The sequence below is a fragment of the Conger conger genome, chromosome 4, assembly GCF_963514075.1.
Source record: "Conger conger chromosome 4, fConCon1.1, whole genome shotgun sequence".
NCBI classification, from domain to species: Eukaryota; Metazoa; Chordata; class Actinopteri; order Anguilliformes; family Congridae; genus Conger; species Conger conger.
Window position 1 is genome coordinate 69,064,491 of NC_083763.1, and position 53,865 is coordinate 69,118,355.

The following is a 53,865-nucleotide window of genomic DNA, read 5'->3' on the forward strand; positions in this document are numbered from 1 at the left end:
GTCCATGTATAATTACAGGAAAATATTACAGCTGCCTTGTATTTTTCATATGTGCTTTATACTCATATGTCCAGGTTGCTACACCATATACAGCTTTATATACCTGCAGCTGCCAGCATTAAAATTGTAATTCGTAACTAATATTTGAATGCTGTGTATTTGCCAGCAACATTAATTAAAAACATTTCATTTTCAGCATGAGAACAAATTGCGAGTTTATCAAGCTATGAGCAGTCACAGCAAGCTCTCCTGTTTCCTGTTTAACCTCTATCAGGAGTTTAATAATCACTGTGAAAATGCTTGGAATGCTCCAAAGACTTTGAGCCAGTAAAAAGCAACAGTACCACAGGAATGCTAAGATACAGTGTATATATATAAGAGAATATAGCTTACAGACATCAGAGGTACTAGCCTAGGGCCTGTTCCACAAAGCAGGATTACTGAGTTAGCTAGATAACTAAACAAAGCAAAACCCCAAACGTTTCCATGTTTCTTATTTTGGCAGCGTCCTGGTTTCATTCAGTGCATCCAGCTAACTCAGTAATCCTGTTTTGTGGAACAGGCCCCCGGATTATGGTTACATTGTTATGGTTCATATCACCTATATCTTTAGCTGCTGAAGACTGGCCATCTGGGTGCGGAGTTCTAATTTCAGACAGACATTGGGAAGACACTGGCATTGCCTTTCTTTTTTGTTGAAAATAGATTTTGCGTGGAAGGTGGGGTTCAGTATGTCCGATTCATGCTGCAAACTGCACTGCCGATTTAGGAAGGTGTGCTGACATCCACATGAGCAATCTATGGGTGCCCAATTGACCAGCAGGGGTCACTAGATGTTGATGAAAGCAGAAGACTGAACCCCCCCATTCCCAGGGTGATGCAATCCCAGCTACATTTGGTTGAAAAGTGAAAGTTTGCTAGCCAACTAGGACATAGCCAGGCTATATCTGGGCGAAACCTGTGCTACATATATTGAGTTTAACCTAGTCTGTTTATGTAAAAATGTCTCTCAACCTAGATTTCTACCCCTCTAGACATAATCATGTGATTATCTGAAACACACCAATGTATGTTGCTTTTGGAAGCCCAGAAGATGGAAGTAATACCACTTTGTGGTGGCGTTGAATGTCAGTTTGAACCCTCTGAGATCATGGAAAGTGGCATAAAAAAACAACTAGTAACATTGCAATCACTCCTGTAAATGAGTCAAACTGGCTTAATTGACAATGTTACATGTAAGCCATTAGCATGAAGGCTCAAGTCTTTATGCTTTTAAATACATTCCCTTATACCTCTCTCTTCCCAGTCCCTCTCCACAATGTTACAGAATGCTACAATAGGTATCTCATAATTTATTAAAGAAATACAACACAATCTGCAATAGCATACTTGTCCAGGGGCAGTCTATCCTCTTCCCTTGTCTTCAGGGTGTCTGAATGGATGAAAAAGTTTTAACTCATACAAAATTACTTTGAGAGAAATTAAAATTAACAATTGGCAAACCTAAAAAAACTAAACCTGCTGTTCTGTGTCTGGTGTTCCTGAGAATTTCAGAATGAAGTTTAATTTTCTATTAAATTCTGAAATCCCTCTTTCCATTTAAGTTGCAAATGACAGCTTCTCAGAACTTCAATACTGAAGGGATTTTATTCTGTACATTGCACTAACTTTCAATGAATGAATAAATGAAACCGCAAATTCTTACGGTGGCTCCCATCTATAATCCAATCCATTTCATTTTTAGGTGTCATTGCACTTTTGATAGTGGATTCTAAATAATTATAAGGACAGAGCACTGAATCACAGTATACTTGTAAGATTCAAAGTTGATTCAAGTCTCCAACATTGGCAAATCAGCTACCTGTATGGTTTCAGCCAACTTACACAAGGTTGGCGGTTTTAAGTACAAGCAATGACTCACTACCACTGACAGGTATAGTACTCAATTATAGAACAGCAACTGGAGAAAAAGAAGACTTGATTAACACTACAATAGACCATTTCTTGGCTAGGTCTCTGGAAACCGGACCATCAGACCCCCTACTGATTAGCAGACTGATTGAAAACAAAGCCTGAAACTGCTTTATTTAAAAGTCATTCAGTTCTAAGAATGGGGTTCAGATCAGATCAGGTCTGCTGAATCCAGAGTGCATTTCCTGGATCTCTGCAGACTGCCATTCATGTAAATAAACATAATTTTCTGTCAGTTTGACAGTCTCCTCTACATACTGTATGCACAGAAGGAATCGGTTTCTCAAATCCCCCCACCCATTTCTTGAGTCCTAAATCACCAACTGTACCAATGTATCATGTGTTACAGTATACCAGCCCCACTCACCAGTGGAGAGGGGCACACCCACCCCTGCCTCCACCGAGGCCCAGTAGTGATGTCTAGGCCAGTGGAGGGCTGTTCCGTTCCAGGAAGGCAAGTGTGTATGCATGGCTGTTTCCACACATTACCCACTGGTTCATTCATCAGATCAGTGATACCTCTGTGATTCTTAGATTAGAGCATATCACACAATGTTCATAGCAGAGACTGATTGAGGACCTGCTTAATATCTGGTGTGCAGACTAATCTTTTTGCACCTGGGTTTGGGTAATAGGTTGACAAAGCTTGTGTCTAAATTACCTAAACGAGTTTGCCTTTAAAAATTAAATGGACATGTGCATCAATCTTAAGGTCTAAGATTGCTTCCAACTCTGGCAAATAAGCTAAAGTTAGAAGCAAATATATTTTACTTCATAGTTTGAATATTACTCATTTTTTTATACAATTCATGCACGATATTTAAGCTTGTGTTTTTTAAACAATTTGTTGTCCGAAGTGTCGGTTGGTCCACGCAGGGCTGCAGTGCAGTTGCAAAATCAACTCACCATGAAGAGGTGGCTCAAGCCAGTTCCCCACAAACAGTCCACGAGAACGACCTTTTACATACTATAGAGCCAAAATGGAGTGCAGAACTGTGTGGGGTTTGCCCTTGTGTGCATCCAGCATAAAAAAACACTTCCCAGCAATGTAAATATGCAAAAAACTCCCGTTTAAGATTACTTCCACTTTTGTTAAACATTTATTAACATACTTTATTACATTCCTTGTGACTTTATTTTAAGTAAGCTTGTTCTTCAGGAAGTGAAGTCCAATGACAACGCAGGATATCTTCCCAATTGGTTCATATGTACCGTCACAAATATCAATGAAAATGACGGAAGTACAGTCAGCTGTCCCATTCATATTTATTTAATCCCTTTGCTTAATGCTTCGATGGAAAGTCCTGCTAACAGTCAGACAAGCTTCTTAACTAAAGATATTTTTGTCCAAAATGGCATGTTTTAAAAAAAATGATACATATTACATAAATACACATTGTTTTTTGTGGACTGTCAGTCAAGGGCAAATAAATTGATTGCTATTCCCAGTCATTTCAGTCTATTTAGTTTAGGCTGGGTTAGAGTTCCCAGGCAAAGAGGGTCTTGGTGCTCTTTGTAAAAGTCATTTTAGAAGAGCACAACACGCTCTTACATACAGAAGAAAATCTACTTGCAGCTATATGGACATGGACCTTCATAGCACAGATCTACGCATGGTAGATTTCCATTACAAAAAAAATGCATTCTATTTTTTACTTTTTTTACATCGTTTTTTTTTGCTGCGAGATAAAATGGTTTGTCTTAAACCAGTCATGATATCAACTGTGTACATTTATTAAATGGAAACATTGTCAGACATTGTACCTTAGAAAAAGGATTTTACGGAAATGACACGTTCTCAGTTTTCCAGAGTGTCTTCCCCCACGGTTAGCTTATTCTCTTATTGATATAACGCAGTCAGAAACAGGGGAGGCATGGGGTCAAACTGTTCTCATATGGGCTGGTTAAGAAGGTGAAGCTCATCCTCTAACACACCTGGGTAAATGTGGCACGGACATTTCATCAAATGCAGTCTCAAAGTTTTAAAACAAACTTCATCCCAGGTGGACGGGCGGGACTTCCGAAGGGGCAGAATTTCATGAGATATTCTACGTAGTCTTTCAGACAGAAGTTTTTTTTTTTGTTTATTGGTTTCTTCTTCCTCTTCCCCTCAGTGGTTCTCTAGATTGAAAGTCAATGAAATCTTTAAAAAATGAAAAGAAAGCATAGGAGTCCACAGGTGTTGATTACTGGCTGCCTTTTCAAAATGTCCGCCGTTCATACGGGCCGAGACCGGACGGAGACCGCCACCTTAATCCAGCGGCTCCTGTTTTATCCGGATGACGGAGGGCCCGCGCTGGCCCCTCCGGACCTCCCTCCTCAGGACGTACTCGCTGAACTGAGAGGAGTCAACGCCTCCTCCACAGGAGCCCACGATCTCGAACCCGCGCTGCTGCAGCCTCTCCAGCACCTGCCACACACACACACACACACACACGCAAGGCAATACACACACGCACACACACACACGAGAGAAGAACGCTGTAAAACCCTGCCCTTCCCCGTGACCATAGCCCAACAGAAACACATAAAGCAGTCTACCGCTGGGAGTGAATGATACACACACACAACCAGATGAATCAGTCTGTCGCTTCGCTACCCCCCCCCCCCACCCCCCCCCCCCCCAAGGAAAATGATGCATTTATTTTCTCTTCAGGCAGCAGGCCTTGTAACTTAAGAATCACCAGCACACTGCTGTCTGACCATTCATTTCAAAGACAGAAGCCATAAAACTACTTCAGATTAGTGATGGGGGAGGGAGAGAGAGAGAGAGAGAGAGAGAGAGAGAGAGAGAGAGAGAGAGAGAGAGAGAGAGAGAGAGAGAGAGAGAGAGAGAGAGAGAGAGAGAGAGAGAGAGAGAGAGAAAAAGAGCGCAACACAGAGTGAGCAACTGTGAGAGACGGAGAGCATGAAAGAGAGAAAGAATGAGAGAGAGAAAGAAAGAGTGAGCAACAGTGAGAGAGGGGAGTGAGCGAGAAAGAAGAAAGCGAGCAAACATTTAATTTACAATTCAGCAGCTCTCCATTTCCGCAGCGCCCAATAAAAGCGGAGAGCGGTATATCCTCGGCGCGGTCACGTGACCCGCCCTAATTCCGCGGCGGCGTCGCCCCGCTCTCCCCTCCAGAAGGCTGCGCGATCGCATTCCGCCGGAGCGCCCTCAGGGGGGCGCTGGGATTGTGTTTATTTATTTATTTATTTATTAGTTTAGCCGCTCGCCAGCTCCCCTGCTCGGGGCTGGACCGCATGCCAAACTACAAAGGTCTCGCACTGCCGGCAATTTCCGTCTCCCCTCCATTAGTGCGGCTGCAGGAGCGGGAGCCAGTGGCGATGTGTTTTAATAACCAAACAGGATTATACCCTGCCTACGGACAGCCTGTCCTAGTGTGCTCTTTCAGGGCCGACCGCGGCCGGGGCGGGGGGGGGGGGTGGGGGCTCACAGGCGCGAGAATCAGCCCCGCGGCGACCAGCGGGAGCAGATGGGTCAGAGTGCAGGAGGGGAGCAGAGACTCCCAAAACCGCGTAACCGTGACGACACAATGTGCGTACATGCTCACGTCACATTTGAGACGGGGTCTAGGCAGAACCCGGGCTGCACAACCAGACCTGCGCTTTGGATTCAAATACTTTTCTGTGCCCTATTGATCTTGCCTGGTGCATATGAACCTGCAAGGAGGAGCAGATGTTCCAGTACACCAGGCAAGCGTAGTCAAATGCAGAAAAGTATTTGAATCACCAAAATAAATACCTGGGTCTTCAAAAAAACAACAAAAAAAACGCATACAGACAAGAGAAAGAAAAGCCAGGCTGGGTTGTCTCGGGGTGGGTAGGTGAGGGGGTTGTGGGATTCTGGGGGCTCACCTGGACAGAGTTGAGGTGGCAGTACCCGTTGAGGGGGAAGCGGATGACGTGTGTGGAGTCGTGGTTCCAGCCGGCGTTGACCGAGTTGCACATGACGTCTCCGATCTCGGGGAACACCTCCTCGATGAGGGCCTTGTCCCCGCTCAGCGTGATCCTCTCCCCCAGGTCAGGGGCCACGCGCACCACCAGGCACTCACAGGGCCGCGAGGTGCGGCCCAGCTCCCGCTCCTGCCTCCAGCGCTCCAGCTCCGACAGCAGGGGCTGCAGCTGGAAGTACCGCGCCTCCTCGTACAGCAGGCTGTAGTCCTGTACCCCAAAACACCCGTTACCCTCAACATTCACACCTACTGTACAGCAGGCTATAGTCCTGTACCCCAAAACACCCGTTACCCTCAATATCCACACCTCCTGTACCCCAAAACACCCGTTACCCTCAACATTCACACCTACTGTACAGCAGGCTATAGTCCTGTACCCCAAAACACCCGTTACCCTCAATATTCACACCTCCTGTACCCCAAAACACCTGTTACCCTCAACATTCACACCTCCTGTACAGCAGGCTGTAGTCCTGTACCCCAAAACACCCGTTACCCTCAACATTCACACCTCCTGTACCCCAAAACACCCGTTACCCTCAATATTCACACCTCCTGTACCCCAAAACACCCGTTACCCTCAACATTCACACCTCCTGTACCCCAAAACACCCGTTACCCTCAATATTCACACCTCCTGTACCCCAAAACACCCGTTACCCTCAATATTCACACCTCCTGTACCCCAAAACACCCGTTACCCTCAACATTCACACCTCCTGTACAGCAGGCTGTAGTCCTGTACCCCAAAACACCCGTTACCCTCAACATTCACACCTCCTCTGTACCGCAAAACACCTTGTTACAGTCAACATCCACACTCCTCTGTACCGCAAAACACCCTGTTACAATCAACATCCACACTCCTCTGTAGTCCTGTACCCCAAAACACCCGTTACCCTCAACATTCACACTCCTCTGTACCCCAAAACACCCTGTTACCCTCAACATTCACACTCCTCTGTAGTCCTGTACCCCAAAACCACCCGTTACCCTGAACAGCCACATTACATTGACTTAAGTGTGGTCTTAATGAATTTGGCTTGTAACCAGAGAGGCTAATACACAGTCAGCAGAGTTAAGTTGCTTGGGATACAGGCCGCTTCAAACAGAGTGTCATTTAATTCAGGTTGTGTGCTATTTTTGGGAAAAAAAGACTGTTTGAACATTCAAACACAATCGTTAAAGTCTGAACTGGCTATTGGTATCATAGGAGGGCCATGGAAGATGAATTGGGTTTAAAATCAGCATCATCTTTTGAAGAGTTTTGTACGAACAGTACTTTCAAACTTATTTTTATATGATTCGGATTTCTTCTCCAAAAGCTGAAAAGATGAAGAGCTAAAAAAAAAACCCAAAGCAGCTCTGCCACAACACCACTGCAGAGCCTCTCTCAGAAGGGATATTTTAAGAGGCCAATTAGCAGGAACGTGGTGGACTCGAACAGGCCTGCGAGTACAGAGGAAAGACGCCCTTGAAGGGACGCTCACCTTGAAGTCGTCGGGAACGAGGAGTTTGGAGGTCCTGAGGAAGTTGAGAATGTACCGGAACATGTGGCCGTCTCTGTCGATGAAGTAGTGCTGTTTGAGGCTGTCCAGTACGATGGGCTCTGTGCCATCAAAGAGCCGACCGATTCTGCAGACAGTGGGTGGGAGGGGAGAGGGAGAGAGAGAGAGACAGAGAGAGAGAGAGAGAGATACAGAGAGAGGGAAACACAGGGAGAAATGGTATGAAAGAGAAGGCAAGAGAGAGAGATAGAAAACAAGGCTGTTTTAATGCTGGTTCTGCATATTGTATTTCAAGTTGAGGACAGTGGTTCATACATCTTATTTATTCACTCACTTTAAAAAAAAAAAAGAAAGAAAAAGAAAAAGAAATCAGACCCATAACACCTTTCTCCTCAGGGATTATGAATCTTTACTCAAAGCACACGCAGACATAATGAATTACTTAAAACAAAACTTTTGTGATATAGTGTTCATACCTTTAAAACTTTATGGTGGGAAAACGCATTTGTAAGGAATTTTGCGAGTATCATAACCATTTTGTTGATTTAATAAGCCTCAGTGTGGCAGGAGGTTGATTTGAACTAGAATAGACCTGCTGTAGATGTGAATTTATAAAGCACCAAGGGGGGCCTACCAGAACCAAAACGCAGACTGAACCGCATGCAAACACACAGACAGAGGTAACAATGACACACACACCACACAATGACCATTTGGTTAATCTAATCTGCCTCAGGGATGGGACAGACCCCCTGGAGATGTGGACACACAAAGGGGGGCGTTTCGATAGCCTATCCGCAGGGAGCATCCAGGGATTCACAGATAACAATGACCACTTACTTACCTGCCACCTGATTGGTGAATTTTGTTTTTTGGTACCAGGTATAAAGCTGTGCTTGAACAACGCTGCATTGTAATTCACGTACCTTGTCACCCATTTCATAGGATAAAGGAGACCGTTATTTTTAGTTGACACATCTTTGGAAATAGAAATTTTACAAAAGGACCAAATTCCTGCATGTTAAGACCACAACATTTATCGCTTAAAATCTACTGCAATGTGCATGAGCCCTCTGTTGTTACCTGATCAGATCATGCATGTAGTGGCACTATCTAATATAGGCATTCAGAGTACCTGAGTGCAGTCACAACTGCAGTAGAGGACCTGCAGTGCACTCTGGGAAACTGCCTTTGTGGGTTAAAGTGCTCTTGAAGGACTCGCAGGGTATACTGATTAAGTACTCGTGTTGAGGGGGATGTGATTTTTCCCATTTATGTCAACCTTATTTGGTTAAATCAGGCTAATTGCACTGCAGTGTGATGCTGGTGGTGTCTCAGTCACTCAAATGAAGTTCACCACAGGGAAAGAGACCCATCCCACACACGCATACGTACACAGGTGTATGGTGTAAAGATAACGGATGCGATTGGGAAGAATAAATGTGCTTTCTTTCACCAATGAACCAGAGCATTACTACTGCAGAGTATCCAGAACACAGTGCCGACATTTTTTTCCTTGATTTGTTATGCTGGTACTTTGTTTGATTCAACGTTTGCACACAGTAATAAGCTGTGATATGGGGCACCAATGTAATATAATGGTTATGGAACTGGGCTTGTAACCCTAAAGATTACCGTTTGTTTCCCAAGTAATACCATTCTGTGTAATGGTATGTTTCAGCATGGGGCTGTGGCACAATGTAAGCACAACACTGCTTACAGATCATGGGGCGACATGGCTCAGGCAGTAAGAGCAGTCGTCTGGCAGTCGGAGGGTTACCGGTTCCATCCCCCGCCCGGGCTGTGTCGAAGTGTCCCTGAGGAAGACCCCTAACCCCCAAATGCTCCTGACGAGCTGGTCGGCGCCTTGCATGGCAGCCAATCGCCGTTGGTGTGTGAGTGTGTGTATGAATGGGTGAAGGAGAAGCATCAATTGTACAGCGCTTTGGATAAAGGTGCCATATAAATGCCAACCATTTACAATTTACAGGAAGGGGCTAGAATCATCCTTCCCTCAGCCTAGCCTGTCCTGTCCTGTCCCAACAGAGGACTGTGTGCCTGGGCTGCATGGGTCAGTATCTGTGCCTAATCACCCATCAGGGCACGGCCAGAAATTCAAAATGGCTGAGGTTATAGAGGGGGCTGGGAAGAATCAGAAAATGTAATGACGTGTGTGTTTTCTGGAGTCAAAGGCAGAATGGTTTGAGAAATTTTAAAAATTTTAAATCACAAGACATAAGGGAAAGATAAATAAAACTATGAATGAAAAAAGAGTTATAGGGTCTAGGCATGTTAGAGTCATTGAGGAAAGTTGTCTGCCATACTCAACTGACATGTCCTGAAAATACTAATCTGGGAAGGGGGGGGGGGGACCTAGTTTTACAGACTAATATTTGGAACATTTCTTAATGAACACCTAGGGCTCAAGTAAATGTTCACTAATTTACTTCAGAAGAACGATTTACGTAGCACGTAGGTCTAGTCAGAGCTTGGAATGAAATTAAAGCTTAATGGAAAAAGACAGTAAATATCTGAAACGAACACCCAAGGAAAGGGTTTAATTGCTTGTGTCCAGAAAACACTGAATACAACCAAGCAAATGTGTGTTCCATAGCACATTTCTAAACGCTCAGTATGGTGTGTTGTAAGAAGGCCTTTACTTAGATCTCACTTTCGCAAAGAGGTGCACAAGGTGCCGTTTAATCAAAAGGCCAATAGCAACACATTTGGGATTGGTTTCAAAAAGAAAAAAGGAAAAATAAACCTGAGTAATAGAGTGATTCATATGCTGCATTTCATAACCATTTTCACATACAAGTCCACAACTTTAATGTTACATATTTATGGTTATTAGAGAGAAATGAGTCATTTTATCCTCCATCAATAAATAAAAATTGAGTAATATTTATGGTTGCGCGGTTCTCTAATACTCCCGGTGAAATATAAATCATTAATAAGGTGGAAGTGGTGGGAGTATTTTCCCTCAACGAAGCACTGGCAACGACAAGACGCATTTCAAGACATATTTTAAATGGGATGTGATGAATGAGCCTGATAAAATGGTCAATACCATCTGGTAATGACCGCTAGGGGCCAATCGCCTGCCTGGAGCAAAGCCTGAGGCCACCCCTGCGCTTAAGATGGTAGCTTCCAGATGGCATGCACAGCTTTGGAGTTTTAACTGCTTTTATGACAGCGATCACGATTAAAAAAATTATACATGGAAGATTTGTTTTACCTTCAGTGTTACACGATTTTGTCAATGAAGACACTAAGAAAAACAATGGGGGGGGGGTGTATGCTAATAGGCAAAAACTATCCAAACAGTGGCAGGCTGGAGTCCAGTGTAAAAAACATTTCACAGAGATGCCCAATCCTGTTCCTGGAGACGTTACTGTACCATCCTTTAGGTTTTCAATCCAACTCTAATTTGGCACACCTGATTCTACTAATTAGCAGCTCAACAAGATCCCTCGCTGTTGAATGAGGTGTGTTCGGTTATGGTTGGAGTGAAAGCCTACAGGACAGTAGATCTCCAGGAACAGTGTGGGCAGCCCTGCTCTGACCGTGGGAATGATGAGTGCTCGGTTAGAGTTGGAATTAAAACCTTCAGGACAGTTGCAGGGGAGCCCTGGTTTAATATTGGCCACATTCTTCACACCTGACTCCCAGGTAAAGTGAGGATGGAGCCCTGATTTAATATGTCATTACCCTGACCCTGGGTTCACCTGTGTGAATTACCTGTGTCCATGGTGTTTAGGCATGCCCTGGGAGCTTGTGGAATGGACTGTAGTGACTGTCCAGAAAGCAGAGTGCATCATGGGATTGAAGACAGGGCAAAGGCTTTGTGGTCCCTCTCCCCTGGGCCTTGCTCGGGGTACAAAAATGAGATCCCAGAAGGCATGGACGGGCCATCACAGCCTTGAGCAGAGGTGACCAAATCACGGTCCTACACGGTCCGAGAACTGCTGGTTTGTTCTGGCCAATTACCTGGGAGAAAATGAAAGCAGAGCTGGACTTGCATTCAAGGGCCAGATTTGATGATCCTTAGCCTAGAGGCTCTGGATCTCGCAGAGATAATGTTGACTCCTAGAGATGTGCGGGAGGAAGTCTGCCACTCTCTCCCGGCTCGCTGATGTGCTAAACGGTTACTACGGCAACGGGAGCGATGACGGAACATCGGTTCTAGAGTCCCCGCGTGCGGGAAGCGGACATCGGCGACGCAGACAGCAAGACGTCAAGCTGAGTGGTCCACCTACATAGATGTTTTTTCACCCGTGTAAAAACACTCCAATGAGACCGATAACGACGGTAACTTGATTTAGGACACGGTCAGACAGCTTTCCCCAGACGGTGTGCGCCTTTAGCGCTAGGCAGGGAGATCTGACGTTTATTCCAAACTAATACGCTCCTCCAAGTTGTCATGGTTCCTTCGCGCAACTCCTCAGCTACTTGACTGAAGAAAGCAGGTATTCTTTTTTAGAAGTCAACGCTTAACTTTGAGACTTTCGCAATTAATATCTGCTGCTTTTTGCACAGTTACTACTAAGGAAATCTACTAATTTGTCGGGGCATAAATAAAATAAAATAAAATAAAAATAGAAGCTACTGTTCTTTTTCCGAATCACACTTCTTAAGTGTCGTGAAATTCACTTTTCTGCTGACAAGACAACTCTCTCCAAAACTTGTTATATATGCAAATGCATACAAATGTACCTGCTTTACAGCTAACATCTTGTTATGCCAAAATAATTAATTATTTGTATTTCACACATTTTTATAATCTGCATAAACAGTACTCCATCATAATACTTGAAATCTACACTCTCAAAATGCTACATTCACAGACAGGCACCTCCTGAGGCATGTGCCCCCTGCCCTGAAAAAGGAAGTACCCCTTTTCCCAGCAGCGTTTCATTTGAGTTTTTTTTCTTTTTTTTAAGCATCTCAGTCGCAAACTCCACCCTCCCCTGGTCTGCAATTGCCCTACACCCCCCCCTCCCCACACCCCCCCCCCCCCCCATTGCAATCTACCCCCTAAGCACCCCTGCCTCCCTGATGTGCGATCACAATCTACCCCCCGCACACCCCTCCACACAGGTCGCCACAAAGGCGAGAGTCTGATTCACAGGCCCCCTCCAAAGTGCCTGAGCACCAATCTTCACCGCAGTACGCCACTCAAAGCCAGATTTAACCAGGGTGTGAGGTGCAAGCCACAAGAGAGAGATTTTCAGTTCTGACATTAATGAACGAGGAACTGGAAGAGGCTGCCAGGAAGTACAAAAAAGGGTGCTCAACAAAACTTGATACAATCAAAGAGGCCAACAACAGTGTTTTTTAGAACTCTGAAGTCAATTAAAGCTGAAAAATATTTCTCAGTTCTCTTACAACTTCCCAGGCTGGCTAAACCCAGAAGGCCTGCAACAGCACAACTCCAGGAAACACGTATAAATATAAAATCAGTGCATATCCCGGGCAAGGGCATGCCTTTAACTCATTCAGGAGTAAGATCAAACTAGAATGTTCTTAACTGAACATTGTAATCCTCCTGTTGCAATCACTCACAGAGAGTTCTAGGACACTGACTTGTTTGAAAAACTTTTTCTTTAGAGGGTTAATAGTGTTATGAAGTGAAAAATTTCATCTGTGTCTCAAACGATCAGCGGGAGTTAATGAAATAAGATGGAGGGATCTGCTGAGGAAGAACAACAGGTCAACGGATGAGGAAAAATCCCATAGATTTAGGTAAGGTGAAAGGTGATGGAAACATGCAGAGGACCAGAAGAGAGGGAGAAAAGGAAGGAGGGGGAGAGAGAGACAAAGCGGGCAAAATAAATCGAGAGTGAGAGAGATACCCATAAGTCCGTGGATAAACACTGTTCTACCAACTCAATTAAAATGATTCTCCCAACCTTCTCCCCACAATACTATGTCAAACATCATATGCAATCATATGCAATTATGCAGAACACAAGCAACAATCTTCAATCTGTGCCCTGCACATCTACTGTCGTGTACTTAACCTCATGCCGAACATACCCAAAATGGACAGCCCAATCCCATCCCAAATTTCACACATGTAGGCCCTATGAATGCACAGTGTGTACACGCTATTCTCTAGTTTAACGCAAACCTAAGACGGGCCACACTCTTACACCACACATATTGAGTGCTGTGATGCGGTCATGGGCAATCGGGTGTGATCACGAGCTGAAAGTTTGACTCACTCGGCTGAACGCTGCGAGACATAAATTGCGGCCGTCACAGCTGAAGCGAGTCGGGCGGCGATGGTAATGACGACGGACGAGGCCCTCAACAGCGGCAACAACGGAACACGCTGGAGCACGAGATCGGTTTCACAAGGTGGACTGGTACCCCCTTTAAAAAGAGCGGTCTCCCCTCCGAAAGCTGAACGCAAAAGAACATGGGATTATGAGGCGAGCGTGTGAGTGAGAGAGTGAGTGAGACTGAGTTAGAGTAATAGAGAGAGTGTGAGAGAGACAGAGTTTAAGTGTGGGAGTAGGTGAGGGAGTGAGAGTGAGTGTCTCTCATACCCACTCATTCAGTGTGTGAGTAATAGAGAGAGTGAGAGTGAGAGAGAGTGTGAGTGAGAGAGTGAGAGAGTGAGAGAGTGAGAGAGTGAGATGAGACTGAGTGAGAGTAATAGAGTGTGAGAGCGAGACAGAGTTTAAGTGTGGGAGTAGGTGAGGGAGTGAGAGTGAGTGTGTGAGAGAGTGAGAGAGTGTGCGAGTGAGTGTGTCTAAGAGACCGTGAGTGAGAGAGACAGAGTTTGTGTGGGAGAAGGTGAGGGAGGGAGAGTCTCTCATACCCACTCATTCAGTGTGTGAGTAATAGAGTGAGTGTGAGAGTGAGAGCGTGAGTGTGTGAGTGAGTGAGTGAGTGAGTGAGTGTGTGTGAGTGAGTGAGAGTGTGAGTGTGTGAGGGAGTGAGAGTGAGTGTGTGAGAGAGTGAGAGAGTGTGTGAGTGAGTGTGTCTAAGAGACCGTGAGTGAGAGAGACAGAGTTTGTGTGGGAGTAGGTGAGGGAGAGAGAGGGTGAGTGAGTGAGATGGAGAGTCTTGTCTGCAGGACTCAAACTTAGGGCATATAGCGGTTCTGTCACATGATGGATGCACCACTGTGTCAGATCCCCCTCCTGGTGTTCGAAACAGGCCACGAGCTTCGCTGTGCACACCTGAAACCTCTCTACAGCCCTGTATGGTACACTGGCCACTGAAAATCACTCATATTCCACACTGTACGACTAGCTCGCAGTCAGTCCAGCAGCCTGTCATGAGAGCGGGGGCATGGGAGAACCTCATAGATTAAGATGGATGTTGGGATGCAATTCAGTTCGGGGGGAACTTTCTTTTCACAGGAAAAAAAAAAAAATACATTTGATGAAATAATAAAACTCATGAAATTAACTCAAACACATGACAGCAGACCTGGGTCAAATACATAATTGTTTTGGATTGAAATACATTTCTGTACTTGATTTTGCCTGGTGCAATTGAGCCAGCCTACAACCAAGAGGACCAGTAGGTGGGGTTTGCACTTTGAGAGAATATCATAGGTTCCAATACACCAGACAAGCTCAGTAAAGCGTAGAAAAGTATTTGCATCCAAAACAATTACGTAGTTGACCCAGGCCTGCACGACAGCTGCTTTTTAAACCATAACATATTGATTAAATAAAGTTCTTCCCCATGTTGCTTCATGCAGATGTTATGATGAAGGTCATGTACCAGCAAGGCTGCAGTGGTTCAGTAATAAATAGATATTTTTATCCAAAACAGCACAAGGAAGGTTGCTCCCAGTTTTTAAAATTAATGACACTTCTACAGTGCTCCTGCTCCATACAACTTAAAACTGTATAGAGGTCCAGTGGAGGGGAGTCATGCCCCATTACGTAATGTATGTCCTTCATTTGGATGCTAAGACTTTTCAGAATTAAGCAGGGCTTTACAGAGCTCTAGTTTTAGAATTCGCTCCCAAATTTGATGTGCCAACTGGAAAAATAATCTCCTAATTTGGATGCATTTGTGTGCTCCTAAACCTCTCAGAAAATGCAAGCGTAGAGACCTGTGAAGGCACTCTTGGGGCCTGTTCCACAAAGCAGGATTACCGAGTTAGCAGGATTATTCAGTTAGCACTGAATAGACTGCACAGAGTAAAACCCGGACCCTGCCTAAATCTGGAACACGGACTGCATGACCGGTGGGTAAAACCCGGACCCTGCCTAAATCTGGAACACGGACTGCATGACTGCTCTGAGTAAAACCCGGACCCTGCCTAAATCTGGAACACGGACTGCATGACTGCTCTGAGTAAAACCCAGACCCTGCCTAAATCTGGAACACAGACTGCATGACTGCTCTGAGTAAAACCCAGACCCCGCTTAAATCTGGAACATGGATTTTAAAGTAAAAAGAAAAGATTTTACTTTGTACACTTTGCTAATTCTGTGTTTCCCGGTAGTTTGTGGGACCACCTACCTGGACTCGGGGTATTTGGTTAGCGTGGCCAGGCTGCTGGTGTACATGTGGCCCCCCACATCGATGTGCACGGGCGCGTTGGACTTGGTGAGCTGTGCAGGAGTGGGGATCCCCTGGCTGCTCAGGGGAGATGCGGGCGACCTGGTTATCATGGGCCTGGACATATTGGTGCGGTTATCCTGTCAAAAGGGGCAAAATGACAAACATCAGAACATCAGATGACCATCTCGTTTAAAGCAGAAGGCGTTAAGGCTGCAACTCAGCGCTTCATCTGTGGGAGATCAGTCAGAAGAGAAAGTCAAGGTTAAGATGTTAAAGGGTCTCATCACACCTGTATTGGTCTGGTCCTCAGGAGTGGGGGGGGGGGGGGCTCTTTAAGGGTCTTTAAATTATTAACATGTATAATTGCCATCTTCAAAAGGAATATACCGACTGTTCACTGAAAATGAAACCCTTCATCATAATCTCAACAATCTTTATGTCCAAGTACCTGACAAATCTGTTACTTAATACACATTGTATTTATGACATAAAATCTACAAGTGCTTACGCTGCTCGTTGTCTGAAGCTTAAGGTCTGCATTCTGTCTGCCATTTCAGCAAAACGCAGTCAGGCAAATTGCTTCCCATTTTACTGCCCGAGAATCACACAATGAAAAGGAGCATTACGAATGCCACTTATTGGCTTACGAGATTCATCCATAATGTGGGCAATGACCCACAGATCAACACCACCTCAGAGGACATAAATCAATGGCCTCGGCTGGGCAGGGAGAGCGGCGCGTTGACTCAAACGACTGCACCGGAAATATCCTCCGTTTGCGGAAAGGCTGGGGTGTGGGCAGAGTCTCCCCCTTATAAAACCTTAATGGGGCGCTTCAATAATAGATGAGTGGCTGCGCTCTCGGTTTTGGCTCAGGTCGTTGGTGGCGGTCGGCTGGCAGGGATCCCCAGGACGCAACGGTGGCCAGGAGAGGACAAAAAGGAGGTCGCCGAGCCGGGAGGGAGGGAGGGAGACTCTGACCTCCGGGGAAGGCGAGCGCAAGGCCGAGCGCTAGGAGAGGGGACGTCTGATACAGCACCGCCGAAACGCGCTGAAATACGACCCCGAATTTAGGACACGGACGAAAGCTGCCTGAAATGGGTTTAGGCCTGTTTGCAACTGCCACTCAGTGAAGCGTCACCAGATTGGTGATTGTGCAAGTACGTACAAGAACACAAGTTCTCTCTCATATTCAGGAACAGTTCAAAAAGAGTGTTGCACACTTTTCCTATCAAAGAGTGTAGCACACTTGGTACAATTTACTGCAGATGTCTTTCATAAATCCGCACCAAACAGTGCCCTCAATTTCTCTACGTACCATTTGCCTAAAAAGGTTATCATTTCCAAATTCCATTTTTTGCTTTATTTTAATTTCATAAAATAACTTGTACATACAGCAAGACCTTGACCTGGATGTCAGACACAGCCCATTCCCTCTTAATCTCATTTACCTGCAGGGCGATTATCTTCATACCCCACTGAATTTGGAGCTACGGTCTCAAGGATTACAAAGCTAGCACAGTCAATTTAGTTTTTAATAACAATATCTTTACAAATATGCAAAAAATGTAATGCATATGTAGGCAGCATATGCAACCTGGGATACAGTGGGCTCCAAAAGAATTGGCATCCTTGACTGGCAATGCACAAAAAATGCATCCAATCAAAAAACAATGGGCTGAACTGAAGAGGGGGGTTGATAAGAGCAAACCAAAGAATGTGAACAATCTTGCAAAGATCTGCATAGAGGAATGGTCCAAAATCCCTCCAAATGACTTCCTTAATCTTGACTCCATACCATTGTCCTTGCCAGAGGTGGATGCACCAAGTACTAAACCAAGGGTGCCAATAATACTGAAACCTTTTTGGTGAAAAGGTTTGATTTTGGTTGGTTCCAGTGAAACATTAATAAAATACAGTAGGTTTCACATGTTGCCATTTTGAGATTCTCAATAATTATATAGTTTATTTTTATTGTTTTTAAGATTTTTTGGGCAGTCAGGGGTGCCAGTTATTCTGGAGTCCAGTCTATATGTGGTCAGGAAAACGTAACGTCAATCTCCAGCAATTAATAAGAAAATAAAATCACCATCGCAGCTACATTCAAAGAAAGTTTAAACATGGATTAAACTGGATGCTTAATATTGTGTAGAGCGCATACAAATCTCAGTGACTGCACTCCATATTGCAATTTGAAGGCCTGGTTCAACAGTCACAGCTAACCATGATTACTGTAATTAGCTTAATCGAGCATCCACTTTAATCTGCTTTTAATATTTAAGGTAAGAATTGTTCACTGTTAAGAAGTTTTATTTTGCCTTCAAAGGCGTGACAGGCCTGTTGATTCCTCATTCACTTTAATGGGAAGCTGCAGCCATTTGCCCTGACAGCACAGACATGCGCAGTATAGGTACACTTCTGGGTGCTTTACAGCACAACTGGGCCTAGGGTGTGCCTTTCTGCCCATGCATGTCTATGCAAAGCCCCTGTCCGCAATCGCCATTTCTCCACCCCAATATCTCACTAGGGCGGTAGCAACGTTGGAGCACTGCCTGGAAACGGTTCAAAACAAGCTTTTATCACATCAAAGAGCATTGTCACGTGAGCCATCTAGCGCAGGAGAAAATACTCTAGGTTTTAAATAAATAAATAAATACAAATAAAAAGCTATAGGCTACTTGCAAGGACCAATCACCTTGTAGTTGACAGAAAATTGTTGCAATGTCCCAACCTACTCAATACACTTGACCAAAGAAGATAAATGAAATAAATATTTAAAATGTTCTATCATTTTAAAAATGAAAGGTGACAAAAGTAGAAAAATGCATTGTTTACCAAAATACTCAACACAACTTAAAAAAAGACTAATAATTGGCACAAATTTCACTTACAGTCTAGTTCAGTGGTTCCAAAACCAAGGCTCCCTGTGTGCTTGCTTTTGATCCAAACAAAATTTAAATCCCATAATTTTAATTAGCCGTTACGTTTTCTTATCGGTGTGTTTGTTTAGAGGCATTATTTGCCCTCTCAAGCCACACTGTCAGAAATTGCCATGCCATGAAGATAAAACGTCCTACATTCATATTTCACTTATTGTGCTATATTGCAAACAATTGGGCAATGTTAACTCGCATTACATTTAACGTGTTGACTTCATTTTCAGGTTGGTATTTCGTTAGCTAGTGGCCCTGAAGGCAGATTTTCACTTCAGTTGCATGTTAGAATTACTAGGCCACAGCAAAATAACCTAAACATTGACAATTGTATCATTTTGAAGACTTTTGAAGATGTAATATTGGTAGCTCATGTTACAAAAAAAAAGCTAAATATAGGTTATGTGAACAACTGTGGTACAATTCCTCTGGTGTTTTCATATGGCATTGGCAAACAATAAATTCTCCCCATGGCAAGAATTATTAGGGAATGATCACTTTTTTTCTGACATGGATCCATAGAGAACCAATAACCTTCCCAAAATCAAAGGACTCACTCAATGGCACATTATTTCTTTGCAATATCATTTCAAATATGGCACAAACTCACTTTACAGCACAAAGCATATCCAGTACAATTGTATTGATATTTTGAAAAACACTGGACCAATGTCAATATTTTTTCAGTTCACATAGCTAGAACTCATATTGCACACTGGAAGAATATATATAGTCTCTTTGCTTTCATCTTGGCTGAACCACCAATTCTGAATGGCAACAGGTAGTTCTACCCCACCATATGCAAGCCCAACAATATGAACATTTCTGGCTACTCTGTGGCTTCGCACTAGTAAAAAAAAAAAAAAAAAGTTTATGAAAGTTATCCACGGCGGCAATGTGGCAAAACCACAACAATTATACGGATGCGATTGTGCTTTGACGCTGTTATAATAAAGCTACGAAACGTATGTAGCCTATACGACTTGGGGATATATTAATCAGTCGGTCCAGGTGAATCGCCATTAGCCTACCTGGTCTGGCATTAGAATAGTCGGTGAAGGGGAGACCGTCTGCCCATTAGATTGGAGTGGAGCTGCCGAATGAGGGTCAGGTTTCACAGCGACCAGGCTGGGGGATTCACCACCGTGCTCCGCAGGTCGCACACAAAGCTTTTTTGGGGATGCCGGTCCGGAAACATCCACGGGATCAATTGTTCGCGGCCGTTTTGTGGTTTCTTCTTCTTTCATTTCTACGTCTACGCCATCATCTATCGGATGCACATAAGGGACAACCAGTTCGAACTGATTCTGGGTCTCATCATCAGCCGTTTCCGGAGCAACGTGCAGAGGCGCTAACTTTGACCCGTTGCCTACGATACTATTCAAAGTAGCAACAGAGACGGCGCCGATGGAGTGGTTAGTGTAAGTCTTCGACAGTTTGGCAGCTAACGATAACATTTCCATCCTAGTGCCGAGCAGGTTCTTCCCTATCGCTTTGTTTTCATACCAAGTCATGTCACTTTCACTGCAATAGTCCCGCTGTCTCTGAAAAAATGCTTTGCAATGCGGATTCCGTTTCGAAATATATTTAACAAAGCTCGCGTATGGGCAGAACTCCGTGCCAGTTTGGTACATGCGGGGCAAATTGTCAGACTCTGTTCTTTTTTTGTTCAATGAAGCTGATCTGGATTTGTGATACAATCCCAGTGTTTTTAAGTAAATAAACTTTCTCCCATCTTCGTCAATACCCAGGCCGAACGAGCTCTCCTCCAGCTCTCGCTGATTCTCCCGTCCCCTGGTGCAGAAATACATGCAGGTTTCGAACCACACTTTGTTGAGCAAGCCGAAAGGCGTGTTAGTATTAAACACAATGGACGTGTACAGTTTCCTCAAGTCAGTTCGGGTAATTGCCTGTTTTTGCACGATGGGACCTGTTCCTTGTTCTTCCAGCTTTCTGATAACCGCTGTCAGCGTCAGGTTAGCGCTTCTCAGCTTGGGATCTTTAGACAGATCCAGATTGCGGCAGTAAGGCGGTTCATTCAGGTGCCTGTTCAGAGCGCTCCTAATACCAATCAGAGAGGACTTGCTGTATAGCTGCCCACTCTTTGAACGCGCTTCTGCATAAAAGGACGCCAGCACCTCGCACAGCGTCTCCTTGTCCATAGTTTCAAAGTCAGTACTTTTAGATTTTTCGCTTAGGTACTCCCTGAAGATTCTAACCGTATACTTGGTGGCTAAGCGAGTGTTTTCGCTCACTCTTGATCGGTCTGAACGATGTAATACATCGCCTTCCAGCTCCGAGTCCTGCAGCCCGCGGATAACAGAATCCACACTGCACTGGTCCGCATTCCGCGTGAGGACCGCTTCCGTCTCCACAGCGGAACAGTTTTCGGGGTCCAAACACTCTGCTTCCCACTCCAACCCAACATCATTTTCATATTCAAACTCCTCATCACCCGTTATCTGTATTTCCTGAATCTCATCTTCGTCATAGTCGCTTCTTTCCAGGTTACTCATTTCTTCATTTTCCGCCCCCTCTGTGTCGCTGAAGCAATCTCCGCTGCTAGGCATTCTCGCCATATTGCAGTCTGTCAGTCCCCGGGCAGGGCGCATGCGCTATATTGGACCGCAGCGCTAAGAGCTTTTGTATTTAGTGACCTTCAGCTACAGGCAGACTGCTTCTTAAAGGTACAGGGACCACTCCAAAAAAGAAAAGGGGGGCGTCTTTAATAAACCTAGGTTCCCCGCAGAAACGGTCTACAGTGCCCAATATTGGACCGATTAATAAACTTTTCAATAGCGTTTTATTGCCAATAACTCCAACAACGATAAAAAACGATACCCATAGCCTACTCTCCCACACTTGCCAATTATTAGACTGCTATGCGGCCCTTAGTAATCTACCAAACCAAACTTATTTGAGTTTACAACATTAATTTCAAACACCGTTAACTTTATGGATGCTCTAATGCAGGGGTCTCCAATCTTATCCAGGAAGGGCCGGTGTGTGTGCAGGTTGTTGTTTTAGCACAGGACTAAGACAGCTGATTCTACTCATCTAGGTCTTGATTAAAGACCACGATTAGTTCATTAGTATAATCAGGTGTGTTACTGCTGGGTTAAAACAAAAACCTGCACTCACGCCGGCCCTTTTAGGATAAGATTGGAGACCCCTGCTCTAATGCTTCGTTTTCACCGAATTTATAAGCCACCTTGTCATACAGTAACTGCGTGACTCAAATTTTCAGTTACAACAGCCTATAGTTTGGAATTTGTATCACAATCAAAACGAAAGAAACGTATTAAGCAGTCTGTTATACCACCCACAACTTTAAAACAATACTTTTTAGGTTTATATGGAAGATCTCACCAGTAGGTCTAAACGTGTAAAAATGATCTACTCTATGAATGTGTAACGGCCGTAACAAGTTGTGTCCAGGGCCGGTTCTAGGCTTAGTAAATAACCTATAAACGACTGCCTAGGGCACCATCCGTCTGGAGTGGCGCCAAAGAAAGAGAGAAAGGAAAGGGAAGAAAATAAATAAAACGCGGCGTGTTGGGATGGCGATTGGGACCGGGGGACCGCTCATCAGACGGATGGCACCCTTGCTGCCGAGGACAGAGAACAACTCTGCCTCCATGATAATCGCCGATAAACGCTCCCCCTCTAATTCATCAATAGTCGAAACAAAAATCTGTGCAGTTAACTTCAGGAATTGTCCTGAAAGACTGCTTACAAGAAACGACCAGAGAGTCCTAATCTCACTTGTATCCTTGGTAGATATTATGCAACGTTGACCTTAGAAAACCTATCACGACACACATTTTGCTAACAAGCTATGGCTACGCGTGGTTGAACAGAGTCCGGCTTCCAGGGTGACCAATCAGAATCCGGTAATCTGGCACCGATCATTTCTCGTACATTTCTTTTATAGGGATGAATTAAAAGGGTTGGAGAGTCCGAGGTGTGAACAGTGGCACGGGTTTAGGGAAAAAAAAAGAAAAGCAGTAGAAGTAGAACTAACAACCTTATAAGTAGCCAATGACATAAAATAAAATCTTTTTTGGACTTATTGCTATATTGAAATGCCATAGAATTGCCCTTCTCAACTGTAAATGCGTCATTTCTGCATATGCTGCAATGTCTGTAAACATCCTATTAATATAACTATGTATTTACAAATATATGTCTAAATAGATGGATACAACTGTACAATGTATACTTCAGACTAATCAATATTTGGAAACCATTCAAAGAGAAATGAGCACAGGGTCACATGATCATTTTCAGGACAACTTTTTATCATAGTAAGTTCATTTTAACTAGTCTGCCGTAACCTCTACAAAATACACCCCCCCCGGGCACACATGACCTCAATTGAACAATGTATTACCCCACAGGCTTCCTTTATCCTTGCACACAGATGCCCCTGGGCATGACTTATTTGAGGGTAGTACAGTTCACTTTCATGCATACATGTATGCCTACCTAGCTGACTGTATATTCATATGAGCAGGAAATGTAATGTTAGTACAAAAATTAGACTAATCGTCGACTGAGTTTTTGCTCAAGTACACAAAGTACACAAAGCCAATGACAACTCCTTTTTTTAAACTCCAGGAATAGCCACAAACAAGTTTGTATCGATTGGCATGATCGGGAATGCATTTCATTGTATTCTACTCTTCATACTTTTCAGTTAGCATTAGAACTGACAAGCGATTCATCTGAAAGATATTCAGAGGAGATTATGGAACATGACATCTTAGGCCATTGGTAAAGAAAATTTCTCCCAAAAGCATTAAATTTGATTTCCATCCACTCAGAGAAATTATTAACATACATCATCGCCATTCGCAGACCAAGACACAGTGCAGTCTACACGTATTTAGACAATGACATAATTTTTGTTATTTTGGCTCTGTACTCCAGCACATTGAATTTGCAATGAAACCATGGATAGGACATGAAATTGCATCCATATTGGGAGGCTAGTGTAGGAATTACAGGCCTTTTTATACATAGACCCACCTCCCCAACCTCAACCATTTTAGCAGGCCAAAAGTAATTGGACCATTGGCTGCTCAGCCATTTCCTGATTGTAGATGTAGAATTTGCATTTGGAGTCTGTTACTGGTCTCAGCATGAGGCCCAATGAGGTTTCAATGCCAATAAAGCATACTGAGAAATCTGAATTGATCAGTGACATGGCCAAAAAAAAATGGGTGTGTCAAAATAAACATTTCGATACATCAAGATGCAAGAATGCACTGGTGAGCTCAGCAATAGCAAACAAGATGGGGGACCATGGAAAAAAACCACTGTAGTGGATGACTGAAGAATACTTTTGATTGTGGGAAAAAATTCACCTGTTGAACAGATTAAGAACATGCTCCAGGATGTAGAATTACTGTAGATGTGTCAAACGACTACCATAAAGAAGCTACACCAGCAACCCTAACCCGAACCTCACAAACCTAAACCTAACATTACCGGTAAGCCTCAAGATCAGAATCAGGTCAGGTTAGAGTTTGCCAAAAAGTACATGAAAAAAATCTAGTTCTGGAACAAAGTCTTGCAGAGAGATGGGACAAGCATCAAGACTCCCTCCTTCCATCAGTGAAACACAGTGGATGGTAGTGTTATGGCTAGGGCATGTATGGCAGCTACTGAATAAGTAAGAGGAGTTCTGATGTGTACAGAAATATCTTACCTGCTCAGATCCAACCAAATGCTGCAAAACACATTGGATGGCACTTCACATTGCAGCGAGACAATCACCCCAAATATACTGCTAAAGTAATGAGTTTTTCAGCGCTAAAAAGAGGAATGATCTTAGCAAGTGAACATGCATTTAGCTTTCTGAAGACAAGATTTAGACACAAAGCCCCTGAAAAAAACAAGTAGAAAGTACAAACATACATACAATAAACCTTTTGCAACAAAGTACTAAATGACAACTTTTAAGATAATGGTAATTTGTCCAATTACTTTTGGTCCCAAAAAAGGGGAGGGGCATGTGCTGGAGCCCGAGCCAAAAAGGCTCAAAAAGTGTCACTGTCCAAATACTTATCTTAAAATCAATCTGTGGAAATAATCTCTCAGCTGGATGCAGTTATGTTGTTCAATTCAGCAGTGGTGTGGATAGGATAGACTTGCCTGCCTGTTATTCTTGGAACTGAATGTAGACACAGTGGGGATTGGCCTTTAAAGACCATATATTCTACATATTCATGGCTCCAACAGTGCATACAACCGATTCCAAAAAAAAGTATAACCTCTGGTATTTCACACAGAGTATTAAACCATGTTCTGTGCAACGAAGGAATTAAATGTATTTTTTCAGGAATATCTACACAGTCCAAGTGAGTCCAAAAGGAAAGCAAACGCAAAGCACCCAGTCACTAGAATCAGCGTTATCAAAGGATAAGTTAGCGAAGGATTTTGTGCTTGAATTAGGCTCATATGAAATGTCACAATTGGAGCAAATGATTCACAATTAGCATTTTTCTAAAAATTTAAAACGTTACAACAACGACCCCAACGACCCCGTCCCTCGGCGGCCCCCGGAAGGATCTAGCAATCCCGGGAACGACACGCCTTCTTCGAGCCGCATCGTCCCGCCCGTGACCGTGATTCCGAGGCGTCCGGGGCACGGTTGTGCGCAGTGAACCCTCGCCGAGTCCCTCCCTCAGAGCGGCAGGCCGATTATGCCGCTCCGCGAGAGCCGACCGAACTTGGTCTTGGGAATGGAACCCCGGTCCTAGGTGTGCGACTGTAACAAACGGATGCCAGCATCGAGGTCCGTTACTTTAGCCGTGCGCCGCCCTGGCTCCCTACAGCCTCCATTTTTCACAGCACGCCCCAAATGCCAACATCGCCCGCGTGACGCTCCGGTTTAGATTTCGAACGGATGTCTTGCGCTGAACTCTTATGGAACGTAATATCCGACACAACGCAGCTGCACCCATTGCCGTCAGACAGCGTTGTGTTCTGGGGCTAGGATGGATGAACGATAACAGGGCATTGCTCACCTTTCAGGTGAGTTTTTTTTTTGGGGGGGGTAACGGGTCAAAATTAGGGGTGAAAGCGTGCCTATGTGTTGCACCAACACAACACATGTTCCCACCCCAGTCTGCATGCTCCCAGCCCCCTAACCCCCTTTTTTTGTTTACACACAAAAGACATCCACATGAAATTGTGCCATCTTTTTTTAAATTTTCTTTTTTTAAATGCGCCATTTGCCTAAAAAAAGGTTCTCATTTCCATGTTTTTTTTTTTGTACATTTCAATTTCATAAAACATAAGTGATATTCTAAGACCTTGACCTGGATGTCAGACACAGCCTATTCCCTCTTAATCTCATTTACCTGCAGGGCGATTATCTTCATACCCCACTGAATTTGGAGCTACGGTCTCAAGGATTACAAAGCTGGCACAGTCAATTTAGTTTTTAATAACTAAAAACTATCTTTACAATTTTTTCTTTTTTTAAACGTTTATGCAGGAAGCATATGCAGCCTTATATGTATGCTATTTTCTCTGGGAAATGAGAAATAGTCATCTACTATGATTAAGAAAATAACACCTAGACCACAGCAACAATGTCATTTCATTGCCCCATTTCCTGAACCAAACCAGTAAATGACCATTAGATCCACATTTTGCAGAATCTTAAATGAATAAAAAGTGACACTAAACTGAAACTCCAAAAAAATTCCTTGCTTATAACCTTAATTCAGGCCCTTGGTGGAAAACAAAACAAAACTGGGTCCAGGTCAAAGAAATACAGGTGTAAAGAAAACCACTTTATACCAGCAGAGTCCCCAAATATCACAATGTACCGCTTTTCAGTTTGTCCCATTAGCTTCACAAACATTGAATAGGCATCAGACTTATTGTTCATGCTTATTGCGGATTAACCCCCACCGTTATTTTACCATCCATCTCTTTTTGTTTTATGCTTACCCCCTGAGATTGGATAATGGTTACCCACGGATACTCTGCATGTACTTCTGTTACCAAATCCCACTATTTTCCTTCCCTTGCTGTACAGTAGCAAAATGGTGCATTCGCCAATATTAGTACAGAGTCTTGTACTACCATATACTGTCTCCTAAGGACATATCTCTTTAAGTATTACATACACATTGTCCGCTGTTGTTAGGATTCAATTAAAGGATGCTCAAACAGGAACTGCAGATATTCCATGATAATTTCCCATTTGAAGACATCATGCTCTTGAATATTTTTAGCTGGGCTAATTAACATTTTAAATGTTAAAGTTGGTTAAAAAAAAAATAAAAAAAATATTGTGTATAATAAGGTTGTTGTAAGCCCATCGGCTTATTGACAAAGAAATTGCAACATTGAGCAAAAATTCTTACAGGTCATACACCACTAATGTAGATAACATGAATCCATAGAACAGTAACCAGTCTAAAGTAACCAAGTTTCTGTTGAGAAAATGTCCCTTGGAGGGGTTTTATTTTTATTAATTATTTATTTATTTCACTGGATAAATTAATTATATTTAAACTGTCATTTCATCACGTACCAGAACTGATCAAATTAACACCTGGCAGTAAGCATTTAAGATACCTACACTGTGGGAATGATAGCTGACAAAAACCAAAAAACAAAAAAAACAAAAAAAAACAGCTCCACAGTGAGGTTGATTTGAAACCCAGAAAACTGCAAATCCATCACCGCAATTGGACAGGTCTGAAGTCAGTCCTTGGCCAACAGTCAGTGAGCTTTGCGAAATACACATTGACCTTTTTTTTTCTCTCTACTCCACAAGGTTGAGTCAAGCTTGATCAAGGCTCTTCAGAGAGCCTGGCCAGCCCCACTGCAGAGAAAGACTTGTATCAGGTCTCGGTACAACGAGAAACCCCAAAGAGCTGCAAGGGAAGTCAATTCTGAACAAGGCCGTTTTGTCGTTGCACAAGGCAAATAAGAACGCCTTTCAAAATTGGTCTCCTTGGGCTCCCGCGTGTCATTATAAATAATTTGCATTTTGAGGCTACACCTGAGAATTCTATCATTATTTCATCAACACAGAGATTAGTTTCTACTGCTCTCACATACTCACACTTCCCCCCCTCCCCCTCCACCCCTCTCTTTTTTTTATTTTTTTTTTACCTTTGGGCTTTTCTCTTGAAGCCCAGCAGTGGTGCAGTGCAGTTAAAATATTCGTCCTCAGCATGTAGTCATTCACAGCAAGACTCGCACACTTTGTAAAGTGGCTGTTCATTTAAAATTGACTGTACACAAGCTGGTTTTCACATAAACACGTGGGCCTTCGCAACAATACCTCGGAGTTCCTATATTTGCAGAAGCTATAAAAATGAAAGAATCCCCACCTGACTCAATACAACGGATTGAATAAGAAATAAATACAAATAGCAAACAGCGTTTACAAAAGCACCTACATTGAGACAGGTGACAAAAATGCAAAAACAAGCATCATTTCATTTGCCTTTGCCTAACCCAGCTTCTTAAATTAACTGACACCAATTCGTGCCTCAAACGGTCTAGTTTAAAATAAAAATGAGTTCCTTATCTCCAAAGCGATTGCATTTCATTTCAAGGTCACCGTCAATATGCCATTTGCCAGGGACAACACTACTTTGCACCGATATGAAAATCATAAAAAAGTTCATGGAAGTTACATGCCGGCGAAAATGTGACAATGACAAAAGAACGATGCATATGCAATTGCGCTTTGACGCCTTAATAAAAAGCAGCAAAGGCTTGTCCACCAGGGAACATAATTACAAGGACAGTAGCCTACGACTTGGAAAACTTTTGTTAACGCAGTATGATGAGAGGCGAATCGTCATTACCTGCGCTGGCAGTACAATAGCCGGCGATGGAGAGACCGTCTGCCCATTAGATTCGAGTGGAGCGGCAGGCTGAGGGTCAGTTCTCGCAGCGACCAGGCTGGGGGATTCGCCACCGTGCTCCGCGGGTCGCACACAAAGCTTTTTTGGGGAAGCCGGTCCGGAAACGTCTGCAGGATAAATTGTCCGCAGCCGCTTTGTCGTTTTTTGTGCTTTAATTTCTATGCCATTGTCTATCGGGTGGACATAGGGGACAACCAGTTGGAAATGATGCTGGGTCCCATTGGCCGTTTCCGGAGCAACGTGCAGAGGCGCTAACTTTGACCCAATGCCCGCGATACTGTTCAAAGTCGCAATGGAGACGGCGCCGATGCAGTGGTTAGTGTAAGTCTTTGACAGCTTGGCAGCTCTCGATAACATTTGCATCCTAGTGCCGAGCAGGTTCTTCCCTATCGCTTTGTTTTCATACCAAGTCATGTCACTCTCACTGCAATGGTCCCGCGGTCTCTGAAAAAATGCCTTGCAAAGCGGATTCCGTTTCGAAATGTATTTCACAAAGCTCGCGTAGGGGCAGAACTCCGTGCCAGTTTCATACATGCGGGGCAAATTGTCGTCGTCAGTGTCTGTTCTTTTTTTGCTCCATGACGCTGATCTGGATTTGTGATACGGTCCCAGCGCCTTGAAGTATATAAACTTTCTCCCATCTTCGTCAATCGCGAGTCCGAACGAGTCCTCCTCCAGCTCTCGCTGATTCTCCCGTCCCCTGGTGCAGAAATACATGCAGGTTTCGAACCACACTTTGTTGAGCAAGCCGAAAGGCGTGTTAGAGTTAAATACACTGGACGTGTACAGTTTCCTCAAGTCAGCCCGGGTAATTGCCTGTTTTTGCACGACGGGACCTGCACCTTGTTCTTCCAGCTTTCTGATAACCGCTGCCAGAGTCAGGTTAGCGCTTCTCAGCTCGGGATCTTTAGTCAGATCCAGAGTGCGGCAGTAAGGCGGTTCATTCAGGTACCTGTTCAGTGAGCTCCTAATACTAATCAAAGACGACTTGCTGTACAACTGCCCACTCTTTGAACGCGCCTCCGCATAGAAAGCCCTGAGCACCTTGCACAGCGCCTCCTTGTCCATAGTTTCAAAGTCAGGACTTTGGGATTTTTCGCTCAGGTACTCCCGGAAGATTCTGACCGCATACCTGGTGGCTAAACGAGTATTCTCACTTAGTCGTGAACGGTCTGACCGATGTAGCTCGCTTTCCAGCTCCGAGTCCAGCTCCGGGATGTGAAACGGGTCGGTCACCGAGTCCAACTCTCTGCACTGGTCCTTATTCCGCATAAGGACCGCTTCCGTCTCCACAGCGGAACAGTTTTCGGGGTCCACGCACTCTGCCTCCCACTCCAACCCCACATCATCTTCATATTCGCCCTCCTCATCACCGGTTATCTGTATTTCCTGAATCTCATCCTCCTCCTCGTCGCTTCTTTCCAGGTTACTCATTTGCTCATTTTCTGTCCCTTCTGCGTCGGTGAAGCAATCTCCGCTGCCAGGCATTCTCGCCATATTGCAGTCTCTCTGTCAGTCCCCGGGCAGGGCGCATGCGCTATATTGGACCGCAGCGCTAAGAGCTTTTGTATTTAGTGACCTTCAGCTACAGGCAGACGGCTTCTTAAAGGTACAGGGACTACACGCTCCAAAAAAGAAAAGGGAGGCGTTTTGATAAACCTAGGTTCCACATAGAAAAGGTCTACAGTACCCAATATTGGACCGATTAGTTCCTGCGAAGTAATATACTTTCCAATAACGTTTTATTGGCAATAACTCCTACAACGATAAAATAACAAAACCCATAGTCACTCACACCTGCTAATTATTAGAGCGGCATGCAGCCCTTCGTACCAATCCAAACTTATTCGAGAGTTTACAGAATTCATTTCAAACACCGTTAACTTTATGGATATTCTGATATTTCCTTTTCACCGACCTTAAAAAGATAACTTATACAGTAACTGCGGGATTAACATTTTCAGTGATGACATTAGCCTAGTTTGGAATATTGCCGCACAGCGAGAGCAAAATAAGAATCTTCCACAACAATATACTGTAGGTTTATCAGGTTCTATCAACGATGACATGTAAAAATGATGTGCATTACAAGAGAGCCGCGTCAGTCCTCAAAGTGTAACGTTTATTATTCCGGTCAGAATTTTACGTCCCTGGAATCTCAGTCCTATGAGAACTCTAGAATTTATAAATAGAATGTGACATAAGCGTGGTCAATTCAGTAAGCGTACTGGGAAAAAAACATTGCGTCTAATGTTTCCAAAAGTTAAAGTCAAGTCCAGGTTGATATGAATGTACAGTATCATAACTACTCATAGGAAACTGCCAGGAGGAGGCGTAATCACGTTTTTTTTTTCTTGCACCGTTGACCTTAGACAACCCTTCGCGACACACATCTCAGGCCAACACCCGATAGTGGCTTTGTGAGGTTGAACTGTTTGGAGTCCGGCTTTCAGGGTGACCAATCAAAATCCTGTAATCTGGCAAAGTTCTCTGCGAGAGAATGTAGGGCCTACATTTCTTGTTTAGGGATGAGCTTGGGGCTTGTGAGTGTAAAAAACGAAGGCTTTAACTCCTACTTCAAAACCACAGATTTATAAAAAAAAAATAAAATAAAATAAATAAATAATAATAATAATAATAAAGGATTAATCCTTTTAACCCTTCCATTATGTTAAGAGTTTGACCTCTTTTATGTTTGGGGTCAATTTGACCACATTTAGTGTTTGACATCTCTTAAAAATCTTTTTTTTCATCTTGATACTGTATGATTTATGGTTTTTTGTTTTCTATTTTGGTGGTATTAAATGGTAAACATGGAAAATCATGCGGCGGCACGGATGGTGCAGTGGGTAGCACTGCCGCCTCACAGCAAGGAGGTCCTGGGTTCGAATCCCCGTCGGCCGGGGCCTCTCTGTGCGGAGTTTGCATGTTCTCCCCGTGTCTGCGTGGGTTTCCTCCGGGTACTCCGGTTTCCTCCCACAGTCCAAAGACATGCAGGTTAGGCCGATTGGAGAGTCTAAATTGCCCATAGGCATGAGTGTGTGAGTGAATGGTGCGTGTGCCCTGCGATGGACTGGCGACCTGTCCAGGGTGTATTCCTGCCTTTCGCCCAATGTATGCTGGGATAGGCTCCAGCCCCCCTGTGACCCTGATCAGGATAAGCGGGTTCAGATAATGGATAATGGATGGATGGATGGATGGAAAAATCATACAGTATCAAGATGAAAAAAGGTTGACAGATTTTTAAGAGATGTCAAACACTGAAAGTGGTCAAATTGACCCCAAACATAATAGGAGGCTTAAAACAAAGACAACAAATGCTGGTGGTAGAAGCAGTATGAACAGCCTTATAAATAATGCCTTAAAACGTAGTTTTCTTCAGTACTGTGAAAGTGAAATGCCTGGCTACACATGGAATTGGCCATTTCTGTAGTGTATTACTTGTTCATACTGCAACGTGTGTGAACATAAAATTTATATCATAACTATACATTATACAAATGAATGGATGTCCACAAAAGGTCTATTAATGATTGTATGATTATTTTGAAATATAGACATGCATGGGAACTGCTGTATGTAGACCCATTTCAGACCAATCAATATCATGCAAAGAGAAGCCACACAGGGTCACATAGTATTTTTAGGGAATAGTACAATTTGCATTATAAATGACCCTTGCCCACTCGCAGTTTGCAGTTTAGTAAGGCGTAATGATCAAGGGGCTGCGCATTATGTAGTTTGAATGCCCGACGATGTGTACAAATTGCCAGAGGTAAGGCCAAGGGCAATTACACTCAGCAAAGGGCGTTCAAACTGCATAATGCGCAGCCCTGAGTCAATTACCCTGCTCATACAACCGCGTAGCAACAAGAATCACAATTAGAATCAAAACATGCAATTAAAAGTATGCAATTCTATCGCAATGGAGATGCTACTCTGATATTACAGCAAACGTACGGACCTGTACGCAACTAATATCTTTCTAGTCCACCATAACCAGGTTAGAACGCAGACCAGCTTTATGCTGGATTTTCGGTCACTCGAGTTACCAAGCTGATATTAAAATTCAGTCGGGTTTTAGTTGGTCTCAGCAGGCAGATAGCTAGCTGGCCCAGCATGGAATTATATTCAAGAGGCTAAACTATAAACTTTTAAATTCTGAAATAAAAAGGAACAAAATTAGTTTTAAGGAATACATCTTCTACTTGTGAATGATGGGGTGATTCTGTAGGCCATTTTATCTGCAGGGTCAGCAAACCCAAATCAAGCTATTGGCTACAGAAGGCCAACTAGACTAGCTACTCTCTGCAGTCATTCATGGACAGCTAGCAGGCTCTGCTTGACATGGCAGTGGTGGGACCCATCCCTCCACACTGTACCAGGGATTGACATTCCTACAGAAGTGGTTACCAGAGGCACGGCTGGTTTTTTAAAAGCAAATTTCCCCATTGAAATCCACTCAAAAATACGAATTCACCCTGGTAAAATTATACTATTTTGGACAAACTTTAAATTCTAAAATTTCTTCATACTGATCCAATTACTCTCCAGAGACTATTTTTCTTCTTCTTCTGGGCTTCACAGAAGACATGATTTCCCCCCCCCCCCTCCATTTCTATTCATCTCTTCATGTTTAGGCAGGGCACACCTCTGGTGCTAAAAGAAAACCTCACTGTCAAACATGGCAGCCTCCATGAACCGGCTTCATGCGCCATTGAGCAGCTCCCATAGGAATCCATGGAACCGATAAACGGAAGAGGCCTTTAGTTCTTCTGATCAAAATGATCACTGTCCACGTTCACTTTACCCCGTCATGCCGTTCATTCGCCTCATTTCTGAACCGTGATTAAGCTCTAGCCTGCGCTACTTCATAGCTGGCATTTATGGGAAAATAATGTAGGAATTCACCTCCCAGCCAATCAGAATTAAGTATCCAGCCAAGCCTTTGCATTATGATAAATATCATCGAGAATACATTAAAAAAAAAAAAAAAAAAAAAAAAAAAAAAAGGCTCCTCTGATTTAATAAAGCTCACATTAGAGCAGCAGTTTTCTGTACTGCTTATTTTGAGGACTTTTCTTCTACTAGGGAGTCGTACACCTCATATGCCATTTGGGGGCTTAGGGCGGATATTTCCCATTTTTCTGCCTTTCTGTTACTGTGTAAAAGGTCTTTGCGACAGTCTGCTGTGAAAAGCGCTATACAGATAAAATTGAATTGAACAGTGAACTAGGCTTTGAGTTTGTAGGTTTGATTCCCAGTTGCACTGCTGTTGAACCAATGAGCCCACACAGCCCACTAACCTCAGTTACTTCAGAAAACGAGCTGTGTAAATGTACTGTATGCAAATACAATCTGTAAGAACATGTGCTATATGCATAAAATGTAATGCAATATTCACTCTTCATGTTCTGTACAGACCCAATATACAAACTTAACTGGAAAATGAAATGATATTGAAAACCTGTTATTTTGTTTTGTTTTTAAGTTTGAGCTAAACCAAGGTAAAAATGATAGTTAGTTTATTTTAACATCAAAAATGCAAGTTGTCTGCCTTTAACATCTACAATAAAATACCCCCTGGCCATATGACCTCAAATTAACAATGTATTACCTCACAGGCTCTCTTTATCATTGCACACAAATGCCCGGGGCCCTCTCAAGAGGCCCAATGGCTTACTGGAGGGCAGTACAGTTCACTTTCGCACATACTGGCTAACTGACTGTATGCTCATAGTAACGGGAAACCCAGTGCTTGCGCAAAAATATGACTCAAAGCCAATGATGACTCCTTTTTCCCCAACTCTATGGATAATCACAAACAAGTTTGTATTGATCAGCATGATCAACACAGCAGAGAATGGGCATACTTCTTTGCATTTTACTTGTCACACATCTCAGTGGTCCTCAAGGTTGACAAGTGATTTGTCTGACTGCTATTCAGAGGAAATTCTTACATCACTTGTGGGGTTCTTGTTTTTTTTTTTTTTCTAAACATGAACAGTTTTCCAAAAAGCATTATATTTGATTTCCTTAGAGTAATATATGACTTGTATACATCATTCTTCCGATGTCGTTTTTTGTTGTTGCTAAAACCCCTGCCATTTACAGTCCAAGACACAGCATTTCAAAATCAATACATGAAAATAATCCATCTCAGCTGTTATTTTTTTAAATGAAGGTAGACAATGGGGATTGGCCTTTAAATCCCATTTATACAGCGGCTTAGATGAATACTCACTTCTGATTGGCTAGGAGGCAACACACCAGGTACAGAGAACACATGAACACGGGCATGTAGAAACATGGGAATTTTACGTAGCTGCACTTGAGCAAGAATAGTGGATTTGTTTTAACATAGGTATTCTAGCAACACACTTCTCAATTTTACTATTAGTTTGGAGTATTTGCTTGGAATACTTAGCATTCAATAAGTAATGTTTCCATTGCAGCAGAATCAGATATTTTGAAACAAATTTGATTATAATTATGCTTTTTGCTGGTAAAGCCTCATTTAAGTGGGATAATGACCCCTGGGCAATTTGAACAAACTGCATAATGCACATTTCATCAGAGTTCATCATCCTTTAGATAGACAGCTTTCACATAGTGCAGAATTCCACAAAAAAATAATATAAAAAAAGATTTCTGGCATTACACACATTTTCAAAGTATTAAGTCAAGTTTTATGAGACCCCTCAAGGATATGTAATGTTGCAGGAATTCAATCGTGAGTCCAACAAGAAGGCAAATGTGACATTGAGTCAGATCTGTGGTGCTACCAAGGATTTGCAAATGATTTTGTGCCTGCATAAGGTTTATAGAAACAACGGCCACAACTGATGGCGAATAGCAACTTTCAATCTGTCACAGCACATCCCAAAGTAATGATTTCTGCAATATATGCGTTATGCACAAATTGTGATTTTGGACTGATTTCTTGGCCCAAACGTTTGAAACTGGTTATACAATTGTATATTCAATTGTCCAATTCTTAAGACACTGAGGAGTGGTTCCATTGTTTCTTCAATAATACAAATAATATGAGCATGCATTTCAATATTTTACTTGCTAACAAATCTAGAAAGGTACAGATTTTGGTGAAAAAAAAACAAACAAGAGCATACATTTGACAGTCTTCAAGGTTAATACATATAAACACATTTAAAATGCAAAATGAGACAATTTGTTAAACCATTTGAAAAACATCCATAGTTTTTCACATTATTCTCCCAGCAGAACCCAGCTTATTACCACTAAATCAACACAATGCGATGTGCAATTTGAATATGCAAAATTCTTAAGTGAGAGAAGCAAGTGACAGAGAAGGAGGAATGCTTCCGTTTCTTCGGTTCAGCTCCCAGGCACATCAGTAGAAAGGACCGTCTTGCAAAAGAAAATAATGAAAAAAAAAAAAAAAAAAAAAAAAACACAACAAAAAAATAATCATTAGCCTCCGTGTTTTATTTCTCGTTAGCAGAGCTGGTTTCACACCCAGATACCCAATTAGCAATTAGCTGTCCTCGGAGAGCAGACCTTTCCTATGCCGTCTGATCCGGGGCTGATTGGTATGCGGCTTGTGCAGATAGTGATAACAGAAGGCAGAAGTACATGTATGGTTTTAAATTTAATTTTATAATGATTTGCAAGGCAGAGGCCCTGAAGGCCAGCAGAGAAAATAACACGCCTGCTCTTCAAAAGGAGATCTGTGCGGTGCACATGGCAAAGTGTGCTGCGGCCCTGCTTTGTGAATGCAGGTAATTTGTTCCCTGACTAATCTGTGGAGATAGGAAGTAAGTTCTGGAGGAAAAAAAAAACCAAAAAAAAAAAAAAACCCTCCACTCGTACAAAGAACAAGTGGTGTGTCATAAAATTGGGCGACCCGGGGAAATTAACACCAAGGTGTGATTGCAGAAACGGGTCTGAAGGCGTCGGGAGTGCCATGAAAGAGACTTTGGTGGAGGGGGCGGGGAGGGTGGAGGGGTCGCCTTGCATGTGGGAACACTTTGTAGCCCGTCCACTTCATCGCCACGCCAACCACTCCAGTATTCTCTCATTTAAGACAGCCCGGAGAGACACTCTGAGCTCCACAGCAGTTTTTAATGAGCATTAAAAAAAAAAAGAAAAATTTCCCCAGTCCTAACATTAAAACTGAAGGGTGATCTTACAGGTTTATGGTTTTGTAAAATAATTGAAAATAAATGTGGAAGATGAATCGGTATTAAAGACTGGTCTGAGCTGTGTGCTCATACATTTTAGAATCGCAGGGCGATGGTGTATAATTTACTGCAGGTGCCTGTTAGGGGGTGGGGGGTTGGTGGAGCCACTTAAAACCAAATAAAAACACAAACTACACCTGGGCAGCAATTAATACACAGTAGGTACATTAAAGTTTTAATTCAACCCCAGCTTGTCTCAAAATGCATCTTCTTTTTCTGCCATCAGCAAAGTGCAGAGGGAAATCTGGTTATTTAAAAAAAACCAATTACAGCTGCAATACAGCATAACCCTGCTCATTTTTGAAAAAATAACAAACCAAAAAAAACAAAACAAATGATTATACAGCACGTTACATAATGAAGGTAGATGTATGCGTCTATATAATATGGCTCTGTGGGACCTGAGGCTTTTGGACTTAGAAAACTGCACCAAGAAGCATTGAGCTACTCGATTCCAATTCAGACTCAAACCACAATCAAAAGGTACAAATGACAGCTGTTCGAAAAGCTCATGGGAAACTAAAAATCTACTTGAAATAAACCTTGCTTTGAAAAAAAATGGTGGTGGTGGGGGGTGGGGGGGGTTCTTCTGTAGTGTTGAATTTTAAAAGCCTTACAATCCATTAGCCACCGTTCTCCCTTCAGACGTTAGCTGCATCAGCTAATATACTTTTGACAACACCAACCCTGTTCTGAAACCCCGCAAACATATGTTGCCTTCAGCCCAATTTATTCCAGACAACATTCATGCAAATCAAAGCTGGGAAGGTATCATTTAGACAGTGCACATGTATATCACACGAGTGCAGTGCTTTGAGTGAATAAACGAATAACTGAAACAAAATGATTCATGTGTTTTTGTGTGGGTAGTTTTGAGAATCCAATTTTCTTTTAAGACGAGAGAGAGCCACAGCAGCACGGATGCCCTACAGGTTTAGGGACATGGAGCTTTGAGCCACCCCAGGTGTTAATGGAGGCATTCAATAACAACAGAATGAGGTCTTGCCTAAAAATGATTAAAACAATATCGCATTTGTTCATCCTGCAGTTAAATGTTGAATTATGGTAATTTTGCACACGAGCTTGCCACATTATCCCTTTCTGCCGTGTTTGAATTTGCACAAAACAGAACGACACTGGCATCTTTCAGCGTCAAAGTGCACCGGCCACCAAAGTGCACACCTGAAGCACTGAATCACATGCAAAAAGAGATGGCACCAAGGCCGATATTGCTGAAGCACAATGAAAACCGACAGCACTTAACAGGCTAAAAAAAAGCTTCATGGGTCCTGTGCTAACCCTTTCAGATGGTCTTTGGAAAATCGGTGATGAGCCTCAACCAAAATCTTCCATTATCACAGTTAAATGGCATCCGGTTTAGCCAGAAAGCACCTTAAAACATAAATTCTGTTTTTCCCCTTTAGCTGATCAGTACACATATCATACAGATTGTAAATATGCATGGAACCACCTCCTGTCACAGCATCTCTTCAGAAGCAGGAGGGGAAAATCTTTCTGAGAACCAACTGGGGAAATTGTCAGGTTTTGTGAAATCTACATGCGCCATAAAAAATGTCATACTGCACAGGATTAATTAACAAGATAGTTGTCAAGAGAGCAAAAGAAAGAGAGATTTTCATATATATATATATATATATATATAATCAACAAAATTTATTCCCATACTCAGCCCCTGTGATGTATCATGTCATCTTTGAACTTCCCTAATTCACGACAATTGAATAACAAAAATAGCAACTAATAATTTCCTTCATGCGATAAAATGAGAATATGGAGGCAATCCATCCAGCTCATATAGAAACGTTTTACTGAGTGCCAATGTATGCCATGTACAACTGACAGAATAACTTACACAACAAAAGAACACAGCAATATATTCTTCCCATAACTCTATGTCAACACAAGACAGTGAACTATGCAAGGCTTTGTGATAATTTAGTGGTTTCCCCCATCATGTTGTTTTCTTGATTCAGTATATGCCCAAGACAGCAGGGGATTTTGCCTTAGCAATAGATGCCAAATATTGCTCACTTCCACAGTTAATTTTATACATTTGCACAAATTTTCAGCCGTTTGGCGTCACTTAGAAAAGGGGCCATTTCTCAAAAGGAAATCAGACCATTTTATACACCTCAAATATGTATAAAACATAGATATTGCCCCAACCCCCACTAAAATTCAAAGACACAGAAGATAAGTGGAAAACTATAATGGTAATTATTCAAGCCATCAACCCCCCCCATCCCCAGTTGTTTAAAAGTGTGTCCCACTTGAGATCTCAAACCCCCTGAAAAGACTTCCTGGCTCTGCTACTGGTCTAAGCAATTGGTGCAGACCCAGTTGTGCTTGCAGTAGAAAGTGTCAATATTAAGAACAACAAAAACACAAATAATCGCATTCCTTGATGGACATCCTTACGTGCAATGCAACCTCACCCCTCATGCCCTGTAGACGACGTTTACAAGGCTAACCACAACGCAGACAGAGTTCCTTCACTAGCGGAGTCCCCCAGAAGGCTACAAGACTCCCGCAGCATACCTGTGGTCATGTCCAATCACCCACACCCTTTGTGGGATATTGTATATGCTTTGGCTGTACTGACAACTCACTTGGGCACGTTAGTTCTTCTGAACCCACATCCTGAGCCAGCCAAATGAGGATGCCCCCCCCCCCCCGATTGGGTCTGGTTCCCAGTGTTTTTACACTAAGGGAGTTTTACCTCACCGCAATCACCCTTGATTTGCTCTGGGGGGGGGGGGGGTTATGCAGTGAAGCATATTACAACAAATCCTTTGTAAAATGGACTGTGTAAATACATTTGGATTTAAGTGGTTCATTTAAGGAGGGGTGGGAGGTATTTCCTAAGAAGAAGAAGAAGAAAAAAACAGCACACCATCTCCACAAATCTCCCCAGACTGTCAGCGGAGAACCCCGTCAGCGGAGAACCCCGTCAGCGGAGAACCCTGTCATTTGCAATCCGTGCGAGCGGCCTACCACTTACCCCCTCCGAAAACATCTGCCACGCACGGCGGGATGGGAAAGGCACCAGTCAGATCAGTGTTTTCAATCAGGGCTCATCAACATGGAATGTGGGAATCCCCCAGACGCACTTAACGGCTGCTGTGATCTGCGCACAACAAACTAGCCCAACCGACTAGCTGGAACAACTGTGCGTGTCACACACGCGATGCTAGGTTCACGTACGTGATACAGTGCACAGTGTAATCTCATACACAACCCGTCTGCTTTATAATCAGCAATTAGCCACTCTTTTGTTTGTGCCCATAGAAAGACGAAGACAAATGGACACACAATGCGACGAGCTTCTTTGAATATGCACATATAAATATATTTATTTCTTGAAGTAAATAGCAAGCTGTCACTTTTAGTTTAATGAATTCAACAATGCATTATTAATAACATGCCAAACAACTGGATTGCTCGGGGCAACAGATTCTAGACAGTTGAAAAGTGTTTACTCTACAGTCTAAACTATGCTACACTGCAAGAAAGATGCGTGCTAGCATTTCAGTGCGTAATGTAATGCCGATAATGATGATTGTAATATAGAGTACATTCAAGTAAATCAACTGTTTCTGTAAAACCGGAAATAGAATGTAATCTCTCACAGCTCCTGTGATGCCATGTATACAATTACTTTTCTAGGCAAATGTATTATCACAAGTATTCTCAAAGCGTATTTTGGATCACTTTAGGCCCATACGTCATAGAAAGCTATTGATCAGCATTCAGTTGGTCAGTTAGTGTTCATTGAAAATACTTTCACATATTTCAGCAAAACTTGCTTACAGTTTCTACCAAAAGCTAAGATAACAGTGCACTGTGGCTTGGCTGAATCATTCCAGTGACCAAGAAAAAAGTAATCAGTAAACTGCTAGAAATGATTTCAGCCCTATAGGAGAGTTAGTTTGTTCACCCATTAAGCCTCAACTGATTTCTGGTGTTCCTCAAGCTACCTCAAATAACCTTAACATCTGCCCCGCAGCAGTGGCCAATAGTGTACTTTTACATTCCTGTGGAGTCCCAAATTAAGTTAAGACCAGCAAATTAAGTTGGGTGCAGATTTTTTTTCAGGACGGAACAATTAATACGGTCACCTAATCAATGTTCACCAAGGGGGGCTGTGCAGGAAAGGTCAAACATAGGGTTGCCAGGTGGGGTGGACTGACCAGTAAATTTGTGGTATTTCAAAAATGTTTTACAGTAAAACATTTTTTATTGGAGTAAATTAGAGATGGGGGATGGGTAGAGGTGGGTTTGAAGAATTATATTTCAAACACCTGGCAACATTGGACTCTGTGGAGCATGTATGTCGGGGGGGGGGCGACATGGCTCAGGCAGTAAGAGCAGTCGTCTGGCAGTCGGAGGGTTGCCGGTTCGATCCCCCGCCCGGGCTGTGTGGAAGCGTCCCTGAGCAAGACACCTAACCCCCGAATGCTCCTGACGAGCTGGTCGGGGCCTTGCATGGCAGCCAATCGCCATCGGTCTGAGTGTGTGTATGAATGGGTGAATGAGAAGCATCAATTGTACAGCGCTTTGGATAAAGGCGCTATATAAATGCCAACCATATAGTGGGAAACTGTAGTACACCAAGCTGAATACTGGAGATAAAATGTGCTCATTCATTGAAATAATTGAGCATTATTTGTAAAATGCAAGACAACACATTGAATTTTACTCAGAAATTATCATCAGTACGTCCCCTCCCCAAGAATGCAAAAATTATTCTGAGCAGTATTTATTAACAAAAAATTAATAAAAAACAAATGCAATGGCCTCTAATTATCTCTAAGCATTGGACTTTGATCGGACTCATTTTTAGTTTAATGTAGTGAAACATGGGATTTGGCCCATCGCATCTTCCTAATTGTGCATCTAAATGCACCAGTCACAGTAGAGAAAATATTCAACAGCGATTTGCCCCACCAATTAACTTGGAAGATGACACACATGCCATTAAAATAAGGCAAATGTATAGACACAACACTGTTGAGCGTCCTGCTGGAAGTTAAAATAGTAACCTGCCCACAAGTTCAACATCACAGATACCACACATATACTATCTCCAATCTAGAACTGCAGTTACTTCAACGATTCCCAGTGAGTCTAAAGGATTCTGTGAATTGAATGCTCACATGGTGGGTCCCATATTTTCTCTTGCACTTGGCTATGCTAACCAATCCTGTCCTCCCCTTAGACCTGTCCCGCATTGCACTGACGAATCGCAACCTCCTGTTATGCCAGCCCCCCATAAAACGGACCAATCCTGGTCTTCCTATTCATTACCACAACTGCAGAAAGGAAACCGCAAATCATCGCTTGTGGTTACTGTGGAGGTAACTATGGTTCCTAACTTTAGCCACGCCTGAAAACAAATAAGGACATGGGCTTATAAATCCACCAATCGCCTTGGAGTAAGCCTTCAACTTCCTGAAAGTCAGGTAAAATACAAGTTACATTTCATAATTTCTGGAGACGGGTATGTTACGGGCAGGCCAGCTTCAGTTTGGGGATGGGTACCAGGCAACCAACTGCTGTTGAATAATGACAACAATTCTTATGATCAATGAAACAACGGTAAATACCACAACCAAGTTCATCCTACATTCAAAGTCGGTGAGGGAGACGGATCAATTTACATCGATAATGTATTAACACTGGGTCTGGAAACAGGCGGTGTTGTAGGAAGGAGAAGGAAGTCCAATGTCAATTATAAAACCACCCAAGGAAAGGAATAGACGACCCCCCCCTCATTCCAAGTTTTTGTCGGATAACAGTGCACAAAAATAGTTTATCTAACACGTATACATTTTATTTTAATTGAAATAAACTTGTAAGAGCAACGTGACAGATGAATTCTCTCGGAGTCACGAGAGTGACCCCTAGTGTACATCTGTGATCTCATTGGGCATCAGCTATTGTTCCAGTCACGCAAATGCAGTGCTACTGGATAATAAAGAGCCTTTATGTCAAAACAATGCATCATTCAATCGATTACAGCTCAGAAAATAAAACCGATTAAGGCATTTGTTCAACATCCAGTATCCGCATAATGAGAATCGGTTTGTTATGTTTAGCTGTCAGTAAACGTTACTACTGCAAACTGTAAAAATAAAGTTTGGAGAAAAACAGTTGGAGACAAGTAAAATGCAGTTCATGTCATTTGATTAATGTTTTTGCCATGCAGGTGGCAAAACCTGAAACCGTGAAGCGGTCTTTCTCCCGAAGATGTAAATTGAACGGTCACGTTTGCGACTAGTGTTACATTTAAACTTAACCGTAAACTTGAATTGATTCTTCACTTTCGTATACATTAGTTACAATAGCAATGAAAGCGATTCTTTCAACTTGGTGTGAAAACATAGCGGACTGGCGAATCATCTCCCGCTCTACATTTCCCCGCAGCATGAAAATATATGTTGAGGATTTCGGGTTCAACTAGTGTGAACAGATTAGATACCGAAAGATCCCAAACGGCTTTTACCAGTGCATAGGCTACTAGAGACAACTAAACGATGATAACTGTGCAAGGATTTCACGAAAAATCTATCCTAATGCTTCGACGTCGTTCCGACTTCACAACAAATCATTTCAGAAGTAAGCTAACAATTTTCCGGAAACAAGAAGTAACTCTACCTTTGGACGACATAGGCTACGTTATCCATATCAGATTTCGGAATCGGTAGCTTAAATAGCCTAATACGGATGCTAATTGCCGTGTTTTAATTTACCGACTGTATAGCCTATACAGGAATGAAATGAAATCTCGACTTTAAGTCCACGCTCTCTGATCATTTAGTGTCGGGTAGCATCGGAGAATCCCAGCACAGGGTTTTGGTTGCACTGGCGCGAACGCTTCCCTCACAAGCAAACACGAATACATTTTGGGTTTACAAAGGACGGGGTCTCGTTACAAAAAGACGGTAAGTACAAAGAGGTGATTCATGGGATCTGCATTGACGTTTGTGGAATAGGTAGGGTACCTCCTGTGTTAACAAAATAAAAAGAAGAAGAAAGAACCCTCCGGCAAATTTACTCCACCACAATGGCGTCTTTCTTTTAGCAGATCAGGGGCATTTCGGAACTGGAACTGGCATAGAAGAATAAAAAAAAATTGTTCAGAGCCTCAGCCGAAATCGAAGAGCATTGTTAAAACGTGGGATTTAAGCGCACTCCGCAAAAAGAGCACTGTATTTTCCCGAGCTATGTTAGCCAGGAGCCAATTCAGACCGAGGGCGCATTGGTTCTGTTCGTCGGTCTGAGTATTTTCTTTCGAGTTATAATCCAAGCTTCTTATATTCGATCGTCAGCATTTAAAAACTGATACTGTGAATTAACCGCACACATTTTCCCAGGAAGTGGTTAAATTATTTTCGTTACAACTGTGGCGCTTCTCTCCTGGCACATGCGTAAAAGCAGCTGCGCCCAAAAAGTCCCAGCCTTACCAGCCTCAGCAAATAATAGCAAACCAAATCTATCAGTCCTTACCTGAAACATTGATGAACATCAAGGGTCTTTTTCACCTTTCTTTTCCTCCGATTTCTTTCGCGATCTGCTTCCCTCGCTACACTAGAGAGAAATGCAATAGCCTAGCTAAGGTAGACAGAACAAAATACAGAGAATACTTGCTGTAGGGCTTCGAAACCCCTTAAGGCAAAGATCAGGATACAATTAGCTCATGCCTCTACCCCAGTCTGAACCAATCTGAAAAATAAAACTCCAATTAAATTAACCGATCAGAGGCAGTATATCGGCCTCTTTCAAAATTGATGTAATTTTAATAGATTTATTAGAAAAAGATTCGTCAAATTTCTGCATAAAACAGTCTCACTCCTGCCTCCAACTTGCCTATTGCCCTTCTCTTGCACAGAAAAGCTGATTTTAATCGTTATGATTAGTTTTGATGTAACGTTTCCGCAGGCGATTTCTGCAAATGGATGGAGTGTTTCTTTGGCAGTAGGGGAAAAGCAGCAGATGATGATAATTATATAGATTGTTGCTTGTGCCATTCGATTTTTTAAAAACCCATGCATGTATATCTTCTCGTGTCTATTTCGAGTGCGAGCAGACATTGTGAGCACATCAAGGAGGTCGTGCAACTTGTTGATTAAGATCACCTCGTTTGTAATCAATGGGTGGGTGATAATTTGGAAAGAAATCAACTCATTTTCCCCCACTTCCCTTGGCTATGTAACTTCCCAAATGACGTATATAAATAAGCACACGCAGTCTGCCTTGCCCCAATCAAGTCTGTATCAGCGCCCGAGGGAGATGCACAAACTAATTTCGAATGTTCAGCCATGCATAATTTCAAAAGATTGAAAGAGTTCCCATGCTATAGTTTACAACAGCGGGAAAATTGTGTCTTGGGCTATAATTGTCATGTGCAGGTTCTGTGGCAGCCGCACGGATAATTAACATTACACAATTAATATATCAATTAACCATGTTGTTTTGCATGGTTATGGGGGATATTTTTTATGAATATTTTATGGGGTTATGTATAGTGTTATTGTATCTCTGATCATACATATTATCATACATTTTAACACTGATCATTCATCTGCGTTAAAATTACACAGTGATATAATATGACAAACAAATATAACTTGTAATAATACCATTACAATAACAATGTAATATACACAACGTACATACATATCACTAGAACAGAGCTCTATATATTGTTTCTAGCCGGGCAATAAACTATTTTTTTTCCGAAATTCCAGCATTTTCCTCCCGACGGCAAAGCATACGAAAGGAATCACAAGGAAATGGCCAGTGTATGCGTGCATCTACAATTAAGCGCTCCATGCGCATTGTCTGTGAAATACATACTTAATCGTAGCACGAATTTTACGTGCTCTCTATCGCCTCCTGCTGTTTGAAATTATTTTGTATTGACAGTTCAGGGCCGGCTTCCACACCGCTGGCATTTAGTCAGACTTTACATTATTCTTATTTTTATACTATGACTGTTTCAGTACTTGATTGCAAATACATACTTATGTGATAATGCATAAATAAATAAAAAAACAGTGGATAATTCAAATGAATAGTATTTTCTGCAAAAGTGCCTGGTGATATGCAGTTGGGGGAAAAAGTGAATCATAAAGAATATGCTAAGAATTACTTGTCTTATTCGTGAAGAAAATGAAACTAAATTGTGTTATTTGAAATCATCAAGTGTTATTTGTGAATAGAGACATGGCAGCTGATTACATTTAAATTAAAGACACATGCTACAACATGACACTACAAGCCTGCTATCTTTGGTGAAAAACACAAGAGGAAAGATTATTTTAAGATACCATACACATGAGGGGCCTAGTATTAATACTGATACTGATCATCATAACCCTAATACTGATCTCACTGGCATTCAGGAGCCTTAGATTGTGAACAATTCATAGTCAAGATGGCTGAACACTTAGTGCTCAGAGTACGTGCCCCAAACCATTCTGAGTGGTTAAATACATCAAATACCTGATTGCTTGTCCATGCGGGATTGATCCATACGTTCACAGTATTTACTCCTCTTAATGTGTGAAGCGGCCAAACGTGGAGCTCTGAAACCTTGCGTCCTTTCCAGTACTGTCTTCAGCGGGGAATTTTCTGTTGCAGTCTGCGCAGTAAAATCTCAGCGCGGTTTGTCTTTTGACCCCGAGAAGCGCATGTTATTTTTTTTTGTTTATATTAGGTACTTTGCGGAACAAAATATCTTTCAACAATTTTGCAGCGCCAAATCTCAAACTGCTTACTTTACCTTCAGGCTATTTAGCAGAGGCTCGTATTCAAAGTGACTTACCGACCTTGCATACATGAAGCTTTAGGCGATACGCTGAGCCAGCACCAGTCAGTAGCTGCTGATAACTTGGCATGAGTATGTCTGCGAAACAAAGTCATGACTATTTAGAAGTATACACTCAGTGACCACTTTATTAGGTAGACCTGTACACCAGCTTGGTAATGCAAATATTTAATCAGCCAATCATGTGGCAGCAACTAAATGCATAAAAGCATGCAGATGTGGTCAAGAGGGGAAGAGTGGGGAAGAAGTGTGATCTGAGTGACTTTGTTGGTGGTGACAGACAGGGTGGTTTGAGTATCTCAGAAACTGCTGATCTCCTGGGATCTTCACACATAACGATCTCTACAGTTTGCAGACTATGGTGCGAAAAACAAAAAACATCCAGTGAGCAGCAGTTCAGTGGGCAAAAATGCCTTGTTAACAAGAGAGGTCAGAGGAGAAGGGCCAGACTGGTCAAAGCTGACAGGAAGTTGACAGTAATACAAATAACCAGACATTACAACAGTGGTATGCAGAAGAGCATCTCTGAACACACAACATGTGAAACCTCTAAGTGGATAGGCTACAGCAACCAATAAGACTAAAAAAATAAGCCTAATAGATACCTAATAAAGTGCTCACTGAGTGTACGTAAAGCAGCATGCTGCAGGTAGACTACACTGGAGCCCTGAAGTGTACTCATCCAGCAACAGAGCCTCACTATGTATACATACATGTTCATGGAAGTAGCATCACCCCTGAAGTGTACTCATCCAGCAACAGAGCCTCACTAAGTATACATACATGTTCATGGAAATAGCATCACTCTTCAGCTTTCATGCAGGGTTTACACAGTGTCTCTTGAATAAAATGTATATTCTTCTGGTACAATTCCCACAAAGCTCATGTGAAATTCTGCTTGTGATTTCAGACACCTGAAAAAGAGTTGTGGTGCATGCTGGGTTTTTACAGAAACACCTCCCAGAAGCCTCTCGGTGGCTTAGCTGGCGTTTTGCGGGAGCTGTGCAGCTGAGCATCTTGATCAAAGTGGTGCTGAACACAATGGGAACACCATCGCCTATAGGGAGGATTAATATTTTCTGTTGAAATTGGGCAAGGCACTTACAGTAACTCTGTCTTTTCAGTGTAGGCGCAGAAATGGAGAAGATATATTACACGTGTGCGGTGCGAGTCATATTTCTTCTCAACAAAAGCCACACAGCAGACATGGGTCAAATACGTAATTGTTTTAATCCTTTTAAACACTTTTCTGTGCTCGATTGATCATGCCTGGTGCAGGATCATGCCTGGTGTAAGGTCACAAATATGTGATTAGAGTGTTCTTAACTGAACATTCGAACAGTGATTTTGTAAGCATGATAATCCTCCAATATTTTGTAAACATCAGCATGTTTAACTGCTGATTCAGCTGGGCAACAATTCATTCACGGCAGTCTGTCACAGTTAAAGTATTTCCGCTGTGGGATTCACGTTACGTCTTGTTGTGTGTCATCGGGCTGAACGTGGCTGGCTGAAGTGTTCGGGCGGGGCAGTAGCAGCATTGTCGTGCTGGTGTAGCGCTCATTGAAAACTGTTTTCCTTTGCTTGTTCCGTCCTGTTCTGTGCCATCTGTCAGTTCTTGTTTTCAAAAGGACTGGAGCAAAGACCTGTCAGTACACAGGATTAGAGGACTGTCATCCCCAGACAGGGTGAAAGAGAGGCTACCTCCAGAACATTCTACTTTTGGAGTCGATTCGCCACCTTCAAAGCGGATGGGATTGTTTGAGAGAGCAGCCTTCGTGCTTTTGTGTCACATTACGTAATGCGTGATTTTGGGCTGTTCCTGCAAGTCAGACAGTGCATCATCATTCATAAAGTAATTGGCTACAGAGGCAGAGAGCCTTCCATGAGTATACCTAAGGCCTGCGATTTTGTTGACTCGGTCCTGAATTTTATTCTACCACAAATATTTTATGTGGGATTGGAAAACGAAATCAATATGTCCAAAATAGGAAAAAGACTTATTTCCTAGCTGAGCATGAGCTGTATGGATAACCTTTTTCATGTTGCAATGACAATGAGAAGAACAAATTCTGTTCAAAGTACGAGTAATGAACAGTGCGTGGAAAGCTAATATGATCTTTCTCAGCAGTTCCTTCTTAAATATCACTGAGCACTTAATTCTCATGATACAGTGCATTCTGAACTGATATTGGTTGGGTGGACCAGTTTTGTATTTTAGAAGGAACTAGCAACGATAGTTTAAACACAATTTATGTGAAACAGATCGGTAGTCAGTGTGGAAATGTTACAACAAGGGAGTGGCAGTTGGGTTCAGAAATCAAATCACGCTGTTCAAAAATCAACAGGATGGAATGAGACGTACTGTAAGCACAGAAGGCTTTATTCATGTGTTTATATTTGAAGAGACTTCCACTGCAAAGTGCCGTTGGCAGACAGACTATCCACATGGCTTTGCCTGAGGCAGAGAATGGAAAGGTTAAGCGTGACGGCAGAACCAGAGGAAAATGGGAGGGGCAGGGCCGGCAGATCACATGACAGCAGATCTCTCATTTGCCACTGACAGAGTTCATGTGGAGAGGCCAGAAAACAGATTGTTTTGCAGTGTTAATATTTCTTAGCCAGAGGCCTGGGTCCAGATTGAATTTTTACCCTTGATGTACTTTGTCCAGGACCACAAATCTAAATGCAAGTTTTTCCTGTTTTCTTTTTTGGCACATGAACATGAATTTCATCAAGCTCCTCCAAACCAATCAGGTGCACGCGTAAACGCTAGATAAGTAAGGCTTGCTTAAATTCATTAACACGAAGCTCACTGCTATTGCACGGAATCTGCGCCTCACTTTCAACGTCATTTACACTTCACAAATAATATAGTACTTTACTCGACATTTATACTTCACAAATGATATAGTACTTTACTCGACAGGTTCATGCCCAGAGTGGGCGGGTGTCCCAGGTCACCACTCAGTTGAGTCTCTTCTGATACATTTGGTCCCTGTGATCAGGCTGCCCTGTTTCAGCAGTGCTCTAGTACGATGCCAAAAGAGTGCAGAGTGAAAGGATGAAATTATTTTTTTCGGTGACACACATGTTGATATACACTCAGTGACCTCTTTACTACAGTAGGTAGACGTGTACATCAGTTCATTATTACAAATATCCAATCAGCCAATCATGTGGCAGCAACTAAATGTATAAAAGCATGCAGACAGGGCGAAAAGGTTCAGTTCAAACATCAGGATGGGACAGAAATGTGATCTACTGTAAGTGACTTTCACTGTGGAATGATTGTTGGTGACAGATGAGATGGTTTGAATGTCTCAGATACTACTTTTCAATTTTACAGAGAACGGTGTGAAAAAATCAACCAGTGAGCAGCAGTTCTGCAGGCAAAAATGCCTTAATTAGAGAGGTCAGATGGCCAGACTGGTTCCAGCTGACAGGAATGCGACAGTAACTCAAACAATCATGTTGTACAGCAGCAGAAGAAAAAAACGTTGAATAAATACACAATAAAGTGGTCACTGAGTTGTCACAGTATATTATATATGATCTTTTTCAACTTTAAGGAAACCCAAATCTGGACCTTGAAGCCAGTCGTATTGTTGGTTTTATTTCCTACCTGATAATTGGTTGACTGATTAATGTCACTGATTGGCCCCAGATTCTGCCCAACTGGTCTTGCGAATGTTACTCAGTCCCTGATTGGAGGGGATAGAATGAAAACCAGCCGCACTGTTGGCCTGGAGGGCTTTGATGTGAGTCTATGTTTGTCTTGTTCGCTGAACAAAATGTCCCTTCCAGCGTCGGTTACAGCGACCTTTGCGGGGGGATTCGGCGCGCTACACCGAATTCTTCAGTTGGGGAATCCCGGGAATGGACAGTAAATCCCAGCACGGGCTGGGGGGGGGGGGGGGGGCTGGGGGGCTGGGGTTGTGCTTCCCAGAGTTTTACTGCTGTATCCCAAAGGAAAACAAAGGCTGGATTAAAGTGCTGAAATAGAGTTATTCGCCCGAGGGGCAGAGCGCAGAGGTCTGGCCGCCTGGCTTCTTCCAGTGCTGCCGATCTCCTTCATCAGACACACATGCTTTACCACTCCACTGCAGTGCATTGTGGGCCCTCTCCGTGCTCTTTCGCTTCATGTACTGTTTCCCTGGCTTTTCAGTCAGTAATGGAACTTCAGATTCAATATATCAGATCAGGGTATTATCTGGGCTGGTAGTGCACTAAGTGCACGGCCGCATAGCCTGATGGAGCTCACCGTTTTTTTTGTATTTTTTATGTTGTTGAGTTAACTGAAAAAGTTTTGTATGATGCTGAAAGAGGGTGAGGGGGTGGGGGGTGTGTGTTGTCTTTGGAAGGAACGCGAGTCGCTGCTAAAAAACCGGGCATAAAGTCAGGGATACTTTGGCCAACAGAAATTGTTCACAGATGCGACTTCTCCCCAAAATGGACCTGCCTCTCTGCAGGGAAAAGATTACATCATGCTCCTGTGATAAATGTGTGTAAAATATGGAGACTTCAGTCCTCTGTTTCGGTGCCGAAAACTTATTAGAGTGGGAGACAAAACTGTCCCACGCGGACAGACACACAGAGAGAAACAGATCTGAGTTTGAGAGAGAGAGAGAGAGAGAGAGGGACATGGAGGGAGGTAGGTAGAGAGAAATATTAGGAGGAAGGAGGAGGTGAACTTGTAATTTGCAGTTCAACAGCACCGCCAAAAATAACTGTACACTCTGTCCTAGCATATACTCAGTGCAGTTATTTGGTCTTCTAGAGATTCTCCCCAAAAGGCTGTGAGGTCATAGAGAACTGGGATACTATATATATATTTTCACTATTGTTTTGGGTAAGCATTATATTGAACAGTATAGCCACAAATAGTATAATAGATCAACCAGGTGGTCAACTCCAGTCCATTGTCTAAAGCACTGCCTCCATTCTGTTAAAGCCATGTGCATTGTCATAAGCCCAACAACACACCACAAGCTCCTGTTTCCAACCAAAGTTCCCGGTCACTGTGAGCAATGGTCAACCGCATGGTTAGTGTATGGTAATATCTGTGGTACGGCTGTGAACATTTCATCGTCAACATCCTCCTGGTCTAAACATAAAGTGAGAACCACCTGACAGCAGTGGTGACAGACACTGTCACCACTCTCCCCATAACTTCCTCTTCACTGCTTGCCAGCCTTGCTCTGTGCAGACGGCTAAAGTCCGTATCTAAAAATAATGAACAAAATCCAGGTTATGCTGGAGGTGGGAAAAGTAAATTTGCTGTGAATACGATGTTTTGGCATCAATGGCATCAATTAATCTTCACAGGATCTATTGCTCTTTTCAAATGGCTAAAATGAACTGTCATATTACCCGTTATTTATCCAGCATGTTTAACCCATGTGTAATCCGTGTTTACACATGGTGCATCATAGCTCTAATCGATGCTTCTGCCATCTGTAACCCGTATACTGCACTCCTGCGTGTGTGACCTCTTAAGACTCTTAACGTGTAACCCACGTGTCTTGTGTACTTCTTGTTCTCAGCACTTGGAATGTATTTCTAATCAATGCTTTAGTATTTGATTGCACTCTACGTATGACAACGTACTTCCTCAGAGAGACAGTGTGTGTAATTGTTTCTTCGAGCGACGAAGCTCATAGTTATGACTGTACAAAGTACAAATCCGTGCACGGATTGAATTTATTCCCTGGGTTGTATTGACTTACCCAAATGCGATGGAAGTTTGGTTTTGTGTAACTGGAGCCAAACGAACTGGAAGGGAGCGACGGTGCTCTTTAATGCGTTTATAAGATGGCGCGCGCAGATTCTTTGAGGCATAGTCACCGCAACTGCCTCACATGTTTGAGAAGCAGCAAATCTCATCCTCTTGATACGAAATTTTGCTCTTAACGTTCATTCTGATTCACTTCAGCGCACACAGAAACGCTTTAAACTGTAGTCGTTTCTGTCTATCCCTTGTAAATGTTTGAATTTATGGAAATGCGGGTGATTCATTTCACAAATGGGATTCACGGCAGACTGCTTTACATACTGCATTTTCTTTACGATTAAACATGCCTCTTGCAACCAAAGCGAGGAGGAGGGTATTGTCAGGTCCCGCTTGCTCTAGGCACGTTTCAGTAGGTTATAATTCTGTCACATCGAGGACACACCTCAAACAGTGGAAATGTGATTTACTGGGGACCAAGAAAGCTCAACGTGTTCTCCGCCCTCCAAAGAAATATGAGCGGATGCAAAACATTTGGCATTGTGTGTCATACTCTTTAAGTGCAGTGTCAACTTTGCTGTTAATTCGGTCTACTGGCCTCCCGCCTTGAACAGAACTAGCGTTTGTTCCATCCGTTTTGCTAGGCATGGCATTGGGCCCTCAGCTCAATTATCCACTTGGTCTGTGGTTTTTCTTCTCCCAAAAGAAACAAAATTATGAATATGAGATATGGTGACCCCTCCCTCCCCCAACCCCCACCGCCCCTAAAAAGGCCTGATGGCAGCATTGGAATGTAATCCTATTATGGGTTCCCTCTAGAGGGCATCGATAATTAAGTTTGTCTTATAAAAACTTGCATGACTTTCCTCCTGTAGCGCGGAGGAAAGCCGTTATCCGGTCGGGTCTTGGGCAGCTTTCCTCGCCCCTTCCGCACGCGCTCTGAATCCTTGCTTCCGGAGGGCCGGGGACAGAGAAACGAGAAGGGCAAATTTGATAGTTAGCAAAACAAATGTGTTTCATCAGCTATGATTTCGGGCCTCTGCATTGCTTGGGAGTTTCCTGCAGGGGTGCGCGAGCTTTAAATGGAGCCCAGAGGTAGGCAATCATACAACGGCCACCTCCCACCTCCCGCTAATCTGCCCCGGTCCCAGCTGCGCAATATTATTGATTATCCTTTAAATCTGTTTGTTTGTGTGTGCCGTGGCTCCGTGACTGTCGCTTGTTCAGGACAAATGGGGGGCTCGG

General features: G+C 42.9%; 1 protein-coding gene across 3 annotated transcripts; it reads right to left on the reverse strand.

The window, feature by feature from the left end:
* Window positions 1-3,041: 3,041 nt before the first annotated feature.
* Window positions 3,042-45,101, reverse strand: kctd1 (potassium channel tetramerization domain containing 1). Of its 3 annotated transcripts, none has more exons than XM_061240919.1 (5): window positions 44,567-45,101; window positions 15,932-16,110; window positions 7,418-7,562; window positions 5,830-6,135; window positions 3,042-4,381 (listed from the first exon to the last, which is right to left on the reverse strand). In XM_061240919.1, the coding sequence occupies exons 1-5, from the start codon at window positions 44,573-44,575 to the stop codon at window positions 4,223-4,225; spliced, it is 798 nt and encodes a 265-aa protein (XP_061096903.1). In that variant the 5' UTR covers window positions 44,576-45,101; the 3' UTR covers window positions 3,042-4,222. The 3 variants fall into 3 exon arrangements, with proteins under 3 accessions (XP_061096903.1, XP_061096902.1, XP_061096901.1); XM_061240918.1 differs by lacking the exon at window positions 44,567-45,101 and adding an exon at window positions 28,755-30,311; XM_061240917.1 differs by lacking the exon at window positions 44,567-45,101 and adding an exon at window positions 19,938-21,894.
* Between the last annotated feature and the right edge of the window lie 8,764 nt (window positions 45,102-53,865).

What these genes read in the sequence shown, in the direction of transcription:
- kctd1 (XM_061240917.1), bottom strand. Translation starts at nt 21,518, where the DNA reads ATGCGCCCTGCCCGGGGACTGACAGACTGCAATATGGCGAGAATGCCT. An exon ending in CTATTCTAATGCCAGACCAG is followed by an intron (nt 16,111 to 19,937) that starts GTAGGCTAATGG and finishes CCCTTTTGACAG; the next exon opens with GATAACCGCACCAATATGTC. An exon ending in GCCACCTCAACTCTGTCCAG is followed by an intron (nt 4,382 to 5,829) that starts GTGAGCCCCCAG and finishes TGTGTGTGGCAG; the next exon opens with GTGCTGGAGAGGCTGCAGCA.